The sequence below is a fragment of the Glycine max genome, chromosome 4 (assembly GCF_000004515.6).
Source record: "Glycine max cultivar Williams 82 chromosome 4, Glycine_max_v4.0, whole genome shotgun sequence".
NCBI classification, from domain to species: Eukaryota; Viridiplantae; Streptophyta; class Magnoliopsida; order Fabales; family Fabaceae; genus Glycine; species Glycine max.
Window position 1 is genome coordinate 7,957,833 of NC_016091.4, and position 59,812 is coordinate 8,017,644.

Genomic DNA, 59,812 nt, shown 5'->3' on the forward strand with positions numbered 1-59,812 from the left:
CTATCAGCTACCAAACCCTTCACGAGAAAATCATCCCTTTTCAGATTTCTCACAATGTCGCAAGGTCAAGCAGTTCCGTTTGCTGGGAAATGGCACCGTTTTACAGTCAGGAACGACGGAGAGAAGGTGGTTCCGGAACCACAAGGTGACGCCGAACACACAGAAACCTGGGAATCGGAGGTGATGATCCCTTTCGCAGTGGAAAGAACAGTTTACGCTTTCGGTGGACCTCTGCCAGACCAAGAGTCACTTTCGAGCTCAATGAACAAGGTATTTCCCTGCTACCCAACTTGCGAACCTAGGATTTTTGATAGTGAGCCTTACAACTTCAATTGTTTAAGCAAACCCCACAAACTCTTTCGATCCGCCCCGTCAATAGCCCATAAGGATTACCTACCTTGGCTTGATCGAGTCGAACAAGCGTATGAGGATTTCTGGAAAACATATGGCATATTTGACTTAATACAATTCTCTCGATTTGGTCCTGAATATCGACCAGAAATGCTGATAGCAGCTATGCACTTTTTCGAGTCTTCTACCAACACCTTTCAATTTAAATGTGGTATGATGACCCCTACTCTCTTAGATGTAGCTGCCCTCACAGGCCTTAGGCCTAGCGGAGAAACGTATGACCCCACTAATTCTAGTGACAATATCAAGCTAATATATAAGGAGAACACCTTTTCCAAATATATAGCTGAACACAAAGGATCCGTCGAAGAGGAGGTTTCTGATGAAGAGCATGTAGCCTTCTTAACCCTGTGGCTATCTCACTATGTTTTTTGCACGAAATCCTTGCAAGTAGCCAAAAGATTTATTCCAATGGCATTACAAATTCATGAGGGTCAGAACTTTGGATTTGGACGCCTCTTGTTAGCAGTACTATACGAATCGCTTGGTGAGGCATGCGATGACCTGAAGAAATCGAAGGATGGGTCTTCCTTCTTAGTATCTGGGCCTATGTGGCTTCTCCAGCTGTGGCTTAATGCCACTTTCGAACAAGAAATGGGATTAATAATCCCACAAGATTATGCTGAAGAAGTTGCCAATCGCTCGATCGAAGGCCAGAGAGCACTTCGATTAACACCCAAGACCTTCGATCAAAACCCACAAAAGCTGTTCCTAAAGTACATGAAGATTTTTCTGAGTTTTGACAAGTTTCTTCCCCAACATGCTCCATTCATTAGTCGAGAGGTTGGCCCGGCCTGGTTCACTGACGATTTTCCTGCTGTCGATCCGGACAATGAAGAAGAAGTGAACGAAATATGGTCATTTTACTTGAATCCACAGATCCTGTCTTGTCGTACAGGTGTTCAATCGAACTATTTAGGCTTGGTTGGATACCAGCCTAATTTGGTTTCAAGACAATTTGGCCTCTCGCAAATCCGTCCTAAAAGCTTGTTCGAAGATCCTCGAGATGTTATAAGAGGAGCCAATCTTTCAGAAAGAACTTTCAAGAAGTTTTTGAAGATTTCTCTAGATGAAAACTATAACCTGCATCCTTTTGAGTTCAACCATTCCCACTTCTGCACCATAGGGTTTGTTACCTGGTGGTAGAAATATTATTCGGGCCGTTCAGTTGGAGACACTACTATCATGATCTCAAAACTTGAGAGTGGTTTTACACAACCAACGGTCGAGAATATCCGCTCAAACCTTCAAGCTCGAGGTACTAACTTACTTTTGATTTTTCTAAACTGGTATGTATTTTTTGCCTTTTCTAATATTCTTATTTTAGGCAAAACAATCATAACAAAGAAAAGCACCGAAACGTCTCGAGCTGATGTGAGACCCAAGAAACCCATTGGGGTGAAGATCCAAGAAGGGAAACAAGAAGAGAAGGTAACTCTTCTGAACTTATCTTTTACTCTTAACGTCTTTGCCTCATATTTCTTTATTTTTCAGAGTCAAAAGAAAGATGATAGCACTGAGACTACCACGACCTCAAAACGCTCGAAGCGTGTGGTCATCGAATTAGACGAAGAGAAAGATGCAAGTTTTATTTCTAATGTCAATATTATAACTCTCTTTCAAGTCTATATTCTGACATTTCTTTACCATCATAACACAGGAAGAAGAGGAAAGACCTCTCATAAGAAAAAGAAAATCACCTGCGACTTCGACCAAATCTGCTGACCAAACAGAGGCAAGCAATTCCCAGGCTCAAATGCCTAAGAAGAAAAAGAAAGTGAAGGAGGTCGAGCTTGAACCCTCTGTGACTGTCGAGGGTGGCGAGCCAGCCAGGAAGAAAAAGAAAAAGACCAAGTCTTCAAAAGAACAAGGTGAGAATCGACCTGTTGACGTCCAACCACCTTCGACTGATGTTGACGGCCCTGAAGCAGAAACTACTCCCTCTATTGCTGAGATGGGCAACCCTGTCGAGCAACCGGACTTACCACAAGAACAACCTACCGTCGAGGTATTATTCTTAATGTAATTTTAATCATAGCTTATACGAAACTATTTGTTAACCTTTTTCATGACAATTCGAATCAGGTACAACAAAATGTTTCTGTAGAAGAAATACCCTCATGTGCTCGAACCTCTCCTGCTCCTGAGACGAATGCAGTGAATGTTGAGGAACAGGGTGAAGGTCAAGGCATTGGACCCAGCAGTCCTCATGGATCGAGTCAGAAAAGTTCATCTGAAGAACACTTTTCCGATGAAGAGGCCATACAAGAGGCTGAAGCTGGAGGTTCAGACATTTTCCCGGCGTCTTCGACATCTAAGCTTTCCGCTAGCATAGGGATCGCAGAGGATACATTCATTCAAATGCAAGACGAAGACCCTGCTGCAGCCCTTCGACTCCTGCTGAACACCAGTCAAGCCAACACCTCAAGTGAAAATATTCCTGGTGCTTCGTCCTCCTCTGATGCTGACATAACCTCTTCAGTACGTCAAGATTGCCTGCTCTTGAAATTGTCAATGGAATACGCACGAGAAGACGTACTTAAATCCATTGAAGAGAACCCCTCTGCTGCTTTTGGACACCTGAATTTTTTGAAGAAATTGCACAACCCCCTTACCTCTGATGAGATTCTAGGCAAAGTCATCCAAATCGAGGCCATCATCGACCAGTTTGCCAGTACCGTGCAGAAAAAACGCGAAAATAGCGCCAGACTGGATGCCCAGAAACAGGCACATATCCTTCTGCTCGAGAAAGCCCGAGCTGCTCAACATGAAGTCGAACGTCTCACCAAAGAGGCGAAAGAAGGATCTTCTGAGATCAAAGCCTGTGATGATAACATCTCCTCCTGGGAGGCAACTATTACAAATTTGCTGTCTCAGGTCGATGATCTAAGGCAGAAAATTGTAACAGAGCAGGCCAAACGCAAAGAACTCCAGGAGAAGGCCGCTGATTCGATTCAGAAGCTGGTTGCTGAAAAAGGGAGGGAAGGCCTGAAGGCCTTTAGCGCATCTCAAGCTGTAGCAGATGAGGCAAGAGCTATGGAGAGTGCTGACCAGGTCTTAACTAAAGAGATGGCCACTTTGAAGAAACTATATGAGGACTTGGTCATGCATTAGTAGAACTTATAATTTCTTTATTTCGAATTCTGTATTTCGATTCTACTTTTTATGTAATACTGACAAATGCCCTTTTGTGGCAATTTACTGTTATCGCCATTTTTATGTTTCCAGTATTTTTCTTATTCTATGCTTATTTTAACTTCGAGCAGTGTTGGTTTATATTTTTTCAAATACTTACCATTTATGCTCAAAGTACGTTTCTGAGGGGTTAGCTCCTCTAACTTATAAGCACCATTCGAATAGATCTGAATTATTTTGAACGGTCCTTCCCAATTTGGGGACCATTTGCCCAAGGCTCGATCCTTACTATCTATGGGCAGGATAACCTTCCAAACTAAATCTCCAACATTAAAAGTTTTTGACTTCACTTTCTTATTATAAGCTTTAGCAACTCTTTCCTTTTGTTTAGTCAAAACCTCTAATGCTCTTAATCTCTCCTCATCTAAATCAACCAACTCATCTGACATCATTTTCCAATAATGGTCGATTGGAATGTCCATTTGTTTTTGTACTCTGGCTGATTGCAAATGTATTTCGACCGGAAGTACAGCATCGTGCCCATAAGTCAGTCGAAATGGGGTAGTATTAGTTGATTCCTTAGGAGAATTTCTACATGCCCATAGAACTTGATCTAACGTTTTATTCCAATTTCTTGGCTTTTGGGCAATGTGTTTTTTAATCAAGTTAATTACAATCTTATTGGCTGCTTCGACCTGACCATTTGCTTGCGCGTAATATGGTGTTGAGGTTAATAATCGAAAGCCAGTTTTTTGGGCAAATTCTTTCATTTTTCGTCCAGTAAAAACTGAACCTTGATCAGTGGTAATTGTTTCGGGAATACCAAACCTATAAATAATATAATTTTGAATGAAACTAATTACTGCTTCCTGATCAACATTTGGCAAAGGGACTGCTTCGATCCATTTTGTAAAGTAATCGATACCAACTATAATATAACGCTGGTTCTTAGAAGAGGCAGGCTTGATTTCACCAATTAAGTCCAAAGCCCATCCTCTGAAAGGCCAAGGTTTGATTATGGAGTGTAACTCACTAGCAGGTACATGCTGTATCCCTGCATGCTTTTGGCATTCTTGACAGCCTTTAGCAAATTCTATACAGTCTTTTAACATCGAAGGCCAATACAAACCTTGTCGAAATAAAAGCCATTTCATTTTATGGCCTGCTTGATGTGATCCACAAGCCCCACTGTGAACATGGGAAACTGCCAAGTATGCTTCTGATTCACTTAGACATTTTAGCAACACTCCTTCTGCAGTCTTTTTAAACAAATCATTTCCCACAATCACATAATTTAAAGCCCTATATTTGATCTTTCGAGCCACATTGCCTATTGGATTTTCCAAATATTCAATAATGGACTTTCTCCAATCATTATCTAACATATTGTCAATGGCCAAAATTTGAATTTTTTCCTGAAGATCATTCATACTTTCATCTTCATTATTTTGTGGTATACTTGCCCCCACAAGTTTTGGCATTGGCAATTTAGTGCTTAATGGCTCTGGTAACACCAGTTTATCTTTTATTTCGATCAACTGAGTTAACTTTTCCTTCGACATTTTGTACCCTGAAGCTATTTGGGCTAAATCATTTGCTTCTCGGTTTTCTTGTCGAGGTACATGCTCAATGTTAATATAATCGAAATGATTCAGAAGAGAACTTGCTATAACAAAATATTTTGCTAAGTGTTCATTAACACATTTGTATTCTTGCGTTAATTGCCTCAACACTAATTCTGAATCACCTCTTATATTAACATTTCTTGCCCCCAGGCTAATTAAAATCTCAAGGCCTGTAATTAGAGCTTCATACTCAGCCTCATTATTAGAACAAAGCCCTTTGATTTTATATTTGAACTTAGTTGGAACTTTATTGGGGGATATTATTAAAACTCCAATTCCAGTTCCATGTTTGTGTTTCGATCCATCGAAATACAAAATCCAAGGCTCTGTATCGACATAATCTTGCGGCATCTCGATCAATGAATGATCTACAATAAAATCAGCCACAATCTGACCCTTAACAGATTTCAAAGGCTTGTACGTTAAAGAATATTCTGTTAATGCTAAAGCCCATTTTCCAATTCTACTGTGTAAAATCGGTTTTGACAACATGTGCTTAATAATATCATAATGAGAATACACATAAACATCAACAGGCTTTATATATTGCTTAAGTTTTGCACAAGAGAAATACAGACAAAGACAAAGTTTTTCTATGGCAGTATATCTAGTTTCTGCATCATTTAGTACACGACTAAGATAATAAATTGCATGTTCTATGCCATCATCATCTTCCTGAGCCAACATGCTACCAATGGTCTTGTCAGACGCAGCAATATACAACTTCATAGACTTGTTTCGACTAGGAGGCATTAACACAGGAGGCTTGATCAGATATTCTTTAATTTCATCGAAAGCCTTTTGATGCTCTTCATTCCATTTGAATGGTTCATCTTTCTTGAGTCGAAGTAATGGCGAAAAAATCTGAGCTTTGCCACTTAGATTCGAAATGAATCGCCTCAAGAAGTTGATTTTTCCTAGCAAAGACTGAAGCTGTTTTTTGGTCGAAGGAGGCTTCGTCTCAAGAATAGCCTTTGTCTTATTTTGATTTATCTCAATGCCTTTTTTATGCACCACAAAACCAAGGAAATCTCCTGCACGCACACAAAAAGCACACTTTAATGGATTCATTTTTAATCCATGTTTCCTCATTCGTTCGAAAGATTGCCTAAGATAATCCAAATGGCTATCTTCTGAGGAGGATTTGATGATTATATCATCAATATAAATTTGCATAAATGTGTCAATAAAATCATGAAACATGGAATTCATGGCCCTTTGATAAGTGGCCCCAGCATTTTTCAACCCAAAGGGCATAACCACCCATTCATAAGTGCCTAAAGCACCAGGGCATCGAAATGCTGTTTTCGACACATCATCTTCAGCAATAAATATTTGGTTATAACCAGAATAACCATCTAACATGCTTAAAAATTTGAAACCGGCTGCCGAATCTACCAACAATTCCGCTACTGGCATAGCATATTCATCTTTAGGTGTAGCATTATTTAAATCCCTAAAATCTATGCATACTCTAAGAGTTCCATTCTTTTTAATAACAGGGACTATATTTGCTAACCATTCGACATACCTGGCAGCCCTGATGAATTTACACCTCAGCAGCCTTTCGATCTCTTCCTTAATCTTGGACATGATTTCTGGTGCGAATCTTCTTGGTAGTTGTTTTACTGGTCTTTTTCCTTCCTTAATAGGTAACTTCATTTCGACCATTTCTCTGCTTAACCCAGGCATTTCGTGGTAATCCCAAGCAAAACAGCCTTTGAACTCTCTAAGAAGAGGCACCAGCTTTTCTTTCAAACTTGAGGTGATATTGGCACTGATATAAGTTGGCCTTTTAATCGAGCCATCTCCAATATCGACCTCTTCCAAAGGATCTTGAGCCTGCATCTTTGGCGCCTCACTTATGGGATTTTTCTCAAAACCCAGCGGCTCATCATCATAAATACAATCCAGTCTTCGATCCTTTGTTTCTTTGTTTTCATGATCTTCGATCTTGGCTTCAACTGCCATATTTTGTTGAGATTCAGCCTCAAAGGCCGTATTTAGTCTATTTTCGGCCATATAAGCCGTAATTCTGGCCCATGCAGTGGCCTCAGTCATATTAATCTTCATATATATTCCACCCAGTTGGTGGAATGACTCCATCTTCAGAGGGAACAGCATCAATTTCCTCCCTCTCCCATATAAACCCATAGGTAGGATGGAGTTTGACAGAGTGGACAACATTGTCACTCGATTCGACAACAGCCTCCTTGTCACCACAAGGTGCTATGTTAGCCAACTTTTTGTCAAAGGTTTGTGCAGTAACATTATCGACCTCTGACTTATAGAAGCTTTGATCCGCCTCTATATTTTCCACAATCCCATCCTCCCTCCAGATAATGAGCTTCTGGTGAAGGGTAGATGGCACAGCCCCAACTCCATGAATCCACTCCCTTCCTAATAGCAAGTTAAAATTAGCCTTAGACTGTATCACCAGGAAAAGAGTTGGTCGAACTATACTGCCTACAGCAACATCTACTTGAATGGCTCCCAAAGAATAGCCAGTTTTACCCTCATAATTCGAAAGCACAATGTTGTGGGCAGATAGATCAGTGTCATGTTTCCCGATCTTGTAGAGCATAGATCGAGGCATTAAGTTGACAGCCGCTCCTCCATCAATGAGCACTTTGTTGATCCCAACATTCTCAACTTTTGCTCTGATGAAAAGAGGTTTGAGATGACTTTTCATCTGAAAATCTGGCTTTTCGAAATAAGCTAATTGCTCTTCCACACAGCCATTATTCATAACATAGTAACATACTGGCTTTGGGTCAGCCATATCAAAATGATCGAACTCACTTTCGATCTCAGTAACTTCAGATTGGACATCATATTCAGATGGCAAGATATATACTACACAGATGACATCGAAATCTGGCTCAGAATCCAGTAGATCCTCATCCTCCATCTTGTCTTCATCCACTGGAGGCAGGAGTCTCTCCTTTACCGGCCTCCTAGATACTTCTTTATACTGGCCTGTTTGTAGATTCTGTTGGGCCCATTTCTTCTGACGCTGGAACCTGCGCCATTGGGTCCTCGTCATAGGATTCTTTCCTTTGTAATTGTTCCTATAAGAGTACCTATTGGCCTCCTGTGGGCCAATTTGCTTCGTTCCACTCGAACCACCTACTTCCATAATCCCTTTGTTGAACCTTATAAGTCCCTGGTGCATCCATTTTTCGACCGGAACTGAACCAGGAGGAGCGAAAGTATTCCTTCGACCAGATTTCTGATTAGTATTCGACTGCACCATAACTCTTTTACCTTTATCGAAACGTTGGTTCTGCTTTGCCCCCTTGTTAACAACTTGGTATTTCTTGAGGCCCTCAGTAGCCTCCTTATCACATATTGCACTGCAGCGAGGGCAGAGCATCACAATCTTGTTTTCGAGTTTGCACCTGTTCAAGAAATCAATTAACTCCTCCTCAGCCTGAGGATACACAACCTTCATTTGTTCGTTGTAATCCTCTTCAGATATGTCCTGAACTTGCACATGGGACACCTCCATTGTTTCGACCATCATTATTTCTTGAGGTTCTGCATAAAGAGTTTCAGCAGCTTTGGATATTTCCGCATTTGCCTGAGCAACCTTTGGTTTCTCACCAAATTTGAGCCTCCCTTCGTCGAGAGCCTTTTGAACCAAATCCCTGAAAAGAACACAACGTGAGGTTTTATGGCCAAGGAAATTATGAAATTTACAATAACCCCTTTTCTTCTGTTGTTCGATTGGGGGTACTTTCAAGCCCTTAGGAACAACAATCTGGCCATCTGTGACTAATAAATCAAATATTTCATCACATTTAGTTATGTCAAATGTATAAGTTTTAGACACAAATTTATCATTTTTAGGTTCAACAGGGTTTTTTCCATTGGAAGGTCTAAGGAGTTTACAAACATAAGGAGGTCCAGGTTTTAATTCTGCTAAATCAACCTCATTGTCTTCGATATCTTCATAAATAATATCGAACTCCTGGTCACTGTCATTGGTTTCGACATATGCAACCTTTTCCTTCTTGTGGAATTTAGAATTTCTAGCCTTTTCAGCCTTCAATCGTTCGAGTTGCCGAACTCTATCAGCCAATTGAGCCATATCCCTTAAATACTGGGTATCTAATTTCTTTCTGATCGAATAGTCTAGACCACCAGCAGCCATTTCGACTAATTCATGTTCAGGGACTTGGGTGAAACACCTTGCCTTTAAGAGTCTGAATCTGTTCAAATAATCATCAATTGATTCAGGTGCCTTGCGTCGAACGCTGGCTAACTCTTTAAGGCTGATCTTAGATTGTCCCATATAAAATTGCTCATGGAAAATCCTTTCCAATTGGTTCCAATTATGTATGGAATGAGGAGGAAGAGTTGTAAACCATGTAAAAGCATTTTTAGTCAAGGAATTAGGGAAAAATTTCATTCTTAAATTTTCATTATTAGCCAAATCCCCTGCCTCGACCAAATATCTAGCAATGTGTTCGACAGTGGACTCATTTGTCTCTCCTGCAAACTTAGTAAACTTAGGGATTTTCACACCCCTTGGTAATTCTGTCTGTAACACATACTCAGACAATGGAGACACAAAATTAGGCCTATGTAAGCCTAAGTTCAAACCATTCTGCACCAAAATCGTTTCGACCATTTGGGCAAGGTTATTCTGCCTATCGAAACGGTTTTGTTGAATGTTCCCTATTACTTCATCAGCATTTTGGTTCCTATTTACCAATACTATACCAGGGTTTGGTTCGACCTGTTGGACTGGTGGCTCTATGCGTGCCGCTGGTTGTGGTGCTTGAGCCATTTGCATCCCTGGGTTATTAGGCATCTGTATCTCTTGGACAGGCGCCTGTATTTGGATCTGTCGAATTGGTGGTTGCTGTATGGGTGGTGCCCCAAAAAAGTCAGCAATTCGACTTATTTGATTTGTTAACATTTGGTAACTGTCATTTGTATTTTGAATTAAGGGGTTAATAACAGTTCCTATTTGTTGTGTTAACATGTTAACCATATCATGGTTACTTTCATCCATTTGTTGTCTAAGTGACAAAACGGATGTATTGGTTAAATGTTGAGGAATTACCCTACCTTGATTGCCCGCTACAGATCCTGATGGAGAGGACATATTAAGATTCTCTATATTTGGTTGAGAGTTTTGCAACCCTACCATCAAAGATGTAGGCATGCCATATAGAGGGTTTTGAGGCGGTCGAAAGGGACTTCCACTGGGATTCCCTAAACTAGGGTTATTCCATGGGGCAAAAGCAGACGCTGACGTGGTCGAACTTGCCAACGTCATGTTGGTCATAGGAGAAGTTACCCCCGTCTGATTCATAACCGTCGAAGCGGTCGAACTTATCGTGCCAACAGTTTGGTCAGGAATTGCTCCTATGCCAGAATTTATATTGGCATTACTGACAGATGTCTGCGTTGGTTGTCCCTCCATATTTGGAAGGTCATTGTTTCGATTACTTGGGGGTGGTCTAGTCATCCTTGTACGAGTTTTGAATTCTGTTAAGTGTGGAACAGATTTCCCACTTCTTAAATGCATACAAGATCAAAACAATTAAGAATGCAATAAACCAACTGTTGTAAACAAAACTTTTAAAAATAATTTTAAGCAAAACACAATTGACCGGTCCCACTGGGCGTGCCAATTTGTTTACACTGGAATTTGGTAAACAACCGCTAGTCTAAGTTAATTGCTTGCGAGACCAACTAGTGAATCTCAAGAGCATGTCATTTGTGTGTTTGCTTTAAATGTAAAACCGTTAATGTTCATCATTGCAATAAACATTTACTGGTTCGAAATTTGCAAAAAAGGAAGATTCTTTAACAGAATCGAAATGCTGAAAGTAACTTGACAAGGGAAGATAAATTGCAGAATGTAAAGGAGCAGTGAGTTCATTCGATCGAATGAACCATTTAAAAGACAGGAATTATAAAGTGAAGCGTAAATTGCATTGCATTCAAAATGTAAAGTTTACAGAAATTTAAAATGGTTCACAAACAAACATACATTCTCCTTGTGTACTCGTTTCTCTCTGCGCTGGGTACTTTGAGTGTATAAGGATTTGTATAAATGAATTGCGACCACGAAATCTAACTAAAAACTGCTATATATAGATTTTCGAAAATAAACTGCCCTAACGGTCGAACGCTATCCTAATGCCAAGTGTCCTGCTACGTACACCTTGCATGCACACATAACTGCTCCCTAGAACGGTTATCCACATTACTCGAAATCGAAATGATTTGGTGAAGATTTGTTCAGAAACTACGCTAAGTCCAGAACTCTTGCTGCCTCGACTTCGACTCGTCCATACACCAGTTCGAATTGCCCAATGGCTCGAAGTCCTCTTTCTTGTCTTAGCTTTGTACTTCGTAAATACTTCTTTGAACCTGGGAATTCCTTCTTAAAGACTTTTCTCTCTTTTCGATTCGAGCAGGTCCTGACCAGACTCTTGCTCTGTAATACGCTTCGAACCTCGAGACGACATCCAATGCATACTTAGAGCATATTTTAGCTCGTCGAAAATATGGGCCAACAGATATTTAGAATTTTTTTTCTTTCGTTTAAAAATAATATTTAATTTCTCTTATCTTTTTAGTTGTTTAAAGTGGAATAAAAAATGGAAAACAATTTTGGGAAGAACAAAAAAAGTTGACTTTCCTTCCTCGATCAAATTGTTAAAAAATAAAGTTTTATTAAACATTTTTTTATTTGATATGTATCTCTTAGTGTTAGTTAGTTGGAAATTAGGTTAGGTAGTTAGAACTAGTGGTAATTAGTTGATGTTGTAATAATAACATCAAGACTTTATATTATTGAGTAATTAATCTTACATCTTCATTTTGTGTCTCTTGATTTCGATCTTAAGGGTGAACAATCATCTTCTTCTCTTATAACATTATTGATGTTTGAATTTTGAACCTTGTAAAGTTTGTGTCCAGGTGGGTACCCATGCTTCTTGTAACAATCATCAGTATGATTATAAAAATCATAATATGTGCAAATCTTGTTTCCTTTTACTCCTGAATTTCCTTTGTCGTAAGTTTCCTTTTCTGGAAGCATACTTCTGAGAAAAACCATGCTTCCTATAGCATCTATCAATAGTGTGATTATCTTTCCCACAATAGGTACATGAAGGCCTAGAATTCAATGAATTGCTGCAAATTTGTTTTAATTGTCAATTCATCATCCCGAGTGATTCTCAATCTTGTGAAGTAATCGGTAATGCTTTGATCACCTTGTTTGATAGAAGTCATTTCTTGCTACAAATTTAAAATTCTCAACAGATCTCCTTATGAGTATCTTAACTTTAAGTCCTTCCAAATGTCTCTAGCATTATCCATCTATAAGATACTTTGTCTTATCGAGGGTAAAACCGAGTGGACAAGCCAAGAAACCACCATATTGTTACATCTCCTCCAAGCTGCATGAAGAGGATGAATTGATGCACATTTTTGAATTGATCCATCTATAAATTCAATTTTATTTTTCGCGCTTAATGCAGTAAGCATCGAACAATTCCATGAGTTCTAGTTTGTCGGATCAAGAATCGAAGAAATCAATGCAATTGCAAGATTTTCACCTGGATGAAGGTAGTATAGGCTATGGACATTTAGGGATTGGTCTTGTGAAGAAATCTCATTGGTCATAATTAAGAAAATGAAAAAAAAGATTTAGGTTCAAGATCAGGGAGTTACGTAAAAGAGCACTAATGCCTTGATACCATCATAAATATTGTGCCTACCATCTTTGAATGTAAAATTAACCAAAAAAGCTTGCAAGAGAAACTAGAAAGAAAACTAGGAAGAAATGAATGAAATTCTATGTATTGAAAATTAGTTCTAACTACAACCAATTTCAACCAACTAAACTAAGTTCCGACTAAGTAACAAGATCGAGTATCTTTAATCAATTTGCCCATTGATTATTCTTACATTTTAATTTGGAATGAAATATGAAAATGAAACTGTTACTCTTTTGAATGTGAACATTATTATATTTGACAGGGCCCTGCATGAAAAGGAAAAGAAACGTGGGCGCATGTCAAAAGAAACCTTCTTTCTGATAGCACTTACTTGCAGCTTCGTGTGGTACGTGGTCCCTGGCTACCTATTTACGGCGCTGTCAATTATTTCGTGGGTGTGTTGGATATTTCCCCATTCTGTAACAGCACAGCAGATTGGATCCGGCGAAAAGGGACTTGGTTTGGGTTCCTTTTCCCTTGACTGGACCACCGTTGCTGCATTCCTTGGCAACCCACTTGTTTCTCCTTTCTTTGCAACAGCAAACGTGTTGGTGGGCTACATCTTATTGATCTACCTCATCATACCTGTCTCATATTGGGGACTTAATATCTACAATGCCAAGAACTTCCCGATATACTCTTCTAGTCTATTCGTTGCCAATGGCACGGAATACAATGTGAAGGCCATTGTAAATGAAAAGTTTGAGATAGATATGCTGGCATACGAGAAACAAGGTCGAGTCAACTTGAGTGCGTTCTTTGCTATTAGTTATGGCATTGGTTTTGCTGCCATTGCCTCTTCCCTCACTCATGTGGCCATATTCAATGGGAGGTAATTAAGTAATGGTTACTACTTAATTAAGATTAAGCAACTCATTTTTTGAAGTTCTCATACCATATTGTTGGGTTAAACAGGGAGATATATGAACAGTTCCGATCTTCACGATCTAAAAAAGAAGACATTCACGCAAGATTGATGAAGAAGTACAAGCGAATACCTAGTTGGTGGTTTCATGTGACGCTTTTGGTTTCTTTTGCACTTGCACTTTTACTGTGCATTGTCATGAAAGATCAGATACAAATGCCATGGTGGGGTCTCATCTTTGCATCCGGGATTGCACTTACTTTTACTCTTCCCGTTAGCATCATAACGGCCACCACTAATCAGGTAGTATTTAAGAAACTACTAATTAAACCATTTTTACTTCTTTTTTTATCCTGAGTGGGACATTGCAATTCTGTTTTGATATTCTACTAACTGTCATATATATTTTTAAAAATTATTTACTTCACCCCTTCCATGCATTTTCAGACTCCAGGTTTGAATATCATTACTGAGTACATCATGGGTGTGATTTTACCTGGCAAACCAATAGCAAACGTTTGCTTCAAGACATATGGGTACATAAGTATGTCACAGGCTGTTTCCTTTCTATCTGATTTCAAGCTAGGACATTACATGAAGATTCCGCCACGGTCCATGTTCATTGTTCAGGTATATACTTCTGCTAGTCGTTTCAGTTTTTAAGCGAAGAAAAAGAAGAAGCAGGACAGGAAAAATAAGATTGTCTTGATAGAACATACACACCTAATTATGCAATCATGTTCACGATAGATTCTTTCAATTAGACGCCACTTCTTACATCTATCAACAACTGGAGATTAAACTGTAATTCTGATTTACTTGATAGTGCTATATCCTTAATTAATTATATGATACCACATTGTTATGAAAGAGTCTGAGTGTGATTAAATCCTGCGTAGTTATCTAACAACTGGGTAATTAAAAATTTTCATATTATGTTTTAGGTTGTAGGGACGCTGATAGCAGGAACCATGGACGTTGGTGTCGCATGGTGGTTGCTGGGTTCCGTTAAGAACATATGCAACCAAGATTTACTGCCCGCAGACAGTCCATGGACTTGCCCGGGTGACAAAGTTTTCTTTGATGCATCTGTGATCTGGGGTTTGGTTGGCCCAAAGAGAATTTTCGGTACTCTTGGGAATTACCCAAAACTCAATTGGTTCTTCTTAATAGGAGCATTGGGACCACTTGTTATATGGCTGCTCCAGAAAGCCTTTCGAAAACAAACTTGGATATCATTGATTCACCTTCCTGTGCTTCTTGGAGCAACTGCGAACATGCCACCAGCTAGCTCCGTGAACTTCAATGCATGGATTACTGTTGGCACAATCTTTAACTACTTCGTGTTCAAATATCGTAAGAATTGGTGGCAGCGGTACAATTATGTGCTCGCGGCAGCTTTGGACGCTGGATTGGCTTTTATGACGGTTCTTCTATACTTTGCGGTTAACGTGGAGGAAAAAGGAATTGTTTGGTGGGGAAATGATGGTGACCAATGTAAGCTTGCCAAATGTCCAACAGCGAAAGGTGTAGTTACTGAAGGGTGTCCTGTGTTTTGATTTCCATTTCGACATCATATATTTTCTGGTTAGTTAAGAATTAAGATGGTGAGTGGGGGAGTAATATTTCTGCAAATACCAGTTGAATTAGATTGTTTTAAGCGCTTTAATTTGGTGGACCTTTATGTTGTGGTTGTGTGCAACTTCTCCAGAACAGATCGTTGTTTTTTTTTTTTTTTTTTTTATATAGCTAGTCATTTTTAATTTCATTCTATTTCTTCTTCTTTTTTTTTTAACAGAATTTCGTTCTATTTCATCATCACTATCATTTAGAATTGACAATGTTTTAGTTGCTAGATAACCGCGAGATATTGGGAGTTCCAACATACTAGTATTATATTAGTATCAAACTTTCAAGAATTATAAACCTTTTATTTCCGTTTCGTGATAGGATGATTCACAAGTCACAAATAGAGTGATCAAAGTTGTGGAGGGATTAGGGAAACACTGTTGCCATATATCTCGGAGAACTTTTAAAGCATTTTACAATCTTTTATTAGATCGAATTGCTCTAATATGAGTTGAATAGAATATACAAATATATCAAAAAAATTTCTCTTCTTTTATCGCTTTCCAATACAAACACGTGGATATACGAGTTATGAGGCAATTCTGTCTGCTGAGTCGTCTATATATAATGATCCATATTTAAATGACTCGAATTAGACTAACTTATTAAACTAAATAAAATTTCTTTTTATATGGTCTGATTTGACCTACTTAATTAATTTACAAGTTAGCGAACTGGTTTGTGGATTAAATAATAGATAATTAAAAAATTCAAAATAATTCCAAAACGTTAAAATAACAAAAAAAATGACAAAAACTATAAAATGACTCTAAAATTAAAAAAATATAATAATTTAACATTAAATGTTTTTTTAAGGAATTTAACATTAAATGTTAAACGATAATTCGTATTCGAAATAATAAAATATTAAATGAGAAAAAATAATTTATATTAAAAACCCAAATTGGTCTATAGATTGGTTCAATAACCCGTGAATCCCAACCCGTATAACTCGCAGAGTAAATAATTGGACAAAATAAATTCACGTTTAAATGACCCAGTAAATTATCTAACCTGAACTAGCTCATTTAGCATATTACTTACATTTTTTTATGCGAAAAACAAAAGCTATGCAGAATTGCTTATGCTTGGACGTCGAAAGTAGATGCCCGCGTATGGTTTGATTGAACGCATTATGTTAGTCTACATATTGTGCTTGAGTCCAAGGCCATATATACCAATTTGACTCTCAATGAAAACACTAATGTTAGGAATTAAGCACAAAAAAAGAATTCAACCTAAAATATTAATTCATTAGATGAGACAACCTCAAAACTTAAAATACCATATCAAATAATTTATTTTACTCAACCTGAGACTCTAACACTAATTGCGGCATATTATTGGCCAAAATCAATTAGAGGGTGTTGTTTTTCTATAATAGTTTTACTTATGTTTTTATATATACATATTTTAAAAATATTTTATAAAATCAAAGGAAAGAACTTTCATTGATCAAAACGTTTTCCAATATTCTATACCAATCGATGGTAGAAGTTGTTTTGGATAATTGAAAGATTACCTCATTAGATTCTGTTGAAACAGGGGATGTCCTAGAGTCAAGTCTAGTAGTCAATCATCATTACAGAGCATCAAAGTTAGGAATTGTTTCACTAACTTGTAAGTAAATATTGCCAATATCAAGTTAACAAGAGCTTTAAGATATTAATTTCTCTATTAGTGTACAAACTGATTATAAATATACTTATTTGCTGCATAAACATAAGTAATAATTTATATTTTATACAATCAATATAACTAGAAGGTAAAGTAAAATGAGCCAAGAAATATACGTACGAATGGTTTTTTTTTTGTTTGTACATATATATTAGCTGACCTTAAACGTTGAACCTTATCATTGCTTGAACAATTTATGTGAGGAGGGTGCTGCATATCTAGCAGAGAACCCGCGATGTAAAGATTCTTCATCATCCTCTACCCATCCCTCGTCAAAGTTTTGAGCATAGCTTAAAGGGTCATATTTAAAACCACCAATGGATTTATAAGTGCTTGTTCTCTTCGCCCATGGAAGCTTCAACTTGAGACGCCCCCAACATGAAAGCCACCCTCCGTTTGTTTTGCTTCCAGGAGATGAACTTTTTTCCATGACTTCGAGATAGCTTCATTCATGGAACGAAACTTTAATCTAGCTTCTAGTGTTTGTGCCTGGTGGGGGTGTTATCTTAATTCTCAATTTATTTGCTAAGAATTTTAAGTGTGTGGTAGAGAATAATGTATAACTTAAGAAAAAACCCTTTTTGGGTTGGTAGTAGCTAGATAATATGTATGGAAGAATCTATTTTTGTCCTTTTTATATTGACTGTGTGCAGATGTGAAGAGAATCTCAGAATATAAATGGCTCACTTAGATTTTCATTCTCTTAGTAAAACCGAGTGTGGGGGGGGGCAATTTGCTCATGAATCTGAAAGTATAAAGAACATTATTCGTGGGAACGTTTCACTCTCTTTTTGTCTAATCAATATTCAATAGCCCTAGGTTAATAACTTAGTGGAGAATAATAATTCCCATCACAATATGGGTTTTCAAGGTTTTATGCTACCTAGTCATAAAGTAAAAGGAAGTTGTCACACTACAAGTCTACAATATATTTAAATGGAACTTAAATGGATACTAATTGATATTTTTTACTAGCTTATTGATCAAATATAGAACCGCAATTGAGTGCAGTTTATGGAGACATTCCGGCTATAAATTAACCAAGAGTGTGGTCTGTGGATCATATGAATTCATGATTATGGATAGTGAATATTTCAATGTTGGGTATAGGGGTTGAGATAATCTAAGTTGGACAAGAAAGAGACTTATTTATTTTCATCATGGCCGGTGGGGCAAATTATTGGAGGCTTTGATTTTTGAAAGCGAATATTCGTAGGAGACAGAACTTATCCCTTATTAGGATGTTTGGATTACTATTTGTAAATTATGGCTTGAGTGCTTAATTTTATGGAGGAACAATTGTTTTCACTTTTACTCTAATCATGCTTTGAAACATAAAATTATGTTTTTTTTTTCAAGTAAAAAAGTTCGAGTATCCCGTCATCTAATTTCGATTGTGATGTATAAATGTCATTAGAACAAATTTTTTTTTAAAAAAAAAATAAAATATAAAACATAAATTTTCTTATTCATATAGACTTATCGAAATCTTACACCAGTATGATTAACTGTGATTTTAACAAACATTCTCTATAGATGAAATTTAATTTGCACTCTCCACTACATGATAAACCATACATCGCCTATACAATGGGCTTACGGAATTGCAACACTTTTTTATCTATTCCTATCATGAATCAAGTTTGGGATGGTTTTAAGGGAAATTTTATTTGCAACTCCTTTTTTTTTTACATCTTCCTTTATTTCGAAAATTAGTTATTAAATATTTTAAAAAAAAGTAGAGAATTTAAGAGGGAAAAAAAACCGAAGTTTTAGTAAGACCACCATTGTTCCACGCAGAGAGCTTCGCCAGAAATGAAATTTCAAGAGAAAGGTTCTGTTCCTGTATTCTCTAAATAGTAAATACCACCTAAGAAAACCATTTAAATATCTAAGATATCTTTCTTTAGATGTACAATCTTTTAGTATTTTTGGTCTCTATGCTCCTAACAAAACGAGGAAGAGGACGACAGCATCCTAGGTATCATGATATTTTTTTAGAATTTAGATTATTGGTTATATATGACGTGTTTGGTAAAATCGTGTAAAATTTCAATCATGGACGTCCGAGTCTCTTCTCAACACCGTCCAATTTCATTATTTCAGTACAGGAGTTGTTTACTATGCAATGTAATCAAATCATCTCCCCGTCAAATAAAAAAATAAAATGTTGCATGGTGTTCATGGTAACTACTCATGATATTTTTTTTTTAAAGGAGAGGAAAGAAAATAAAAAAAGAAAGAAAATGAAAGGAAAAGATTAGAAGGTGAGATAATTTTTTATTATTTAACAAAGGAGAAATTGAAAGGAAAGAAATACAAAAATTTCTTTTCACTTATTTGGCTGCACAGAACGTAAAAGAAAAAATGTGCATAAAATAATATAAGTACCCTAGATAAAAAGTAAGATGTGATATATATAAAAAAAAAGAATATTTTAGATTTTGGATAAAAACATTTTCCTCTTCTGTTCTTAAGAATGTTTAGGACATGCCCCGTCTTTTAACTTGACTCGATCCAAAGAGGTTTTTAACGGGTTTGAATTTAAGTAATCTATACCTATATAAAAATTGTTCAACGTGGTCAAGTATCAATGCTTAGACAGTTCTGCATTTTTCTTTCAAAGATTTTACTATTTTCTCTCTCTCTTTTTCCTATCACTTAAAAATCTGTACATTACATGGGACCCACTTCTAGTCAGATATAAATCTTATGCATTTTGAATACAGGTTAGGCTTATATTTCAAGTCATTCCAATATGATCAAATGTCATATTAGTTATTTAACTTTTTTTTAAACTTAATTAGTTTCTCAAAAGTATAGCATTGTCACTAAATTTATATAAAAAATTAAAGCGATGGTAGAAAAGAACAAATTTAAGGATAATTTTATAATTTTGAGAGATTATTTTGATAAAATCTTTAAAATACTTCATCGTTTTATTTTTAAGAGATAAGAATAGTAATAAATAATATTTTTAAAAATCAACATCGCAATATCCTTTTTTGACGGAAACATAGAAATGTCCTATTTCTCAAAAAAGAAAAACAATTAAAGGTTTATTTAATCCCCACGTGGAATGGCTCAATGTCAACATTTGACAAAAAATGAGACCCACCAAGCATGTCTACGCAATATATTATAACTTTAGAAAATAAAATTCTCATTCTCTTCACTTTTATATATATATAAGAGCTCTTTACTTTCTTAATTGAGTGTTCTTAATATCTTCTTCTTTATTTTTTTTTTAATACATTCGTGACATTATTCTTGTAATCAGCTAAAAATATTCTCTCAATCACTTCAAACTATCTTCTCTTTATTTTTCTAAAAATCTTTTTTATCTCTATTTTTAAATTAAATTTTAATATTTTTTTAAATATCAACAATGTCAAAATCTTATATCACAATTTAAATTATTCATAATAAAATTAAAATATATTTTATATATTAAAACATTTCTTTTTTTTATATAAATTTTATTATAATATAATTTATCTATTTAAAATATTTATGTTTATTAATTTATGGATCAAGCTGTAATACTAGTCAATAGTTATTTTACAGACAAACCTACACACCGTGACGGAAACCATTTCATCAACAGCTTGCGATCCTTACCACTTGATACTAGTGACTAAGACGTTATGTATAAAACAGTATTTTCTGTCTAAAACAACTGTAAGAATATTACGCAAATTATAGCTGTTGGTTCCCTAAAAAAAAACCATAACCGAGGTTGTCATGTTTGATTTGATTACAAAGCAAAGCAACACATGGCACAACAATGTGCATATTACTCACTAGGTTGCGGATGGTACGAGTGACAGTCTAGCTCCCGCACATTTACAAGGCCAGAGCCCTTCTTAACGCAAAATTAAACTTTGAAGTGCACGTTTGATTCTCTGCGCAAAAGTCATTATGCCAACAGATTAAGATTCTTGATTTTTGTATTTATTTTACTTTTAACTTTTTAGTAAGATTCTTGATTTTTGTATTTATTTTACTTTTAACTTTTTAGATTTGCATTGAAATAGGCATCGCATCATTTCCTAATCAAACATGCACCTAATCAACAGCATTGTGTTTGTGTCCATTGCATGATACTTAACACGGACCCAAATAAAATTTTCTGCTCCGATCCAATGAAACACACTGAATGTTGGCATGTTGCTACACTAATATCTGCAGATAAACAAAAAGAAACAAATTGCACACACGCCACTAGTGCCTGGTTTAGAAGACTTAGAGAAATTAGAGCCAACTTCAAGGAGTTCACACTCGTCAGAAGCCTCCTTGAAAGCCTTGAGGGTTTAGGTAATTAACATGTTTTGTTTTTGTGTGAGCGATATAAGTCCTCCCAAAGGTAGGGCAACAAAAGATCAGTCAAACATGGAAATGTCTGAATGGATTAGGAACGGAGAGAATGATAGATAAATAAATCACCAATGTTATGGAAAAGTTAGTCACACAAGTATGGGAAGACTAGTGAGTGTAGGGGAAGTCCTATGCCAGCCTCGGACCAACCACATCACTATAGGCCAATAAGCAATTACCAATCTTGTATATTCAACAATCTTAAAATATTTTAGTCTCACTTGACACTAGTATTTCTCTTGTATCAGTCTAGTAAAACTAAAATATATTCGTGCTCTCTGATATATACTTGAGTTTAACATTTGTTTATTGATAAATTTTTCCTTCGTTTTTGTTCCTTGACATTTGAAATTTTTTGTCATAGGTCCTTGTCGTCAGCTTCTGTCAATCTGGTGCTGATGTATCCATTAAGTTGACAGGTCAGCATGTCATGCATGTTACCACATATGCTCGAAGGATGAGGGAGCAAATGCAAAAAACCTGAAATTATAGGGAGCAAATGCAAAAACCCTGAAGTTATAGAAAGTAAATACCAAAACACTAACTCAGCCTTCGAGCACATGTGGCAACATACGTGATATGATGACGTGTCAACTTCATGGACACGTTAGCACCAAATTGACAGAAACTAACGACAAGAACCTATGACAAAAATTTTCAAATATATCGTGGAGTAGAAACGAAGGAAAAATTTATCAGGAAACAAATACAAAACACGGGTATATAGCAGGGAGCACAAACATATTTTAACCGTGCTGTAATAAGAGAGAGAACTCAATCTGTTCCATCTTTTCTATTAAACATGAAACAATAAATTCCCAACATGAAACAATAAAGCACCAATTATGTTGGAATGTATATATTTGGTAACAACAGTACACTGATAAAAACCCAGACCCATTGATGAATCAAATTGCTTCATTTTACAACAGACTATACTGGTATCATTTGCTGATAAAGAAATTGCTCCAAACAAAATAATAAGACGTATAAAATTGATCTTTTGAATCAATCATATCACAATCAGCAGCCAAGAAATTACCATCCCTGTAAAATATCTAGGAAGATGAGATTCAAAAACTGTCTCCATGGATGCCGAAAAAATGAGGAAAGCATGATTAGTCTATATTAACTCCCAAGCAGTATAAAATATAAATTAGAATTAAATATAACCGTACTGAATTACAATGACCTCCTAACAAAATTGACACACATTTGACTAGCCCCTCTCCCTCCTCAAAATAACAATCCAAAATCCAGAACAAGTAACTAAAGCGAGGGGTTTAACAAAATCTATGTGCTCAAAAATGTTACTCAGCCATCTAGGTGTATAAGGTAAAAAGGCATATTATCCTACATCTTGACTACTACCTGTTCAGCCGAACTTTTCTTCACAAATCCTCTGGAGCACAACTCATTCAACAACTCCAAAGCTTCCTCGGCTAATCCTTCATCAGCAATGCCTTCTATAAGAATGGTATATGTAGCTTCGGTAGGTTTGCATCCTTTTTCTACCATATAAGCCAGAAAATCAATTGCACGACTAGTCTGCTGAGCCTTACAAAGTCCCAACATGATTGCATTGTAAGTGACAGCACTGGGCTTAATACTTAATCCTTCCATGTCATGGAAAATTTTTATAGCCTCATCAACCTTTCCTTCACGACCAAGTCCCCGAAGCAGTGTAGAGTATGTAATTATATCAGGTTTAAGACCCTTTCTGCGCATCTCTTCTAACAGTTCCACAGCATACTCGGTTTTTCCCACCTTTGTAAGACCATCAATAACTGTATTATAAGTAATTAAAACAGGAGAGCATCCCTTGCTACTTAGTTGATTCAGTATTTCAACTGCAGCATCCACCTTCCCGTCTTTGCATAGTGCTGTAAGCAAAGTGTTATAGGTCACTATATCTGGGTAACAACCCCTAGACACCATTATTTCCAAATACTCAATTGCCCTATCCATCTTTTTCTCTTGACAAAACCCATGAAGCAATGGATTGTAACTCAAGGAATTTGGAACACAACCGTGCTTTGGCATTTTCTCCAAGACATCAATGGCTCTACCCAGTAATCGTTTCCGGCACAAGAAGTTAATCAAGATATTGAAAGTAACAACACTAGGGGAACAACCCTTCCTAAGCATATCTGATAACAGCCTCTCAGCATCCATCCATCTCCCAGTGCTACACATGCTACGCAAAATAATATTATGAGTAATCACATTCGGTTTACAACCATACGAAGGCATGTTATTCAAAAACTTAATTGCCTCATCCAACCGACCCTCCTTGCAAATACCATTGATAAGAACATTGTAAGTGACCACATCGGGTTTGCACCCTTTCTTCCTCATCTCATCTAACAGCTTCATCGCCTGACCAACGCCACTATCATTACAAGTTGCTTCAATTAAAATTGTGTAAGTAATCACATCGGGATAACACTCCCTCTGCAGCTGCCTGTCAAGAACCTCCATTGCCTCCTTCAGCTTCCCACTATCGCACAAACTACGCAGAATTGTGTTATAAGTAACAACATCCGGAGCAACACTCATTCGCTCCAAAACCTCCAAGGCTTTGTCTATCTCCCCAGATTTGCAATAACCACCAATCAAAACATTGTAAGTTATCACATCAGGAACAGCACCAGAATTCTCCAGAATCTCCATGATTCTTGTGGCCTTCTTAGTCTTTCCACTCCTGCAAAACCCGCGAATCAAACTGGTGCATGCAATGACATCAGGGATATCTCCTTGGTAAATCATGCGCTCCAGAAACTTAAGCCCTTCCTCTAACTCTCCATTTCTAACCAACTTCCGGAGATGAATGTTACTCGCAAACTCCTCGAAGCTCCGGGAACCGTTCACCCCAATGGGCGAAGATTCCATGCCTATGACGTTCAAGTCCCCGTTTGGGGTGCTCACAATTTGTTGCAATCTACCGTTCAAACCAGAAGCTTCGGACTTGGAAACAGCAGAAACGCGATTTTCTAAACGCTTTCTAGACCTAGTTGCCTTCAATTTTGAAAAATGATGACTAACACTACTATCAGGATATAGAACGAAAGGACGAGAAATGGAGTTATCAGAAACCCTAGCTCTGGTTATGTGGAAGTGGTGAAATGAGCAAACCTGTTCGGCTGGTGCCACTAAATCCATTGCTTTCAGTAAACTTGCAACACTGAAAGCGTTGTGGTAGAAATATGAGAGATATGGTAGAAAAATAGAATTCGCTAAATGAGAATTGAGAAGGGGTTTTAGTTTACCTCTTAGGTTGAGAGTGGTTTGCTGGTGTTTCTTTCAGGACGAGGAAACCAGGCTACTTATCCGATACCCGTTGCTTCTCCTTTGTACAAGACAGAGGTTTATGTTTTTGTCGTGTCAAAATTATGGGGCTGGACTGGCCTCTTTATCTTCAGGGCGTTACTATTCACACCCTTTATTAGAATCTCAAGTTTCCGTTTTCATTGTATAATCTCGAGAAGATTTTTTCATAGGTAAATACAAAGAATACTTTGTTGATTTGAATGATGGGTCCTTATGCTAGAATTTTATCTGTCTATTTGAAACTCAATTAACTGCAGCCTTCTATGCTCTTGTGATTTTTCTCTAAAAGTTGCCCTATGATGGGTCCTTATGCTAGAATTTTATCTTTTGCATCTTGTTTTTCATATATTTAGTTATATTATATTTTCCATCAGCTTTGTTCTTGAAACTTGTGTATATCAAGAATTGTTCAAATCAATAACTTTAGCCAAAAAAATATATTTAAAAATTTAATTAAATAAACATTTTATGATTTCTGGTTTTCAAATTTACATCTTAATAAAGGTTTAATTTTTTGGGTTACCTCATCAGTTTGTATTTTCTTTTTTCCCCCATGCTTTCCAACTGAAAATCACTACATTGAACTGGACATTTACCAAATATAAATTAGAAAACAACCCAATAAAAACACAAGTCAGATATAAAAAGATTACTTATTTAATCAGCTCTTTCAATTTTCCTTTACTCAGTAGTATGGCTTTAATTTTTCAGTAATGCAGTATTATAATTTATTGAGTCAGTTCCTAGTTTTACTGTGTCCTGTATATAATATGAAGGTGCCTCTCATATCATAGAGCGTAGAAACTTGGGGTTTCAACTCCACGCGCTAAAGAAAATGGGCCCCTCTCCCTCTTCTCCCAAAGGCTGCCTAGCACACTATAACACAGTTCATAAAGTCAGATTTAAAATTCACTTTTGCAATGGTTATTCAAAAGAAAATGTCAATTTGCGAAGAAGGTTGCCTGTTCGCTGTGCAGTGAAACTATGGAACATGACATTTTAGGTATCCATAGAGATGAAAATTATATTGTCCTAGAAGGATGGTCACTTGTGAGTTCTGTGAGCTTCCTTTGCTGGCAATTGACCTGGCTGAGCATCAGGTAGTGTTTATTATAAATGACTTCTTGAATTAAGAAGGTTATATTAATCAGTGTGCTCTGTTACTAATTTCAGTTTGATTTTTAAACATATGCGGGAATCGAACAGAACTTTGTCACCTTTGTAACAAATATGTTAGACTGCGCGAACTATACAACCATGAAGATAGTTGCAATAGAATTCAAGACAATTCTGCAGGGTCTTCAAGGAATGAAATGTCACCATTTGATTGTATTATGTGTTTGAATTATATTATTTTGTACTTCAAAAAGCTTATAATCAAAAGCTCCTTGGGAAAGTTTTAGGAGAAAAAAAAAGTGATTATTTTTTAATGCAGAGGGTTAGGGATAGATGTCTTACTGTCTCATTAGTTTCTTCTAATTCCGTTTCATCTTGTGCAAGTCTTAAGTGCATTATTGTACTCTCTTGCTGAGTTGCTGTGGTACCTGTTAGTTGAGGCTTAATGTTAAATAATTACATGTATGCACAAATCTTTAACTATTTAAAGAGTTGGGGCTATATTGTAAGTCCAAGCTAATGAAGATACACTGAGGTAGTTTACCTCATGAATTTTCATTGCCTACAAGTTGTAGTTGGTGTAATTTCCCTGAGAGTAGCTAGAGCCTTGAACATCTATGGCTGCTAATTCTAGATGAGTGCTGAGTTGTACATTTTGTAATGTTTGGCTCAGTTTTTTTTTTTGTTTCTCTTTTCCTTAAAAGAAGTTCCTCCAATTAGCCTTTTGTAGAAGGCTCTTTTTTGTGACTTGCTTCATAAAAAAGAAAGCTACTTTTAAGTTTTAGAGCTTCATGGAATTTGCGTTTGGCATAGCTTAGAAAAACTGAGGCAAAACACAACCTAAGTAATGAGTGAAGTTTTGCTTGTTGTGATGCAGCTGAATTTTTTGTGTGAATTATGATATTTTTTACTACTTAGGTAGTGTATGTGGGATGTAACAATAACTTACAGCAACAGCCAACCCTTATTTTTTTTTTGACTAAACCACCATTTTGGTCCTCTAAAGATACATACATGTGACATCAATGTGGCATTTTAAAGAATTGTAACATTAAATTAGTCCTCAGAGCACTAAAATGACAGTTTAATCAATTTATTTTTTGTTTCTAAAAGTGGAGGTGTGTCATTAGCCCTGTAAGGTCATTAATGATATGCGTTTATTATATCTCGCAATTGAATTATTTACTTCTGTGTGAAGGTACGTGAGGCCAGTGGAAAGAGATGAGAGTGCTCGAAGAAGGCCGCAGAATGATTTCTCAAGAAAACGTCTTTTGTTCACAATAGCAATAACTGGCATTGCAGTTATCCTCGGATCTATTTTTTTCCAGAGGAAGACAGATCTCAGCAATGTGCAATAACAGCAGAGAGGATACATGTTAGTGTAAAATTGCTTGATCTGTATAATTTATTTGCACACAACAGAAAGTCGAATGAGATACTTCACCTGCGCATAAAGCACATCGCCATTGTCATTGAATTATTATTGTGGTCAGAAGTTCTGAGACATAAACGAGTCTTTCATCACAAATATTGCTATTTGTTGTTAATCTTCCAACTATCTAAGCACTGCAATAGCAATATCGTTTTTCGATAATAATTGGGTTAAATTTTATTTGTTAAGGTTTTATAGGACATTTAGGATTTGCGATTTCAGTAAGCACTTGAACCAGCAAGGAGGGCTCTGCAATCTTGAGAATTTGATAAATTTTAGGCTAAATTATAATTTTCATTTCTTTTAATTTCAAATCAATAATTTTTAGTTTATCATTCAAATTCCAATATTAACTTTGATGTAGTAGATGATAAATTTATTGGCTTTTAAAATAACTATTTTATTTTTTTCTTGTTTAAATAAAATGAAAAATAAAAATAATCTTTGTATAAGTTGAATTCATAACCCTATATTTAAACATAATGTTATTTTAAATATATCATAGTTATCATTTGTCAAAAGTTATTATTTTTTAATCATAAAAATTTATAAATTGAAAAATATTTAATATATAAATATTTTTAATTTTATTTTATATCATTTATATATTTTTATTTTGAATAGCTTATATATTTTTATTATTATTTAACAATTTATAATTAAATTCATTAAACTATTTACATAAATTATTATAAAATAAGAACAAATTTATATATACAATACTTTATTAATTTCTATTAAAATAAAATTTTATAATAAAAATAAATACATATAAAATTAAATATTAAATCCTTATCACATAAGGACCAAAATTGTGAATTTAAAATTATAAGAGATTAAAATTATAATTTAATATAAATTTTAATCAATAATAAAATATTCTGCTGATGAAAGAATTTAACAATTTCTTATATGCATGACCACACACCTTGCTTTTTTTTAATATAGGATTATTCAAATGTACCTGTATCTATTTATAGATTAAAAAAAAACTCTCAACATCACAGATCAATTTCAATTCAATTCAAATAAAGAGACAAATCAATAACTAATTGTTATTGTGACAATACTTTTAATCCCAGAAATTCTTTAAAAATAAACTTATAGTCCCTGGTATTTATTTTCTGTTTTTCTTTGTCACCAAGTAACATGAGCTTCTTAACGTATAAGTTTGTCACTAATTTCTTTACAGGTTTAAATATTTTTAGTCTTTACAATTTAGTTATTTTTAGTCTTTGTAAAATTATTTTTTTATTTTTAATCCTTACAAGTTATATATTTTTATTTTTCGTCATTGTGACATTTTAAATAACATTTTTTTCATTACAGTGTTATTTAAAGTGTTTTAAGAACTTAAAAACACAAACATAATAAGGACTAATTTTTTTTTATAAGAACTAAAATAAAATAAAAAGCCAAATTACAATAAACAAAGTATTTAAACCTTCTTTAAATTTAATACATGTTTATATTAAAGTTAACGGGGCTCAAAAGTATTTTTACTTTTAAAGCAACTCTGCATGCCATGGTACAACAGTAACTGAGAGATACAGGTCACTACACAGACGATTTCATCCGAGTTGGAGATTTATAAATGAACAGTTTTTTTTATTATTTGAATTCATGGAATGTATGCTTATTTTTTCCTTCCCATCCCCACTCATTTTATTTTATGCAACATCTTTTATAATATTTGCTATGGCAAATTATTTTGTAAGTTTAATTTTCAAGACTTTTATTACAAAAGAATTAATAAATTTACCATAAATTTGTCATTATATAATAATTTAGAAACACTTTAAACAATTTTACCATGCCTGACCCTTTTTCTCTTAAAATAATTGTGTATCTCTTTCCACTGGCCTCACGTACAAAGTAATGGCCTTAAGTTTGAATGTAGGATGGACATTTATGAAGCTTTGAGTCTGTTATGTGTAATGGATTTATAAATGTTGTGGAATTAACATTGCCAGATATGTTTTAGTTTCGTGTAATTGTTTTAACTTCTTGGAATGTGCAGGTGGTGATGGATAATGGCATAGTCCAAGTTACCTTAACAAATCCAGATGGAATTGTCACTGGGATACGATATAATGGTGTTGACAGTTTGCTTGAAGTTCTCAACAAGGAGACTAATAGAGGGTATGTGCCCCTAGCGATGAGTAATTGTGAATTGTTATCTCTCTCACACGTGTGCGGCTGTGCGCGAGCTCACGTGCACAGAGTAGTCATTCTTCTGAAAATGTAATGGTTAAATGAACAGTGAAGTTATCAAGAATTCAAGCTGATCAGTAGTAAACATTAGACACAGTGAATATGGTGCGCCAGGAACCAAAGGAATGTTTGATGTGTATGGCAATACTGCTTTCTTTTGTAACCGCATGGTGTCTTTGATACGGTTCCAACAAGTCAAATAAATTCTCAACAAATATATATTCAAATGCATTCCCTGATTTGAGTTTGCAATTAAACTGGGAGTGGTTTTGAAGTCTCACCTGAGTAGAAATAAACCCATTGTAAAAGAGTTTGCAAACAAATTAGGAGTGGTTTTTTATGTCACACATGAGCAGAAATAAACTAGTTGTCAACCCCCCCCCCCCATTTTCATTACAAGTTCTACTTGCAATCTTATCAGTTCCATTATTGCTCAAAGAATAATATTTAAAGCACTAGTAGCTTTTTTTACTGATAGCAGTAGGATTAACATTTGTGGATGGTCAATTTCAGATTCATAATGCTCCGTGGTTCATCAGGCTTCTACCCTTATGGAATTTATGAGCACTTAAATGGATGGCCAGATTTTGATATTAGTGAAACAAGGATCACTTTCAAGCTTAGAAAAGACAAGTAAATTCTATCATTTTGACAAAATAGTTCGATGCCTCTCTATTTTGTGATTCTATATATATCTATTAATTATTTCACAAATATAGTCATATTGGGATGAAAGTTAGACAGGCATTCTCTTTCTAGATCCTTGGTAATTTGGCATTCAAAATATTAGTTGAGATGGTCATGGAAGATAACAAGCAACTCTTATTTATTTTTATTTTCATCCACTTTAACAATCAAGTATGTAGGTTTCAATACATGGCTATGGCAGACAATAGGCAAAGGGTTATGCCTTTTCCTGAAGATCGGTTACCAGGAAGATGCCAAACCTTGGGTTACCCAGAAGCTGTCCTGCTAGTCAATCCCAAGGATCCATGATTGAAAGGAGAGGTATCTGTTGCATATATATTTCCCGACACTGTTTTATCGTGTCAAAGCTTCTAATTGTATTTGTACCATAGTAGTTTGTAACTTCTTCAATTTGCTTGCATGTCAGTTCCACACTGAATTCATTCTCACCCATATGGGTACATAGTCTACAATTTATCCCTACTTGCATCATTAAATACTATTTAACGTTATGGTTAAATTTAATTTGCCCTATGTGGTTTGGGGAGTATCACTTTGGCACCACGTGGTTTAAACTTTGTCACTTTGCTCCCCTCATATTTTCATTAACATATTTGTTATCTCCTTGTGTCTTTTTTGGCTGTCAACTATGAAAAGCTTATTCATGCTATAATCCATTAAACCAGCAGGTTTACATATCCGACATGTCTGTCTGTTCCTAACTTTTGACAAGGAGAACATATTTCTAGGAAAATAAACAAAGGAGTCTTCAGATTTTTGTAACTTTCATCAGTTAAAGTTATGATTTTGTAGTTTAACAGAATGAAACCACAGTGGCAAAACGCAACTGAAACTAACCATTGGGGAGAAGGGGGAAGGAACTAAATTAAACCCTTTAAAAAATATTTTTGTTTATTTTTTTAGAAATTTGATGCCATAAAGCAATTTTACTTCACACTATGCAGGACAAAACACATTCTTAAAAATTACGTTTTGGAAAACATTTCCATATTCCAAAATAAATTCTTTCAAAACTATAAACTACTTCGTATTTAAAAACAATTAATCAAAGTCCAAACACACCTGTAGTAGTTAGTTGGTTAACCTGGCAAGTTTTGAGTGTCCACTAATTCATGTTGCTCGTTAAAGAGGAGATAGGATGATTTCCTCAGCATTGATTGTGTATGAGCTATTCCACTATGTATTTATTTGACTCTAATCCACAGGTGGATGACAAGTATCAGTATTCATGTGTAAACATGGATAATCGAGTCCATGGGTGGATATCTTTCAGTCCGCCAGTGGGATTCTGGCAGATCACACCTAGTGATGAGTTTCGTTCTGGTGGACCCCTCAAACAGAATTTGACCTCGCATGTAGGCCCTACCGCGCTTGCAGTAAGTGAATGAATTTAGATTTTAGACCAAGATAGCAATTCCCTACGTGGCTATATCATCAGATGTTTCTTAGTGGTCACTATGTGGGACAAGATTTGGTGCCTAAATTTAGAGGTGGTGAATCATGGAAGAAGGTTTTTGGTCCTGTATATATGTATCTTAATTCTGGAGCAGTTGGTGACGACCCACTTGGGCTATGGGAGGATGCAAAAATACAGGTTTGTCCATGAATCTCTTGTACCTTGGTTAGGAGGTAGATGGTATAGACAGTTGGATACAGTAATTGTAAGATAAAGACTAATTTGAATTGATATTCAGATGATGAATGATGCTCAAAGTTAGCCATATTCTTTCCCAGCTTCAGAGGATTTTTTAAAATTGGATCAATGGGGCAACGTCAGTGGCAGATTACTTGTCTTTGACAGGTAAGCATGCAAGATATTCCTAGTTTATTCTGATGTTTTTAGTTTGTGTTGGTGATATTCCAGAGGTGATTTAGGTAGCTAACACTCAAGAGACTAAGTTTTTATGATGGACTATAGCTACTGAAAATTGTGCAGAAAATTTAGAAGAGGGAGAGTATTTGGGGCTGAATGACTCTTTGTTTTGATTTCTTTTCTGACTTACTTTCTGCAGTACATTCATAAGTATTTATAGATTGAAAAGTAATCCTTAGAGTACTATGACAGTTACAAATATAAAGAGTCACATGAATACTATTAAACACTCTTTTAAGTCTTCACTAAGAACACTTTATTATATGTCCACTAAGCACTTATTAATATCACTCCACTAAGTAATTATCACAGCACCTTACTCAACAGTCTGCAATGCGATTTCTATCTTACTGGTGATTGGAATACAACCTGATTCTATTGCAATTTTTATTTTTTTTTTACTTTAGTGCTAACAGCTAGATTTTTTTACCTGCGGGGGTGGGGAGTTATATAATGCTACAACTTCCTATTAAAATATTTTCGTTAATTTTGTAATATGAGAAAAAAAGGTTCTCACTTACTGTATTTTATGATTAGAAATTAAAAAAAAATGTTGAATAATTAATCCATGGCTGAGCAGCCACGACATTGTGGGTGTTATTTTTATCTTGCATCTGTCCATGCTCTAGTTTCCAGTCCTAGATGTGAGGGGGTAAGTTCAGATCCCACGTTAACAAGAGATACGGATTTCAACATATATTTAGGTGAATTTAAGTGAACTATTGTAGTTCTAATTATTTTGTCTAGGTACATCTGCACAGACTTAATATCAGCAAATGGTGCTTATGTTGGTTTAGCCCCACCTGGAGATGCAGGGTCATGGCAAAGGGAATGCAAGGTGCTCTTCGCTCACTTAAGGAAAAGTAGCATTTTAGTTGCATGAGCTGTACTTTTTGTAGTTTGTGCTCAACTATCATTTATTTTATTTTTTTTACATTTGGGGTGAGTATGGGGCTATGTGATGAAGGGGATCTTGCAAACTATGCCAGACATAACCTTGTTTTTCTTTTCTTTTGAAAAACACATTATACAAATAAAGATAATTACAAAAATGTTATCGGGGGTGCCCAAAAGAATTCTATAGCAGATTATTTAACTTTTACTCCTAACAGGACTATCAATTCTGGACCTGAGCTGATGAAAATGGATTTTTTACTATTAAAAGTGTACGTCCAGGCGACTATAACCTTTTTTCTTAGGTTCCTGGTTTTGTTGGGGACTACAAATTTGGTGATTTGATGAAGATAACATCAGGTTCCTTAGCTTGGTCAAAGTTGAATTTGTTTTCCGTCTTGCAAAATAATCTGTTTGATAAACTTGTAATGCAGGTTCTTACATTGAATTGGGTGAACTTGTATATGAGCCTCTACGGGATGGTCCCACATTGTGGGAAATAGGTATTCCGGATAGATCTGCTGCAGAATTTTATGCTCCTGATCCCAACCCACAACATATTAATAAACTTTTTATCAACCATCTAGACAGGTTAGCTCTGTTATGTGCTATTAGGGGCATACTACTGTGATAATTCTTGACTTGAGGATCAGTTTTTCTTTTTGTTTGTCCTTATATTGCTTTAATGGATTTTGCTTAATTTTGAATTTGTGCTACATATTATTATTACAACATGAAATGATGAAAATGATAAAATCTTTATCCAACTGTGCTTTTTATCCTTTTAATTGTGATGAAAATGTTTCCTTTAGATGTCAGTTGATCTGTTCTTAGATTTTTCTTTTTTTCCTCAACTTGTAGGTTCGGGCAGTATGGATTGTGGGATGGGTATTCAGAATTGTATCCTGATGGAGATTTGGTTTACACAATTGGTGTTAGTGACTATACGAAGGATTGGTTTTATGCACAGGCTCCAAGGTCTGATTTTTGTATTATTGATTGTTTGTATAATTTGGCTAAAGATTATCATGCAAGCCTGTTATAGTTGGATTTCTTGAGTTATACGTTACATACAATGTACTAATTTTTCAAGCTTGTATAACTGTAGGAAAAAACAGGATAACACTCTTCAATGAACAATTTGGCAAATCAAGTTCGAAATCAGCAGTTAAAGGAAGTGCATACAAACTGAGAGTTAATTGCATCTGCAACATTAGCTGAATTGCAGGTAAACTCCCTTTCCTTTTTCTCCCATACACATACACAATAGGGCTTAATTAGATGTGATATGAATTATGAAAGTACTTTATGGATTGTCTGTGAAGATTCGAGTAAACGATGCCAATGCAAGACAACCCGTATTTACCAGTGGATTAATAGGAAGGGACAACTCAATTGCAAGACATGGAATTCAAGGAATCTATTGGCTGTACAATGTGAATATACCAGGTTCTCTTCTTATTGATGGCACAAATACCATATACTTTTCGCAACCAAGATGCACCAGTTCCTTCCAAGGTATCATGTATGATTATATTCGTTTGGAAGGCCCACCTTGTGAAGAAATTTAAGTTAACCTTTGGTAATAAATGATACAAAATATTAGTGCAATGTCATAATATCAGAATATATTTATCTGTGAGCACTGTATAAGTTATATCTTATATGTTTTTTTCTTTGCTTTTTCTCTAATTTTGTTGTGTATGTATATGAACAAACATCAAATACTTTTACACATGATAAATTCATATTTATAGTTGATGCTTTTGTTAGACTAGTTCATCCATCTTTCATGTAACAAGCAGATTGAACATTGGTTTTGTAAAACCGTTTTGAATAATGTGGGAGTTCATGTAAAAATTCTTAAGGGGTTTCCTAGACTATCAATGATAGGAAATAACAGGATCTTGAAACCTATGGTTCTCACAAACAATCAATAAATAACAATAGATAATAATGTATACCTTTCTCCATAGGAAGACTTGTACCTTTCTCTATTGAAACTTCTCTCCGGTGCACTTTGATTTCCTTGAAAGAGTTGAGAAATAAGATTTCACTTCCTTAGACCTTTCTTTTCTGCCTCTCTCCGTTCGTGATGGCTATGGGTGAGAGAGAACACTTTCTGGTCAGGAAGGGGACCTTATTTTACGTTAGTGGGTATTAAGTCCCTTTTATAACCACTACTCTCATCAAGTAGCAGTTAGTTCTAGAACTTTCTCCTATTAAGCTCAATTACAATTTAGCCATTAATCGTTAATTATTTACTTATTAGTCCCTACATAAGTCACATGCCTTTCCCTTGAGACATTAATTCTTACATTCTCCCACTTGGCTCATGTGACATTAATATACATTATGGACTAAATAAATAAATAGATTAACTAACATAATGCGCATTAAAATTGACTAAATTGTTCTATACATTGGGTACATCATAATTTCATGATTAAGAATAGGAACCAATTCAAGTCATGGCGGTTGTACATCATATAATCGACATAGTCCCTTCCATGTACTACAAATTAGTCTTCTCCTTAATATGATCATTAGTTAGGAGTACATAATTGGTCCAACATAATGTCTTCATTCAAGACAAAACCTGTTAACATTACTCTAACACAAACATGCATGCAAACATAGAGAACAGGTAATCAGAAACATATCATAATTGAGCTCAGAGTGTCAGCAAAATTACATAAGGTAAATTATACTTAATGATCATCAATAACAATAATGTCCATACTTTCAACATGTTCTATAATGTCTTGGACAATAATCCCTTATTCAAAGGGTCAACTATCATAAGGTTTGTGCTAATATGTTCTATTGACACTCTTTGTTTCTGAACTTCTTCCTTCACGACAAAGTACATCAATTTCATATGCTTAGCACCCTTAGAGTACTTGTCGTTCTTACAAAAAATATTGTTGCGGAGTTATCACAATACATTTTCAGCGGCCTAGCAATACTGTCGACAATTCCAAGCCCTGAAATAAAGTTCCGCAGCCAATTAGCCTGAATTGTAACCTCAAAACATACTACAAATTCAGCTCTCAGATGCAACAACAACCGATGCATACAAAATTACTTTCATTTATTTTTGTTCCATATCATTTCTAGGATATTGTGCGAGACTAACTCTGTCTCATTTCTAAATTAGAATAGACGATGTTAAACACCTTTCCATCTTGAATCTCTCTAGCACTTTATCGATATATATACTTTCTGAGATAACCTAACATTCCTTGTGATCTATTATGGAATATTTCTATCCTTATCACATAGCTTACCTCACCCATATCTTTCACTTCAAAGTTTCTAGAGAGAAATTTTTTAGTCTCATGAAGAAGACCAAGATCGTTAGCTGTAAGCAAGATATCATCAATATACAAAATTAGAAAATAACCTTACTCTCACTGACCTTCAGATACATACACCGATAAACATGTATTTTCCTTAAATCTAAAGGAAATAATGATATCATTAAACCTCAAATACCATTGGCGAGAAGCTTGCTTTAAGACTGTATATTGATTTCTTTAGTATGCACACCATGTGTTCATTTCCTTCAACTGAGAACCCCATTGGTTGGTCCATGCAAACATTCTCCTCTAAATCTCCATTTAGAAAGGCGATTTTCACATTTGATGTAGCTCCAAGTCATAATGGGCTACTAATGCCATGATAATCCTAAAAGAATCCTTTTCGTGAGACCAGTAAAATGTCTCTTTATAATCAATGTCATCTTTCTGAGTAAATTCCTTAGCAACAAGTCTAGCCTTGTAACGTTCAAGGTTGCCATAAGAGTCACGTTTAGTCTTGAAGACCCACTTACAACCAACTCTCTTACAACCCTTTGGTAATTCTACAAGGTCCTAAACATCATTATGTTCCATGGAATTTATCTCTTCTTCCATGACATTTAACCACTTCTCAGAATTATCACAACTTATAGCTTGTGAAAATGAAACTGGATCATTATAATTAATGCTTAAGTTTGTTTCTGTTTCATGTAAGTATACCACATAGTCATTCGAAATAGCTGGTCTTCTTTCTCTTTGAGACCTCCTTAATGCTACTTCTTGTGGTTCTTCCACAATGGGTTCATTATGTATCATGGGCTCATCATTGTATTGTACTTCTTCATTACTGTTTGTAGCAATAACTGAAGTAGTAATCACCTTACTGCTAGAGGCAAAAGCTAAAGGGACTTGCACTCTAACTTCTTTAATTTCCACTTCTCGTGGAACTGTACTCCCACTGATTTCACCGTTTTCAATGAACCTTGCATTTCCAGTTTCGAAAATTCTCATACTATGATTAGGACAATAAAACATATGCCCCTTTGACTTTTCTGCATAACAAATGAAATATCCATTGATTGTTCTTGCATCCAATTTTTTTTCTTGCGGATTGTAAATTCTTATTTCTGCCTAGCAACCCTAAACATGCAGGTGCCTTATACTAGGTGTCCTATTTGTCCACAGTTTAAAAGATGTCTTTGGAACTGCCTTACTAGGAACCCTATTCAACAAATACATGACAGTTTTCAAGGCATACATCCACAAAGATACGAGTAAAGTCTAATTGATTAACATACTCCTAACCATATCCATTAAAGTTCTATTACGTTTTTCTGATACACCATTTTGTTGTAGTGTACCGGGAATTGTGTATTGCACACAAATGCACGTTTCTGAACAAGCTTAGCAAATGGACCTGGGTGTTGCCCAGTTTCATCATATCTTCCGTAATACTCATCACCTCTATCATATCTAATAATTTTCACATTTATGTCTAATTGTCCTTTTACTTCATTGTAGTAAATTTCTAAGGCATCCATTGCCTAAGAAATCTCGGGCAGTAAATAGACATAATCGTAACGTGAATAATCATCAATAATGGTGATAAAGTATCATTCATTTCCAAAAGAACTAACATCAAAAGGTCCACAAATATCAGTATAAACAATTTCAAGAAGCTGAGTGCTTCTTGTAGCTCCTTTCTTTGTATGTTTTGCTTGTCTTCCCTTAATACAACCCACACAAATATTTAGATCCATAAAATCTAGACAAGGAAGAATTTCATTCTTTATTAATCTTTCCATCCTTTCTCTAGAAATGTGACCTAAACGTTTATGCCACAAGAAAGCAAATCGTTCATTCACTAAACTATGTTTAGTGCCAACATTATGATGCAGAGTTCAAACAGTTTCAGCATACAAACTGTCTATTTCTAATTTATATAAACCATCACAAGAATATTAGTACCAATGAGATGATTATGCTTAAATAAATTGAAACATCCATTACCAAAATTAAAAGAGTATGCAGTAACATCAAGTTTAGATAATGAAACTAAATTCCTAGATAAACTAGGTACATAAGGAGTTTCCAGTAAATCTAAACGATGTCCAGTGCTGCGTTTTAAACAATAAGTCTCAACTATTTCCACTAGAGCTTTCACTTCATTCCCCCATGAAAATGAACTTCTCATTTGGGCTTATGGTTTGGATTGTAAGGAATCTCTACATAATATTAGAAACATGAGTCATACATCCAGAATTAATCCATCATGTATCATGGGAAACTACAATTAAGTTTGATTCAAAACATACATGAGCATTAAGCTCACCATTCTTTTCGAACCAAGACTTACACTTTAGGCAATCCTTTTGGAAATGTCTTAATTTCACAAAATTGACAATTATTGTCCTTTGATACCTTTCTTCTGGATTTGCAAAGAGTCGTCATTGTTTTTTAATGACCATTTGCCTTTATCATGCTTCTTCATAAATTTCTTTTCAAGCTCCTTGATTCCCTTGGTGGCTAACATAATGGACTAAGTGACTTCCTTGATTCTTAAGCCACGTTTCTTCCTGAACTAACATACTGTGCAATTCATGCATATTCCATTTATCTTTTATGGTATTATAGTTCATTTAGAACAGGCCAAACTCAGACGGTAATGAGTTTAGAATAAACTGAACAAGAAAGTTCTCATTCACAGCCATTATATTTTCAAGGTCTTAAGTCTTGCTGCAATGTTTGTCATCTCAATGACATGTTCATACATAGTACATGAATCATCAAACTTCATGGTGGTCAATGTACTCATTAATGTCCCAACAACAGACTTATAAATTGTTTGAGAATACTCTCCCACCAATCCCATAAACTTTTTAGCACTTTCGATTTTAGGCAGAGTTGTCTTAATATTGTCTGCAACAGTCATTCTCATCAACATTAGGTTGAGTCTGTTAGATCTTTCTTAAGTTTTATAATGAACTTTCTCTTCATTGTTACTAACATCAATAATAGTAACAAACTTCTCTTCCCACATAGCAAGATCATGATCCAAAACACCGAGGTGAAATTGGACTTGCTCATTTTAGTCAGAGAAGTTAAGCCTATTAAAATTGGCTCAGATGATACATAAGAATCTAATGAATTCAAAACATGTATTACGTAATAAAATTCACATAAGTGTTTTGATACCTAAAATACATGTCATACATATGATTCATTCAGATAACGGACAATTTATATTGATGTTCTCCTTTGGGTGATACACCAACATACAACATACAAACATAATAATGCTAATAAAATTTTAACATTATTTGGCAATTAAATATGCACCAATTAGTAGTATCTATTTCCTTTGGGCATATAAATAAAACTAATGATACACACAAATTGCCTACAATTATATTCATTAATTATAAGAACAACTAATCAACCTTTGGGCGATCCAAAAATGCCTTATAACAATGAATTTCAATTACCCATAAACCAATAATCATATAATTTAGCATCCGTTATTCTATGAGTAATTGGAATAATCATTAAGTTGGAATTAAATAACCTTACAAATTTGGCCACTTTGGTGACTAATAAATTCAACATACATTTAATTCCAACCAAATATATATGGCATGTACATACTTATTGCTATTAACAATTCATAGCCATTCTATTAATTTCGTTCTAGGCCATAAAATAATATTTGTATTTATTTATGTTTTTACATTCAAACACGTTCAAGCAAATATGTAGTATATACATATATTTACTATTACCAATAATTTCAAAGCATTCACGTTAATTTAATTACAGGATATAAACTTTCAATCCTTCAATTACGTTTAATAATAATTTCCAGAAAAAAAAAAACACAAGTGGGATTGGAAATAGCAAAATGGGTTGCAAATAGCAATATCCAAAATTTCTAATCCTACAAGGAAGGTACGCGTAGCAGCGACTTTTCAATTGGAATTGAAAGAAAGGTACATGCAGCTGCACAACTTTACAAAACCAATTCACAGCATAGCACGTCATTCTTTCTCCATAATTTAATATATAAATAACGTTAATGGAAAGACAGCTTTCTCCATTAGAAATAAAATTGGCAGCAGAAGTTTTCTCTTTGAAGTTTTGTATAATATTTCTTTCATACAAAATTTCATACTTTACAGCGGTAAAACATAATTAATGCCAAAAACACACTATCCAAACATGTACTTTAATTGAACATACATGTAATAGAAATTAAAATTTCTAAATTTCATAATTAGGTTTGATGCATAATTTGAAGAAATTAAATTATCCCTAAATTTCATCATTAGGGTTCATGCATAATTAGAAGAAATTAAATCATTCTTGGAGAATCATAAATTTCATAACACATGCTCTGATACCACATGTAAAAATTCTTAAGGGGTTTCCTAGACTATCAATGATAGGAAACAACAGGATCTTGAAACCTATGATTCTCACAAACAATCAATAAACAACAATAGATAATGATGTGTATCTTTCTCCATAGGAAGACTTGTACCTTTCTCCATAGGAACTTCTCTCCGGTGCACTTCCTTGAAAGAGGAGAGAAATAAGATTTCACTTTCTTAGGCCTTTCTTTTCTGCCTCTCTCCGTTCGTGATGGCTATGGGTGAGAGAGAACACTTTCTGGTCAACAAAGGGACCTTATTTCACGTTAGTGAGTATTAAGTCTCTTTTATAACCACTACTCCCATCAAGTAGCAGATAGTTCTAGAAACTTCTCCTATTAAGCTCAATTACAATTTAGCCCTTAATCGTTAATTATTTACTTATTAGTCCCTATATAAGTCACATGTCTCTCACATGAGACATTAATTCTTACAGTTCATATTCTGGAATCTGAACCTCAACAGCAGAAAAATAATAAATAAAACCTGATATAACATGTCAAATTCTAATGACTCATTTTAGATTTTGCTGTATGACAAAGACACTGTATATGAGTTCTTTGAGGATATAATGGTGTGAATATGGCCTTTATTCGGTGAGTCGTAAGAAGGTTCATATCATATGCCGTGTATAAGCTTTATTTAATGCCAGGTAAACCTTCCGATACCCAACAAAAGCCCGTCGAGAAGCTAGGTAGTGAGTATTTAAGCTAACGGTTTATATTAACAATGTATTAATTTGACTTTGAGTTACATGGAGGCTAGTTGATCTTCTTAATCCAATCCAGCCTACTGAAATGTTAAGTGCAGGGTGCGAGTTCATACATACCTAGAATAAGAAACTACTTTTTCATGTTTATCTAAAGAGCAACTTCCTGAATAAAAAATCAATTTTCTTTCATTTATAAAAATTAAAAAATAGAAAAATAAGGTGAATTAAAAACTAAAATTAATCGAATTTATTTCATTAATTAAAATCAATTTATACAGCATATTTTTTTTTAAAAAAAATCCCATTTAATTCTACATAACTTGATTTTAATTCACGAGTAAAGTTTGATCTGTTATACTTTCATAATTTATTAAAAAAAATTATCTTATAAATGTGATTTAGATCTCTTAAGATTTAGTCAAAATTAATTAATTTTAATTCCTACATGATAGTTTTACACCTCATATTTTTCTAATGGGATAGATTTCATTTCTGGCCATATACTTTATTTTAACCTCACTATAGGAATCAAAATCGTGATTCTTTTAAAAAAATCGATTAAATTTAAAAGACTTAAAACATATTTTATCTTCTTATATTTGAATAAAATATACCATTTTAATATTGTTTGAAATTGTAAAGAAAATATTTGTCATAAATTAGATTTCATGTTTAATGACAAATAGAATAAAATTTAAATTGATTTACATTTATAAAGCTTCAACTTTTTCAAAACTAGGCTCTCCTGTTTTGTTTTGTTTTGAAAAACTTTGACAAAACTGCGGGGTAAAGGGAGGATGCGGTTCAAAACTTCCTTTCACCTAATAAGAATAAGAAAGGGAGGACACCAAAACCAGGAATAAAAACTATACTTTTATCCTTATGTAATGTGATTGACTGTTTCTTCACTCGCACGCTGTTATCTAATATACCATGTACACCAAACTGTGGCGACCAAGTAAAGAGACTTAAAAGAATGCTTTCTCTCTAGGTCAAGGAAGCTAATCCAATTCATTCATTTTAAGCCCTCAACTATTCATGTTCTGTTGGCAGATTGATGGGTAGTAGAACATAAGCACAAACTGTTTAGTTTTTCTCCAAATGTTGTGCTTAAAACCAGTCTCATTGGTACCATATATAAAGAAAGGTCATTCTTTCTTCCCATTATAAGATAAATTCTCAGCCATTCTCTCAAACTACTCTGAATCTTTGAGATTTTTCATTGCACACTTCTCTTGTTCACTGCAAGTACCACCATGCCGTCACTGGGGGTGCAACTTACTATTCAAGATAATCATGTACATAAAATCTTAATTATCCTTATGTTCTTCCTTCCATCTTAATAAATTTTCATAGTAGTCTGAAGTAGATTTTTGAAAGAATTTTTTTTTAGATACGAGTCTTTGCTATACTTTCAAAAAAATCAGCAGGAGTTTTGCTTCATTCGTATTTTCTGAAGTGATGAGTATTCATGTGCAGGTGGTGATGGAGAATGGCATGCTAAAAGTCACCTTATCAAATCCTGAGGGAATTGTGACTGGAATACAGTATAATGACATAGACAACTTGCTTGAAGTTTTGAATGACGAATCTAATAGAGGGTATATATATATATATATATACTTTACAAAGTCGTATATTCACTTTCACAAATTAAGGAACTTCAATTGGTGTCTTCTCAATAATACAAAAATCTGTTTGCAAATTCATGTAGGTATTGGGACCTTGTTTGGAGCTCACCAACAAGTACAGGAACAAGTGGCACATTTGATGTGTATGTCTGTCTTGTTATCTTTCTTTATGTTTTATTTGCAAGATAATGAGCTTATGATAATGAGCGCTATATGCCTTTATTTAAGTGGCTGTGTCCCCAACTTATACTTCGCCATATTAGTTTTGCATATTTGAATTTTAATTAATTGAATTTTGATAAATGCTAACTATGTTAGCGAACTTAAAATAAATTTTTTTATTAACATGCATTAAAATATAAAGTTATATTGTCTATGATACCTTTTATATTTTCTTACATTTTTTATAATAAATATTTTTTTAATTTCTTAATTAGTGTCCTAATTAATTAATTAGTGTTTTAAGGATATTGATTAACGAAATCTTTTAATTTTTCTTTCTACTATAACCTTGTATCTTCAAGAAATTAAAGTCACATATGTACCTATTGTGATACGTGACTGCAGCATCAAGGGAACAACTTTCAAAGTTATGGTTGAAAATGAGGACCAAGTTGAGTTATCCTTCACCAGGACGTGGGACGTTTCTCTCGAGGGCAAGTTGGTTCCTTTAAATATTGATAAAAGGTCATTAAGTTACACCAACCATTCTCCAATACTATTATACATTGTTAAGATGGTGACACTAACTACATTAATTTAATTGTAATGTGTGATTATAGGTTCGTAATGCTTCGTGGTTCTTCCGGCTTCTACTCCTATGCAATTTATGAGCACTTGGAGGACTGGCCAGCTTTCAATCTTGACGAAACAAGAATTGCTTTCAAGCTTAGAAAAGACAAGTAATTTTTTTATTTTTTGTTATGTTTTGTCCTTTTCATGCTTCTAGTATTGTTATCTCTTAGTCGCAAAGAATATAAACTCCAATATATGGGTGGTGGATAGGTTCCATTATATGGCGATGGCAGATAATAGACAAAGAAACATGCCTCTACCAGATGACCGATTACCACCTAAGGGCAAAGCCCTTGCCTACCCAGAGGCAGTTCTACTAGTAAATCCCATCGAACCAGAACTTAAAGGAGAGGTAAATTTAGGTTTAGATCGATAGTGTAATCCACTGTTTAATTCACTTGTTTATGTGCCATTTTAAATGAATACCATCAAACGATCGAAAAATCAAAATGTATGTGATTTGACGAGAGTATCGTCAAATAAAAAGTGAAAATGCATTGTTTGAAAGGATAATTTTATTTCTAAAAAAAAAGGATAATTTTATTCTTATAACACTATTTTTTATAAGGAGGGGAAATCATTAAAAAAATAGAAATGCAAGATAATGATGTGTATAGTAAAATCAGAAAATAAACTAGTCCAAAAGTTTAAAAGTTAAAAATTGAAAGTTGATATGTTAGTTAATTAAATTAGAAATATTTGATAAGTTAACGATTAAACTAAGTAACAAGTGCAAACTAATACTAAAAAATATTTTTAATTAATTGTTTGGTTATAACTTATAAATATATATATAGCCAAGATCAAAATAATTTTACTAAAGGTATATATTACTTTAAGAAAGATAATGAGAGAGGGGTATTATTATTGATGGTGTGTAATTGTTAGGTGGATGACAAGTACCAATATTCATGCGACAACAAAGATAGCCAAGTTCATGGATGGATCTGCATGGATCCCGCAGTCGGATTCTGGCTAATTACGCCCAGCAATGAGTTTAGATCTGGTGGACCCCTCAAACAAAACTTAACTTCCCATGTGGGGCCTACCACTCTTGCTGTAAGTACAACTCCCAACATAAAACATACTATTCTGCCACCTGATAGCTACTTACTTGTATTGCACCATTGTTAATTATGGTTTGGTTCTAATTTTAGAATCTTCGCTCCAAAATAACGTAATCAGGTGTTTCTGAGTGCCCATTATAGCGGAGAGGATCTGGTGCCCAAGTTCTATGCTGGTGAGGCCTGGAAGAAAGTTTTTGGTCCTGTTTTCATTTATTTGAATTCTCCCTATGATGGAAGTCACCCCCTTAAGCTATGGGAAGACGCTAAACTACAGGTTTAATGTTAATTTTTATATATCTAATATCTAAGTATATATTATATAGTTTGCTTTTATAACATAGCTACCAAACTTACAGATGTTGGTGGAAGTTCAAAGCTGGCCTTACAGTTTTCCTGAATCAGAGAATTTCGCCAAGTGGGACGAGCGTGGTAATGTTAGTGGCAGGCTTTTGGTTAGAGAGAGGTGTGTTCTTATCAAATTTATTTAAGAATATTATTGTCTCTGATAATTTTTTTAGGATCTAAATTTTGAGAATTAATTGAGAAGAGAATCACCTAAACCATGCTAGAGGAATTGACTGAATTAAGTGAATAATTGTAGCAATATAGGTGCAATGCAGTAAGATGTTTTTGTGTATTGTAGTAGCTTTATGCTCATTGAAAGCACACATGTAGTTTGTTTTAATATAATTTAATTAATTCCATCTCTGTATATATAGGTATATAAACGATGACTATGTATCAGCAAAAGGTGCCTATGTTGGCTTGGCTCCACCGGGAGACGTGGGGTCTTGGCAAAGAGAATGCAAGGTGACTTGAATGAAAAAGAGAAAAAATATGTACACCAAAACACACACAAAAATAGAAATATGAGTATTCTTCTTAGTATGCTTATTTTTAGTATAATGTATCAACAATATACACCATTTTATGAACTTTTAGGCCCACAGAAATTCCATTAGCTAACGGAAATATCACATTTTAATTCTCATCAGAATTATCAGTTTTGGGCTAAAGCAGACGATGATGGCTACTTCTCCATCAGCAATATACGTGCAGGAGACTATAATGTGTTCGCATGGGTACCTGGTTTTATTGGTGACTACAAATATGACATAGTTATGAAGATAACAGAAGGTATTCACCTTTCACGACCAATTCTATTATTTTTCTTTTTAAACTGCTGAGTTTTTGTATTTGATTTATGTGAAAACAGGTTGTGACATCGACCTTGGTGATCTTGTATATGAACCTCCAAGAGATGGTCCAACATTGTGGGAAATTGGCATCCCTGATCGCTCAGCTGCTGAATTCTATGTTCCTGACCCAAATCCCAAATATATCAACAAACTCTATTTTAACCATCCTGACAAGTTAGTAACCTTGTATGCCTGCTGTATACATTAATTTAAATTTTAAACTTTCAGTAAGATTAAAATTTCAATCTAGGATTGTTTTGAAATTTTCACCTTAATTAGAAAGAACAGGGCAAGATTTCTTTCTCATTTTATTATGGGTATATTTTAAAGAGTTTAATTTTCATAAAATATAAGTGTCAAGACTTTTACACATTCTATCAATCAGAAAATATCTTAAATGTGATTTTTAAAATATTTATTTTTATAAAAGTTAACAAACATAGCAATATGTAAGAGAAACCTTCATATATATTCTAATCAAATTCATTTTCAAAAGCCAAAATTGATTCCATTGGACCAGATTAATTTCCCATGGAAAAGCTTGTAAATTGGCCCGAGACTAGGTACTTATACTGGATTGTAATTGGCAGGTTTAGGCAATATGGGTTGTGGGAGAGATATGCAGAATTATACCCAGACAAAGACTTGATCTACACAGTTGGTGTTAGTGACTACACCAAAGATTGGTTCTTTGCTCAAGTTACCAGGTAGAGATAGTAGTTTCATAATGTGTTTTGCTCTACGAAATTATTACTAATGTGTGGCAAATCATTACTTTTTAGTTTTTACTTTTTTTGCTCATCATTTTCAGGAAGAAAGATGACAACACATATCAAGGAACCACATGGCAAATCAAGTTTAAGCTTGATAACGTGAACAAAAGCAGTAGCTATAAACTGAGAGTTGCTTTGGCATCAGCAGCATTATCTGAACTTCAGGTGCATTTCTTAATTTCATTGATCTAATTAATTTGTACTATCTTAACCAATGTATTATATATATCGATATTAATTAATATTTGCAATTTTAGGTTCGAGTTAATAATCCAAAGGCACCTCGTCCTCTATTTTCAAGTGGGTTGATTGGAAGGGATAACTCAATCGCTAGGCACGGGATTCATGGACTTTATTGGCTTTACAATGTAGACATGCCGGGAACTCAACTAGTTGAAGGAGATAATACCATCTTTTTGACACAGACCAGAGGCAATGGTCCATTTCAGGCCATTATGTATGATTATATTCGTTTGGAAGGTCCTCCATCGTCTAGCTTCAATAAGAAAAATTGAGAAATTCTCTGTTTTACTAGCAATGTTCAGTTTAATCCAACGAATAAATATCGGGAATAAAGAGTGGAGCTTATGAAGTAATGAAAATTTCAGTTTCTTCCTAGTTTATACTTGTTTGGGTTTTTAGACTGGGATCGTTCCACAAGAAAAATATGTACAAGACCTTCATTTAATTTGAATTATAAAGGATCGTAATCAATAATAAATAACTGTATCTCCTAAACTAATTAACGAGGAATAAGATAAATTCGTTATCTGTAAGGATATCTACGATTAATGATGATACTAATTGTTGGAAAAGAGATATGATAGAATAATTAACTAGAAGTTGTTGCAATTTAAAAGTAAGTCCGTAGATAATTTAATAGGTTATTCATATGTAAATTTGAATAAAATTCTATTTATGCTATCTTTTTATTTTATATGGTAGTTAGAAGTTTAACGGTCAAATTAATCCTTCTTTTGAATCCATTTGATTTATTAAAAATACAAAAAAAAATTATTACTTAAAAAATTATGAGATAATTTTTTTTATCATAATAAAAAGTATTAAAAAAATATACATGGCTTGTTAAGCTTTGAATGTTTTTTCATGTTTTATCTAATTATCAACATGAAGATCTTCTCACTAAAACTCTAATATTTTAGTGTCGTCAATCTTTATTGACAAGATTTTCTACCACCATCATCTTACAAGAATATATTATATTATTAATATAATAAAACAATTAGTTATAAATTGTTACAATTTAAATTTAAGTTATAAATATATCTAAATTTAAGTTGTAGATAATTTAATAGATATATAACTTAGAGTTTATTATTTCTATATACTCATATATATATATATATATATATATATATATATATATATATATATATATATATATATATATGCAGCGGTAAAGTTGTGTCTTGGTGACTTGTTGGTCATGGGTTCGAATCCGGAAACAACCTCTTTGCATATGCAAGGGTAAGGCTGCGTACAACATCCCTCCCCCATACCTTCGCATAGCGAAGAGCCTCTGGGTAATGGGTACGAAGTTTTATATATATATATATAACACTCACAATTAAACCTAAATAAAATCCAAATTATTCTATTTTTATACTCACTATTTAAGAGGATACACTCTACAGGTAAACTCATGTTGCATTATGCTCTAATTAAAACCCTACAATTATCCCTTGATGATTTGAGAGCATTGGAGCATAGTTGCAGGTACCAGCCTCCGCGGTCATTGAAGAGGACGAACGGTCAGATACTCCCATACAAGGCAAGAGTGACTCATTTTTTACAGGTACATCTTATAAAATATATTTAACAGTAGTAATACTTATGGATCAATATCTTAAACACCCTAGTTTGACAACCCTCTTTAAAAATCTTTTTTTTTTTTTGGGTGTGTCTTTCCTTTAAGCATATTATTTTACTTTACCTCAGAGACATGACTCCATGTGAATAAGTCAACAAGGGCACTTGAAGTTATATTCATGATCTAGTTGATTCGTTAACCTGTCATCATACTGTAACTTGGACGGATATGTATTGTTTACCAATATTAGTTGGCAGTATATAGATGCTAATCACGCACAATATATCGTTGTCCATCTTTTTCCATTACCGAAATCATTATTTTTAGGAAAAATTACTCAAGTGCAGGGATAATAAGTGCACGACCGTTAAATTAGCACAAGGGAAGAAAAAAATAACTAAATTTTTTTTAATGCTTTGCTGAATATAAAAGCACAACCTTTACATTATAAATGTGGCCTCAACCCCTAAGACAAGCATGAACTTATTGGAAGTTCACTTGAAAATCTCACAACACTCACCATTAACTTTAATTCAGAAATTGAACTCGATCGATCGCACGTAATTGTGCATTGCGGTTTTGGTTTCTAATTAGGAATATTTTATACCATCAATATGACAAGGTTCATTCCTGGGTCTGGTTATTCATGGCTAATCTAGCACAAAATCAATCATATTAATTCTCTTGATTTGTTTTTTTAAGAGTATATATATGATTCTGTTAAAAAGTGTAATTGTCTGTGACATGAGTTTCGCTAGCAAATCTTTTTTTATTTGCTAATAATTAAGTCATATCCGTAGTTCTGTGTATTAATGGGGTTTTTCACGGTTATAAAGTTTCAATATTCATATGGCAACCCGTGAAAAAGAATTGGTAAAGAAATGAATGTTTTGTCTGTGGTTGAAGCAAACGAGTCCAACAAGATTCTTAGAAGCATTTTTTCACATGACTATAATTTCTATTCTTCATGCCACCTAACTCATAGGCTACTGAACCTTTAATATCCCAAAGTTCTTAATTTGTATTAAGACTCCTCTCTCTCGTTTCTGCTTTTTTAACTGTCACATGCTTCTCTTGTCAACCAACTATATTCCTAGAAGCCACCGCCCTCAAAACAGAGTCAAGCTAAATAAATATTAGTTGTTAAAACTTAAAATACAAATTACCTACTCATGGTTTATACTTTATAGGTTTGGTGGTGAATGGTGTTATGCGTTTTATTCAATTTTTGTTTCAAAGTTCAAGATGATTTTCATAAATTATGATTTCAAAATAACTTATTTTCTAAATATTTATATGTTAAAAAATCTAAACCATTATTTTTCACTAACATTTATTAATGTTATACTTTCTCTAAAAAAGTCACTTTAATTATAAATTAAAACGCATTATATGATAATATATTTTTTCATTTGTTGTTTCTATAAATCTGTACAACAATTAAAGAATTTTACTAAATTGTGTTGTCTACAAATTCCCATCTAATATATATCTGATCTATAATAAATTTGTTGAATATTTTTTTACTGGTTAACAAATTTTCAGTTAGTTGAAAATGTGTTAAATAATGTATTGTTAATGTTAGCCTTTCTCTATCTATTGATACATGAGATAATTTTTAAACAATTAATAATGGAAAAAAATTATACTAACAATAAATTAAAATTAAATTAATAATAAAAACAAGTTTGACAAAAGTGATATAGTTTTAGATGCTCTGATCATATGATTATTTACCTAATTAATATTTTCTTTGACCTTTGCCTAGAATAAATTAAGTTTCATACTCCTAAAGAAGGATTTCCTGTGTAACTTTTCTGTTAAGCCTGATTATGCAGATATAAAGGAGTTATGCAGATCTCATTCATCAAAATAAAGAAAAAGAGTGATGCAGATAAATCGAAAAGGACAAGGAATTCGGAAGCAACGTTTGTCATCAAGCAAAGTCCAAAGCGCGCAAATCCTATGCAGAAGACCATGGACTTCAGTATTCGCTTCCTGTTCTTGATGCTGCAATTCCTCATAGTTCTGGGTTGTGCTACTAAACCAGGTTTCTCCACTTCATTCTGCAAAACTGTGTTTTCTCAACTTTGTCCAACAAATTAAAAACATAAGAATAAAAAACTGCACCAAGTTTTATATTATGAAACAATTACTATTAGCTAAGACATATGTAGCATTTCAAGGGACTAATTTATAGTATGTCATCCCCAGGGGTACGATTGGATATTCAAGATAAACATGTAATTCACTTCTGCAATGGCTTCTTCTCTAGCTATATACTTTTTATTTATTATTTAATTATGACTTTTAGGATGGCATTTCAGAGGCTAAGCCATTGCTTATTTCTTTTTTTTTTTTTTGACATTATTGTCTGTATTTTTATTTGTTCTGCCCAGGTGATAATGGATAATGGCATAGTCCAAGTTAACTTATCAAACCCTGAAGGAATTGTCACGGGAATTCAATATAATGGCATCGACAATTTGCTCGAAGTTCTTAACGACGAATCTAACAGAGGGTACAGCAATTTAATTTCAAATGTTATTTAACAACAGATTAATAACAAGGTAAAAAGCTCTCTTCTAGGACAATTCACAAACATTGAACATGCAATGAATAATGTCCAACGAGGTTCAGCCAGCTATTTTGTTGCTTACCAGCTTCCCCAATCGGAAATCACAACCCTGAATTTACTTTTTTTTTTTTATTTTTCTTATTCATTTCATGTAACCAATTACCAATGCGTGCAGGTACTGGGATATTGTATGGGATGAAGGCGGAAAAAAAAGAACAAAAAAAGGAGCAAAGGGAAAGGGTAGATTTGACAGGTTTGATTCGTGGACCTTGTTATAAATGTTGAACATTTTTGTATAATTTTTTTTTATAATTAAAAGAGAGAAAAAAATATAATAAAAAGTATTTTATAAATAATATAAGTCTTAATTCAATAAATGAAGAATGATATGCAGAATGGAAGCCACGAATTTTACGGTGATAGTGGAAAGTGAGGAACAAGTAGAGCTATCTTTCTCCAGAACATGGAATGACTCTCTTGAGGGGAAGCTTCCACCACTCAATATTGATAAAAGGTTCTTCTTGTACTTTCCACATACCTCTTTGCTTTTGGTGTTCCATTTCGGGAAGCAACATTAATATAAGTAAATGATTATGACTAAGAGGAGGAAAATTTTTGTGTAGGTTTATAATGCTTAGTGGTTCATCTGGATTTTACACCTATGCCATTTACGAGCATTTGAAGGAATGGCCAGCTTTCGATCTTGACAATACTAGGATCGCATTCAAGCCTAGGAAAGACAAGTATGTAAATCTTTGTGGTTCCTAGCACTTTGGAAAAAATAATAAAAACAGAATCACGTGTTTTGTTTTTTCTGACATTAGTGGTATTTTTATTTATATTGGAAAGGTTCCACTACATGGTTGTGGCGGACAACAGACAAAGATTTATGCCTCTGCCTGATGACCGCTCACCCCCAAGAGGTCAAGTTCTAGCTTACCCAGAGGCTGTGCGCCTTGTTGACCCCCTCGAGCCTGAATTCAAAGGAGAGGTATGCTTTTCCAAATCACCAAAATTATAAAATTGTCAATACTAACCCGTTACTTAAATGAAACCAGTTCTATATTGAATATTTGATAATACATTTTATCAAAAAATATGGATCCTTGTTTATCATTCCAAATTGTCTAATCAGATCCAATTCTCTCTCGACATGTTATTCCTCAAAAAATCTGATTGTGCCGACTCTTCCCACTAACGAAGAGCCAAGAAATTCTACAGTAGGGAAAGTCCATATTAAAAATTGAATTGTTTACAAAATACTTATCTAACTTCCTTTTTAGTTACTAAAAATATATGATTTATGAGACCAAAAGTCCAAAACAGTATCCTCAAAGTTATTTTGGGCCTGTTGCTTCGCATTGAAACCAGGTAGATGACAAATATCAGTACGCGTGTGAGAGCCGATACAACCGTGTTCACGGTTGGATATGCATTGATCCAGTGAATTCCACTGGATTCTGGCTAATTACGCCAAGCTATGAGTTCCGATCTGCTGGGCCCCTCAAGCAATATCTTACTTCTCACGTTGGCCCCACCACACTCTCTGTAAGAGTTTTATTTTTCTAACATTTTCTTAATTATTTTAATTTCTCATCTTGGTTTTTGGTTAAAGTTAGAAGAAAACTCAGTTATAACTGATGTTGTGAAAATGTTATTTGGGAAACCACATGAATCAGGTATTTCATAGCACGCATTATTCAGGGGCGGATCTGATCATGCAATTTGGGCCCAATGAGCCGTGGAAGAAAGTCTATGGGCCCATATTTATATACCTTAATTCTCTATCTAACGGGTTTAGCCCTATCGGCCTATGGGAGGACGCCAAACAACAGGTATGCCCCTACTGTAATTTTCTCTTTAGTACACATGCTGCTTTAGTTTAATTTTAACTGATTAAATATTAAGGGTAGATTCACGGTTATTTATGAATTTTAATTTTAAAGATAAACTCATTTTTTAGATTATAATTGTTATTGTTGTTACATTCTTCCCTGCAAATTATATATTCCATTTCCACGTGACGATTGTTTCAATTAAGTGCACCCACTTTAGTCTTTAGTTTAAAAACAATAAATAATAATGGCAGATGGTCAATGAAGTTGAAAGCTGGCCCTATACATTTCCAGCTTCTGAGGACTTTCTCTCATCTGACCAGCGAGGTAAAGTTGAAGGTAGATTGCTTGTCCGAGACAGGTAGGTATCACTGGCTTAACTTTCATGTTGAGAAATTATCAGACAGCGGTTGTTCATCACATTGATTCTAACGTACTCAAAATGAATCAAAAAATGTGTAAAATGTTTTTCAAGATGAGAATATTTTTATCTTAAAATTCACAATATCAAATAATAATTTAAAAGCTTATGGTAAAACTAGGAGTTACTCTGCAGAATATATGTGGGCACCTCTTATCACAGACACATAATTCAATGTTAATTAATATGTTTAAGGTTGTGAATTTCTGTTAGGAAGAATGACCAAAAGAAACTCTAAAAACGTCTGAATTTTACAAACATATAAAAAATGACGAGATAGTGTATTTTACATATCTAATGTTATTAGAAAATTAACACTTTGCATAATTTCTTCTTGTCTTACCATTTGCAAAAATCTAGATATTTGGGTGTATTTATATCTTCTTCCTTTTTATGCTGAGATTGTATATTTATTTCAATAGCTAAACCTGTATAGGTACATCAGTGATGCATTCATCCCAGTCAGCGGTGCTTATGTGGGACTAGCAGCCATAGGAGAGGTTGGATCTTGGCAGAGAGAATGTAAGGTAACATTTAAACTACGTACTTCCTTGTACCATTTAAATAAAGAATAGTAGAATACTAGTATGTACAAAAAAATAAAAATAAAGAATACTAGTGACAACTTTGAGCCACTACGGAAAAAATAAATTGACACGTTTTATTATTACCTAACAGGGTTATCAATTTTGGACCATTACTGATGATAAAGGCTATTTCTCAATTATTAACATACGCCCTGGAGGCTATAATCTCTACTCGTGGGTCAATGGATTCATTGGTGATTATCAATTCGATAGCGTCATCTACGTAACTTCAGGTCTTAAAAAAAATTATGAAGCTTTTTTAAATTACTATATGTGGTATTGTACCATTGTTGTTCAAAAGTCAAAACTCATTTATTAGCTAAATGTTGAAATAGGTTGTGAAACTAATGTGGGTGAGCTTGTTTATGAGGCACCAAGAGATGGCCCTACGTTGTGGGAAATAGGCATCCCTGATCGTTCAGCTGCTGAGTTCTATGTTCCTGACCCAAACCCCATGTGCATTAACAGACTCTATGTCAACCATCCAGACAGGTACTTGCTTCCCCTTTTTTCCTATTTGATTACAAGTTGTCATAACTGCTTCATTTGTGCTGTAAAGTTATACAATATTATCACTTGAACCTCATTTTAGAGAAAAGGAAAAATTTATGTCCCTATAACTGGCAGGTTTAGGCAATATGGCTTGTGGGAGAGATATGCTGAGTTGTATCCAAATGAAGACCTAGTTTACACTGTTGGCATTAGTGACTACAGAAAGGATTGGTTCTTTGCTCAGGTTAACAGGTGTGTTTTTTTTTTTGCTTTTCTTTTGCCAATGCCAATATATGTCTTCTTTTCATATTTATTGTTGGTAATTGAGCTTATGGCCTCTACCCAAATTAAACCCCACCTCATGGTTCATGAAAACATATATGATATCATTTGGAAAATTATTTGTTTCCATTGTCTTAATTGGAAGCACTATTTTAAGAGAGGTTTAGGTTCTGCACTTGTGCCTATAGCCTAGGTGTCTCAAAATAGTCTCCTAATAATATTATATCCCTGTCTTTATCCCTCTCTGATTATTCTCCCTATTACTTTCCTTTGCTGCTTCGCAGGAAGAAAGACAATGGCACTTACATAGGAACCACATGGCAAATTAATTTCAAGCTTGATAGTGTGAATACCAACGGAACCTACACATTGCAAGTGGCTCTGGCATCTGTGCATTCTGCTGAATTAGAGGTCTGTGTTCAATAATTTTGATATTATTAGTAAAAAAAAATGTGCAATGCACATAATAAGTAGTACTACTATTTATCTTACTAACTACAGTTTTTCTTTTCTTTCTTTTAATCATGGGAGGGTAGATTCGGATAAACAATTTAGAAGCAAATCCACCTTTATTTTCAAGTGGAGTGATTGGAAAAGAGAATACTATAGCTAGACATGGAATTCACGGTCTCTACTGGCTATTCAGCATTCATATACAAGGCACACTTCTTGTGCAGGGAAACAATACCATCTTTCTAACACAAACAAGAGACACTAGTCCTTTTATAGGAATTATGTATGACTATATTCGTCTAGAATACAAACGGTGAAAATCTAAATTAACGATTATACTGAAGAATATTCATTAGAAAAGTAATTATTTGCTAAATGGATGCCAGATGTACATTTTTGGATATACAAATATCAGTATCCTTTATATATAGATTGCTCAACTCTTTTATGTGACGACAAGTCTGTTATTGAACTTGTTAGCAATCTTACTTCTCATGAGAAGTTCAAGCATGTGAAATGTTCACTGCATCAAGGAACATGTTCAATCTAGTTTCTTGGAATTAATTCATGTAACGTCCCAACACTAGTTGACTACATATATAACACATTGGCACCAAGCAATATTTCTGAAGACTAACTCCATTTGTTGATGTCCAAGTTGGGGATACTCAATAGATATCTCTGACCTTAAATGCGAGTGTTGGATTATGGAAGTTAATTATTTCAATAAGGAAGTTAAAATTTTGTCATTTGATAGTTGTGAGGTATTAATCGGTTAGAGATTAACTATTTCAATTAGATATTATGATAGTGTATTTTACACTATCACTTATTTCTTAAAAGATTGAAAGGTAGTAATTTTATTGTAGATTGCAATTCAAGTAATTATATTTATACACCTATTTTGTCTTTCATCTTATTTTTACCTTGTTTTCTATGTATGACTCTCTTCCTTTTTCTATTACATCTAAAACAAAATTCTACTTTTTTTTTTATCTGTTTCCTCTATCCGTTCATCTCAAAACGGAGTAGACGATCAATTTTTTTTCCTTATAATTCATATTCATTTATTCTGATGAAAATAAGAATAATAATAATTTCTCTCTATCTCAAAGTATGCCGGTTGATAAACTCTTCCAAAAACTTTAACATTTTTTAAGTGTCAAAGTTAACAAAGAAGAAGCCGAAGCCAAGAAAAACAAGAAAATTAAGTAAAAGTTGAGCCTGAAAGAAGCCTTCAACTCTAAATCTTCCATTTTCTTGAACACCAACTCGTGATTTAGTTTGACTATATTTAACGTATACATTGTAATCTGTTATGGATGACGCAAGAATGGGAAAGACAAACCAATGATATGACGTCATAGTTAATATCACATTTTAATTGACATGACATGTATTTGATATCAATAATTTAACGTTTTCTTAATTGTTTTGACAACATAGATTAAAAATGAAACACTTGAAACTTATGAAAAATTATTTTAAAAAGTAAAATTATATAAAAAAAATGCTAAATTACACTAATAAAAACTTAATTAAACCCTTTTAAGTCACATACAACAATTTTTGTTCCTTATATTTTAGCCTATATAAAACATTGTTATGTCAATGTCATGGTGCTTGGTAACTTCTTTTTTAGTAATCTGGAGCATAGGCTGTGTAAATGGTTTACTCATAGCTAACTAGCATTTTGTATGAATAGACCATTTAAACAAAAAAGTTTTGTATTAAAAAAAACATTTTGTTGACGGTAACATTTTCTTTTCCTTTTTTGTTGACGGTATCCAATTCAGGTTGTGGGCTCTCTGCATAAACGTTTTTTTTTTTATTATTTATTGAGAAAGATATTCTCCAAGAAAAATCTGGAAAGAATATGACCGTTAAGTCAAATGGCAACTAGCAGTGAATTTTTCAGTGACTTGACCAGATCAGAATCAGGAGGTGATAATATCTGTACATTCAATTTTGAGAAATAAAAAAAAAGAAGTTGTAATTAGATTATAAGAATGATGTTGTCTTGGCTGATAGTTCTTTTAATTTAATACATTTTTTTTCTTAATTTATATATATAACAAGATAATATTATATACTGTTTCTATTAACAAAGATTTCTCCTAATTTTTTATACAGGTATAAAAATCATAAAAATTCAAAATAATGTCAAAGAAGAGAAAAATAATCATTTTAATTTTCTTTAATTTCAGTGAGTTTCATTAATATAATCCATCCTATTATGAATACATTTCATTTGCATTAAAATAAAATTTATAAAATTTTGAATTTGTTAATAAATTAAATTGATAATATAAGTATATTAAAGAATATCTATTATTTTAGTTTACGCCACATCTGTATCCTTTGTGTAAAAAAATAATTCTTTTCGAGAATGTTTATAATATTATATCTGACTGATCGACTTTTCAAATGAAAATTTGTTAATATAAAAAACTTGAAATGATCGTTATTTTTTCTAATAGAGAATTTAATGTTTTTAAACGTCAGTGATAGGAAAAATTTCATGTAATCCAACATTAAGCATTTTTGATCTTGAATAATAAAAATAATTGTATGGAGTAGAGTATTAATACTAGCATCAACAACAAACAAAAGCATTGAAGAAATAAAAGAAAAAAATGATGGTATGTGTGTATGTGTGGACGATGATGAGTGCATAGAAGTAGAAGAAGGTGAGAAATAATTGAGAAAGTGCGTAAGCCACGAGACAAGGGATCTCCGTATCCCCCATTCATGCACACTGGTGCAGGATCATGTCCCTCCCATCCACGTGCTTCTTTATCACTCTCGAATTCATATTCTAATTCTAGAGAAATAAAACAAGAGCAAAATAATGTCACTCTGTTATATTGCAAGTAACAAATCCTATGCTAAGATAGAAACGCAGATCCAGCAAGTTGCTTCTTCACTCTCTGCTCAATCCCCTGATCTCAGACACCACTCCCTCTGCCATTCCAACTGTCCCTCATCATTATCATCTCCGACGTCAGATACAGCAGGTCCGAAGCCTGCAAGTCGCTCCACCGCTGCTCGAGCCCACACGGACCTGGGCCTGGGCCTGGGCCCGGGCCCTGGCCCGGGGAGACAATAATCCGGTGCTCCAACCTCCGTTCCACGCTTGCCCTCTCCGTCTCTTGCGTCAACAACATCCCGTCTTTTCTGGGACGCACAAAACAACCAACCCCAACGCTCTCGTTCTTCTTTCTCGATGTGGCGCTAATGCTATCCAATGACCTTCTAAACGACGTCGTCCACCTCCGACTCTGCTGCTGCTCCTCCGTTGTTTCTCCTTCCCCCACCCCAACGGACGAATGCCTCCGTCGAGACTCCACTATCTCCTGCTTCTCCAGGTCCAAATTCAAACGCACGCGTTCCTCTTCCTTGTTCCGTTGTTGTTGATGACTCTGGCGGAAAGGCTTTGCGTCCTCCACCAGGAGAATGTCCTCCGGATCCACGCGGTAGCGGCAGAGAGGACACGTGGAATGCGCGTCCAGCCACGTGTCCACGCACTCCACGTGGAACGCGTGCTTGCATTTCGGCAACAGCCGGAGAACCTCCGCGGCCTCGAACTTGTTCAGGCACACCGCGCAATCGAGTCCTTCCTTTTGCCCCCGCAGCGCTCCGAATCTGAAGACCGGCAACGATTCCACCACGGACCGGTCAATGCCGGAGTTTTTCCTTCCGGAGAAGGGCGCCACCGTCCACGGAGCCGAGTTTCCGCCTCCGCCGTCTGGGATGCCGCCGTTGCAGTGTTTGATGTAGAGGAGGAGGAGCGATGTAAGGGAGATTATGGTTGTCAAAACGCACACCAGCACCGCTATGCCGGGTCTGAACGGCGGCGGGGGAGTAGGGGGTGGAGTTTCTCCGCTCTCTGCTTCATATGTAAGGAATAATAGAAGGAGAGTGAGGAGGAGGGTGAAGGAAGAAGGTGGCATGAGCATTATGAGTGGGTTAGTTGAGGAGGGTGAGGCTGAAGCTGGAGCATTAATTTTTAATCATGTGGAGTGGACAGGGGAAGCTATTTTCATTTTGGGAGAGATTCTATGGTAGGGATTCAGGGGAAAACCATACAAAAAGACAAAGACAAATACGTGTAACTTCTCTTCTCTTTATTTATTCATTCATTTAAATACCTCACCTACTATACAATACAATATCACTCATCTTTCCCCACAAGTTAGTACCAGTGCTATGTTTTAAATTTAATATTTAATGCCTTAAAAGCATTATAATTATTTAATAGGATTCTATTTACAATATTATAAATACTAACTGATATCCTAACAACATTTGTTAAGAAATTTAAATCATTTTTTTATTGAGAAGTTCAATTATCTCTTGTGTTTTACATAATAAATATATTTTTCTTTTATTT

The 59,812-nt window shown here is 34.5% G+C and overlaps 7 protein-coding genes and 1 pseudogene across 7 annotated transcripts in view; 6 read left to right on the plus strand and 2 right to left on the minus strand.

The window, feature by feature from the left end:
• LOC121174780 (uncharacterized) overlaps positions 1–2,072 on the plus strand; it is a 4,216-nt gene extending 2,144 nt beyond the window's left edge. The window contains exons 1-3 of the mRNA XM_041014888.1: positions 1–1,669; positions 1,739–1,842; positions 1,906–2,072. The exon at positions 1–1,669 is cut by the window's left edge and continues 2,144 nt beyond it. Coding sequence (XP_040870822.1) covers positions 55–1,557 — 1,503 coding nt within the window. The 5' untranslated portion in view covers positions 1–54 and the 3' untranslated portion in view covers positions 1,558–1,669; positions 1,739–1,842; positions 1,906–2,072. The remainder of the gene's footprint in view (positions 1,670–1,738; positions 1,843–1,905) is intronic.
• LOC100785973 (oligopeptide transporter 2) overlaps positions 1–15,547 on the plus strand; it is an 18,480-nt gene extending 2,933 nt beyond the window's left edge. Inside the window, exons 3-6 of the mRNA XM_003522696.5 lie at positions 13,182–13,751; positions 13,835–14,087; positions 14,232–14,414; positions 14,729–15,547. Of these exons, the coding sequence (XP_003522744.2) occupies positions 13,182–13,751; positions 13,835–14,087; positions 14,232–14,414; positions 14,729–15,343 (1,621 nt within the window). The 3' untranslated portion in view covers positions 15,344–15,547. The remainder of the gene's footprint in view (positions 1–13,181; positions 13,752–13,834; positions 14,088–14,231; positions 14,415–14,728) is intronic.
• On the plus strand, positions 2,079–3,728 carry LOC102665279 (uncharacterized). Its single transcript, XM_006578195.4, has 2 exons — positions 2,079–2,419; positions 2,497–3,728. Exons 1-2 carry the CDS (start codon positions 2,168–2,170, stop codon positions 3,523–3,525), a joined length of 1,281 nt encoding a protein of 426 aa, XP_006578258.1. The 5' UTR covers positions 2,079–2,167; the 3' UTR covers positions 3,526–3,728.
• Positions 15,548–22,608: 7,061 nt separating the features above from the next.
• Positions 22,609–24,986, minus strand: LOC100791459 (pentatricopeptide repeat-containing protein At1g09900). The gene is made up of 2 exons (XM_003523721.5): positions 24,737–24,986; positions 22,609–24,651 (listed from the first exon to the last, which is right to left on the minus strand). The coding sequence occupies exon 2, from the start codon at positions 24,627–24,629 to the stop codon at positions 22,821–22,823; it is 1,809 nt and encodes a 602-aa protein (XP_003523769.1). The 5' UTR covers positions 24,630–24,651; positions 24,737–24,986; the 3' UTR covers positions 22,609–22,820.
• A 5,081-nt stretch (positions 24,987–30,067) lies between these two features.
• On the plus strand, positions 30,068–34,702 carry LOC100792506 (rhamnogalacturonate lyase-like; annotated as a pseudogene).
• Positions 34,703–42,523: 7,821 nt separating this feature from the next.
• Positions 42,524–47,614, plus strand: LOC100793563 (probable rhamnogalacturonate lyase B). Its single transcript, XM_003523724.4, has 15 exons — positions 42,524–42,773; positions 42,955–43,076; positions 43,190–43,249; positions 43,674–43,793; positions 43,889–44,008; positions 44,112–44,253; positions 44,790–44,960; positions 45,087–45,242; positions 45,325–45,431; positions 45,688–45,778; positions 45,964–46,105; positions 46,185–46,341; positions 46,758–46,874; positions 46,979–47,105; positions 47,198–47,614. The coding sequence occupies exons 1-15, from the start codon at positions 42,732–42,734 to the stop codon at positions 47,453–47,455; spliced, it is 1,932 nt and encodes a 643-aa protein (XP_003523772.1). The 5' UTR covers positions 42,524–42,731; the 3' UTR covers positions 47,456–47,614.
• Positions 47,615–50,530: 2,916 nt separating this feature from the next.
• On the plus strand, positions 50,531–56,133 carry LOC100786488 (probable rhamnogalacturonate lyase B). The gene is made up of 16 exons (XM_003522697.5): positions 50,531–50,821; positions 50,986–51,014; positions 51,171–51,292; positions 51,525–51,602; positions 51,744–51,863; positions 51,973–52,092; positions 52,199–52,340; positions 52,721–52,897; positions 53,029–53,184; positions 53,439–53,545; positions 54,042–54,132; positions 54,284–54,425; positions 54,528–54,684; positions 54,820–54,936; positions 55,251–55,377; positions 55,503–56,133. Exons 1-16 carry the CDS (start codon positions 50,623–50,625, stop codon positions 55,734–55,736), a joined length of 2,118 nt encoding a protein of 705 aa, XP_003522745.2. The 5' UTR covers positions 50,531–50,622; the 3' UTR covers positions 55,737–56,133.
• Positions 56,134–58,100: 1,967 nt separating this feature from the next.
• On the minus strand, positions 58,101–59,533 carry LOC100794083 (RING-H2 finger protein ATL43). The gene has a single exon (XM_003523725.5). It carries the CDS (start codon positions 59,376–59,378, stop codon positions 58,368–58,370), a length of 1,011 nt encoding a protein of 336 aa, XP_003523773.1. The 5' UTR covers positions 59,379–59,533; the 3' UTR covers positions 58,101–58,367.
• Between the last annotated feature and the right edge of the window lie 279 nt (positions 59,534–59,812).

Bases quoted from the DNA above. Each gene is read 5' to 3' on its own strand.
- LOC102665279 (XM_006578195.4), top strand. From the start codon at position 2,168: ATGCCTAAGAAGAAAAAGAAAGTGAAGGAGGTCGAGCTTGAACCCTCT. The intron at 2,420-2,496 runs GTATTATTCTTA...AATTCGAATCAG, and splicing joins AAGAACAACCTACCGTCGAG to GTACAACAAAATGTTTCTGT.
- LOC100791459 (XM_003523721.5), bottom strand. From the start codon at position 24,629: ATGGATTTAGTGGCACCAGCCGAACAGGTTTGCTCATTTCACCACTTC.
- LOC100793563 (XM_003523724.4), top strand. From the start codon at position 42,732: ATGCCGTCACTGGGGGTGCAACTTACTATTCAAGATAATCAT. The intron at 45,243-45,324 runs GTTTAATGTTAA...CCAAACTTACAG, and splicing joins GGGAAGACGCTAAACTACAG to ATGTTGGTGGAAGTTCAAAG. The intron at 45,779-45,963 runs GTGACTTGAATG...AATTCTCATCAG, and splicing joins CTTGGCAAAGAGAATGCAAG to AATTATCAGTTTTGGGCTAA.
- LOC100786488 (XM_003522697.5), top strand. From the start codon at position 50,623: ATGCAGATCTCATTCATCAAAATAAAGAAAAAGAGTGATGCAGATAAA. The intron at 52,093-52,198 runs GTATGTAAATCT...TATATTGGAAAG, and splicing joins TTCAAGCCTAGGAAAGACAA to GTTCCACTACATGGTTGTGG. The intron at 53,546-54,041 runs GTAGGTATCACT...AAACCTGTATAG, and splicing joins AGATTGCTTGTCCGAGACAG to GTACATCAGTGATGCATTCA.
- LOC100794083 (XM_003523725.5), bottom strand. From the start codon at position 59,378: ATGCTCATGCCACCTTCTTCCTTCACCCTCCTCCTCACTCTCCTTCTA.